A 72,089-nucleotide genomic window follows, 5' to 3' on the forward strand; every position below is an offset into this window, starting at 1 on the left:
CTGAAATGGATGTTATAGATATTCGCTCCCCACTGCAGTGAAAAGTTTAAAAGCTCTGAGAGGGAGAGCCTCCTTAAAGATACTTCCAAGCTGAGTTCAGCAAACATTTTTTACCTGACTTGGGAGAAAGAGCACGGATGAAGGTTATTTACTGCAACGTTGGAAAAGGCAATTTTCAGAATAGTCCTATACAGATACACGCAAAAGATTTTCTCTACACCTGAATTTCAATTGATGGATGTTATAGATACCCTTTGCCAGCTGTATTGACATTTGAAAACCACTCATATGAAGATGTTACATGTAGATATTGGCCAACTGTGATAAGCAATACTGTTTATCATGATACGTTACTGAAAACCTGAAGGCAGACTGAACTGCAGTATAGTCAAAGTCTCTTCTCAAGATGATGCCAAACAGCTGCAAGCAGAGTTTCTCTGAAGAGTCCACTTTCGTTGAATGTAGGGTAATGATAATCTGCACCACATGTAGTGATAGTTTGAAAGCTCTCCTAGGAGTGTTTCAAAGAGTTACTGGTAAACGTCGTTGAGCAGTGGTATTTTGTCTTTCCTGTGGGAAGGAAGCCTCAGTGCAGGACATGAACTACAAAGAGGAAAAGGCACTTTACTATGTGATCCAAAAAACTAAAAGGAAGACTATTCCACCACACAGTATGTTCCTGGAATGGATGTTATAGATATTCTCTCCCAGCTGCAATGGAAAGTTTAAAAGCTCTCAGAGGAAGGTGCTCCTTAAAGATACTTGCAAGCAAGTTCAGTAAGAACTTTCTGGCATTACAAGGAGAGAACTCCTATGTGTAGGTCGTTAACAGCAATGATGTAAAATGCAATTTTCAGGATGATCCTATACAGATATAAACAAGAAATTGTCTCCAAAGTGAAATTTCATTTTATGGATGTTACATATACTGTCTCCCAGCCGTACTGAAATTTTAAAACCTCTCCAATGAGGATGTTACTAACAGATATTCGTCACCTGTGTTAAGCAATAGTGTTCGTCATGACATGCTAGTGAGACCCTGAACGCAGATTGAACTGCAGTGTATTTGAAGTCACTTATGAAGATGACCTAAACAATTATAAGCAGAAGTTATCTTCACGGTGTACTTTCATTAAATGGATGTGATAGAGCTTTTTTCTGAGCTGTGGTGAAAAGTGTAAACTCTCATGGGAAGGTGTTCCTAATCGCTACTGGCAGAGTAGGTTTAACAGTGGTGTTTTTTCTTTACATCGGGGAGAAGCCTGAGGGCAGGGAATGAAATTCAAAGATGAGAATGCAATTGACAATATGATCCAAAGAAGCTAAAAGCAAGTGTTTTCCTCCACAGAGTACTTACATGGAATGGATGTAATGAATAGGTTCTCCTAGCTGCAGTGAAAAGTTTACAAGCTCTCAGAGGAAGATCGTCCTTAAAGATTCCTGCAAGGCGAGTTAAGAAACACTTTCTTGCATTACATGGGATAGAGAGCCTGAGCGAAGGTCGTTAACTGCAGTGATCTAAAGGCAATATGCAGGCTGATCCCATAAAGAGACAAGCCACAGATTTTCTGCATATTTCACTTTCATTTTATGGATGTTATAGATAGCCTCTCCCAGCTGTGCTGAAATTTTAACACATCTCAGATGAAGATGTTACTTACAGATATAGGCCACATGTGTTAAGCTATAATGTTTGTCATGATATGTTCATGAGAGCCTGAAAGTGGATTGAACTGTAGTGTATTAAATATCTCTTCTCAAGATGATCCTAAACAGCTACTATCAGGAGTTTCTCTGAAGATTCAACTTGAATGGAATGGATGTTAAATATAATCAGCAAAACCTGTAGTAATACTTTGAAATCTCTCATACGAAGATGTTCCTTACAGCTACTGGCAAAATTGGTTGAGCAGTGCTGTTTTGTCTCTATATAGTGAAGGAAACATCATTGCAGGCAATGAACAGCAAAGAGGAAAAGGCAATTTACCATATGATCCTAATACCTAAAAGGAAGAGTTTTTCTGCACAGAGTATGTTCACGGAATGGATGTTGGAGATATTCTCTCCCAGATGCAGTGAAATGTTTAATAGATCTCAGAGGAAAATCCTCCTCAGAGATACTTGCATGCTGAGTTCAGCAAACATTTTCTTGCATGTCTTGGGAGAGAGAGCCTGAGTGAAGGTCGTTAACTGCAAAGAGGGAAAAGGCAATTTGCAAGAAGATTCTATATACATGCAAGGATGAGATTTTTCTCCACATTTGACTTTCATTTTATGGATGTTATAGATACTCTCCTCTAGCTGCAGTGAAACTGAAAAACCTCTCATATGAAGATGTAACCTATGATATTGACCACCTGTGTTAATCAATAGTGTTCATCATAATATGCTACTCAGACCCCGAAAGCAGATTGAACTGCAGTAATTAAAAGACTCTTCTCAAGATGATCCTAAACACCTACAAGCAGGAGTTGCTCTGAACAGTCAACTTTTATTGAATGGATGGTAATGATCATCTGCACCACCTGTAGTGATAGTTGGAAAGCTGTCATAGCACACTGTTCCTACAGCTACTTTCAAACTTGTTTGAGCAGTGGTGAGTTGTCTTTCGGTTGGGAAGAGAGCCTCAGTGCAGGCAATGAGCGACAAAGAGGAAAAGGCACTTTAACATATCCTAAAATGCTATCTTTAAGAATTGCTCACCACAGAATAGGTTCATGGAATGGATGTTAGAGTAATACTCGCCCCACTGCAGTGGAAAGTTTAAAAGCTCTCAGAGGCAGATCCTCCTGTAAAGTACTTGGAAGCAGAGGTCAGCAAGAACTTTCTTGCTTTACATGGGGAAGAATTCCTGATTGAAGGTAGTTAACTGCAATGTTGATAAAGGCAATTATCAGGATAGTCGTATACAGATAGAAGCAAGAAATTTTATACATACTGGACTTTCGTATTATGGATGTTATAGATACACTCTCCCAGTGTTACTGAAATTTTAAATCCTCTCATATGAAGATGTTACTATCAGATACTGGCAAACTGTGATAAGCAATAGTGGTCATCATGATATGCTAGTGAGACCCTGAATACAGATTGAACTGCAGTGTAAAGCCACTTAAGAACATGGTCATAAACGCTTACAAGAGGAGGTTTTCTTCATGGTGTACTTTCATTGAATGGATGTGATACAGCTTCTTTCCGAGCTGTGGTGAAAATTGGAAACTCCCCTAGGAAGGTGTTCCCAACAGCCACTGGCAATGTAGGTTTAGCAGGGGTGTTTTCCTTTATATCAGGTAGGAAACCTGAGTGCATGCAATCAAGTGCAAAGATAAAAGGCACTTTACAATATGATCCTAAAAAGCTAAAAGGAAGTGTTTTCCTCCACAGAGAACTTACATGGAATGGATGTTACAGATATTCTCTTGCAGCTGCAGTACAAGTTTACAAGCTCTCAAAGGAGGATCCTGCTTAAAGCTCCCTACCAGCTGAGTTCAGCAAGTAGTTTCTTGCCTTACATAGGAGAGAGAGCCTGAATGACGGTTGTTAACTACAATGATGGAAAAGGAAATTTGCAGGAGGATCCTATAGACATACCAGCAAGAGATTTTCTGCACACTTGACTTTCATTTTATGAATGTTGCAGATACTCTCTCCCAGCTGTAGTGATAAGTTTAAAAGCCCTCCAAGGAAGGGCTGACTTACAGCTACAGGGCTGTTGGGTTCAGAACGGGTGTTCTTTCATTATATTTGAGGGAAAGCCTGAGTGCAGGCCATGAAGATCAATGATTGAAAAGTTCACTCATCAAGATGATCCTCAACAACTAAAATGAGTTTTTTTCCACCGTGTATGTTATTTCAATGGATGTTATAGATACTTTCTCCCAGCAGTAGTGAAGGATCAAAGCTCTCATGGGAAGATCTTACTTACAGCTAATGGCAACCTTTGCTCAGTAAGAACATTCTCTCCTATAATGTGAGAGAAAGCCTGAGTAAATGTCGTGAGCTGCAATGTTTGAAAAAGTACTTTTCAGTGCAGATGCTAAACAGGTACAAGCAAGGGTTTTTCTCCACACTGTGCTTTTCATATATGCATATTAGAGATATTCTCTTCCTTGTGTAGTGAAAAATTTAGGCCCTCTCATAGGATGATGCTCCCTAACAGCTACTGGCCAACCAAGCTCAACAAGCACATTCTTTTGTTCCATGTAAGAGAAAGCCCGAATGAAAGAAGTAAATTGCAACCTTTGAAAAGGGACTTTTCAAGACGATCATAAACAGATAATAAAAGGAGTTTTTCTTCACAATGTACTTTCATTGAATGGATGTTACAGATATGCTGTACCAGTTGTAGTGAAAAGTATAAAAGGTCTCGTTAGAGTATATTCCCTACAGCTACTGGCAAGCTGAATTCAGCAGAAGTGCTCTTTCGATACATTGGATAGAAACCTGAGTGTAGACTATTAACAGGTTATGTGTGATATCAGTCATGTGTCCTTTGTGAGATTGCTCATTTATGTGTGTAATCACACCCATTGTTATCAGTTACATCACATCAATAGTGTGACATCACTCCCACTGCTATCTGTGAGATCAGTGACGTGTAAATTGTGACATCACTCCCACTGTGTGCATGTGATATCACACCCAATGTTATGTGTGATGTGACACACTTGTTTATGGGTGACATCACAGCCCTTTGTGTGTGCCAACATCCTCATTGCGTGTCACATCCCATCAATTGTGAGTGACATCAACCTTAATTGTCATATGATATCAAACCACTATTATGTGTGGTGTCACTCCCAGTATTATGTATGACATCACACCACTTGATTGTGACATCACTCTGATAGTGTGTTTGACATCATGCCAACAGTGTGTGACATCGCTCACATTTTGTGTGTGACATCATTCCAATCGTTATGTGTGACATCACACCCATTTTGAGACATCACACACTTTGAGCAGGATAAAACTAGGTTAGACTGTCACATCTCTCGAATTGTGTGATATCACTCCCGTTGTGTGAGGGCAGTCATATTGTTAACTTTAATATGACATCCACAGTTTTGTATGAAATCACTCCCAGGTTTCTGTGAAGTATCTCACATTTTACTCTGATTTATATCCCTATTGTGTGTTTTATGTAACTCTCATTGTTATGTATGAATTCACACTCCTTTTCCTTAGAGATACCACTCCAAATGTCCATGACATCACCAGGTTGGTGTGTACTTTCACACACTTTGTGTGTCTGATGTCACTCAATGTCTGTCTGACATCACACCAACGGTTTATGTGTGATAGTGCTCACATTTGTGTGTGAAAACACACCCATTGGTATGTCTGACACCATTCACATTTTTGTGACATAATTCACATTTTTATGTATGACATCACACCTATTGTGTGTGTGACAACATTCACATATGTTGACATCACACCGATTGTGTGTGACATCACTTGAATTTACCATATGAAATGGCTATTGTTAAGTGTCATGTCACTCCCAATATTTTGTGTGATGTCACATTAATTCTCGAGGACATCACTCTATTAGTGTTGTGACATCACTCGCATGGTGTTTCTGTGACTTCACTCATATATTTTGGGTGACATCTTTCTGTTATGTGTGATATCACACCTGTTGTGTTGTTTGACATCCGACCAATAGTGTGACATCACTCCCACATATGTGTGACGTCAGTCACATGTCCTTTGTGGTATTACTCACATGTTTATGTGTGACCTCAGTCTCATTATGTGTGACATCACATCAATAGTGTGACATCACACCCGCTATGTGTGACATCAGTGACATGTCCCTAGTGACATAATTCACATTTTAAAGGGTGACATCACTCTCATTGTGTGCATGTGATATCACTCCCACTATTTTGCGTGACGTGACCACATGCTTCTTGGTGACATCAAATCAATTGTTTGGGTGTGACAACACCCTCATTGTGTGTCACACCACAACATTTGTGTGTGACATCAACCTTAATTCCCGTATGATATACCAACCATTATTATGTGTGGTGTCACTCCCAGTATTACGTATGACATCACACCAGTTGAGTGTGCCATCACTCTGATAGTGTTTGACATCCTTCCAATGGAGTGTGACGTGGTTCACATTTTGTGTCTGACATTACTCCAATCGTTGTATGGGACATCACACCCATTTTGGGACATCACAAAACATGAGTGTGCTAACAATAAGATAGACGGTCACATCTCTCAAATTGTGTAATATCACTCCCATTGTGTGTGATGGCAGTCATATTCTTAACTGTGATGTGACACCCACTGTTATGTATGAAGTCACTTCCAGGTTTCTGTGAAATCTCTCACATTTTACTCTGACATATCGCACTGGTGTGTTTTGTGTAACTCTCATTGCTATGTGTGAATCTTCACTCATTTTCCTTAGAGACACCACTCCTGTTGTCTGTGACATCACCAGGTTGGTGTGAGCCTTCACACTCATTGTGTGTCTGACATCACACCAATGGTGTACTTTTGACAGGGCTCACATTTGTGATTGAAAACATACCCAATGATATGTGTGACACCGTTCACTTTTTTGTGGCATAAGACAAGACACTTTTTCATGTATGACATCACACCTATTATGAGTGTGACAACATTCACAGATGTTGACATCACACCAATTGCGTGTGACATGAATGCAATTTAGCATATGAAATTGCTATTATGTGTGATGTTACTACTAATATTCTCTGTGACGTCACACTAATTCTTGAGGACATCACTCTACTATTGTTGTGCGATCACTCTCATGGTGTTTCTGTGACTTCACTCATATATTTGGAGTGACATCTCTCTGTTATTTGAGACAACATGCCTGTTGTTTTTATGACATCACAAAATAGTGTGACATCACTGACACACATGTGTGACATTAGTCACGAGTCCTCTGCTGTATTACTCACCTGTTTCTGTGTGACATCACTCACATTATGTGTGACATCATGTGAATTGTGTGACAACACTCTCACTGCTATGTGTGACATCGTCATGTCCCTTTTGACACAACTCACCTTTTATCGTGTGACATCACTCCCATTGTGTGCATGGGATATCACACCCATTGTTATGCCTGACATGACACACACGGTTATGGGTGACATCACACCACTTGTGTGTGTGACAACATCCTCATCTTGTGTCACATCACATCAATTGCGTGTGACATCAACCTTAATTAGGATATGATATCCCAACTGTCGTTATGTTGGTGTCACTCCCAGTATTATGTATGACATCACACCAATTGAGTGTGGCATTACTCTGATAGTGTGTTTGACATCACTCCAACGTCGTGCTTGCGACATCATTCACATTTTGTGTGTGACATCACTGCAATTGTTATGTGTGACATCACCCCCTTTTTTGGACATCGCACACCTTGATTATGGTAACACTAGGATAGCCAGTCACATCTCACATATTGTGTGATATAACCCCATTGCATGTGACGGCAGTCATATTATTCAGTGTTATGTGACATTTGCTCTTTTTTTTTAAATTTTTTCTTTATTGCAGTAACATTGGTTTACAACATTGTAAAAATTTCAGGTGTACATCACTACACCTCCACTTCTGCACAGATTACATCATGTTCACCACCAAAACACCAACTAAAACCCATCACCACACACATGTACCGAACCATCACCTTCACCCCCCTCACTCCCCCCTCCCCCCTGGCAACCACCAATCCAATCTCTGTCCCTATCTGTTTGTTTATTGTTGTTATTATCTATTACTTAACGAAGGAAATCATACGGTATTTGACCTTCTCCCTCTGACTTATTTCACTTTGTATTATACCCTCAATGTCCATCCATGTTGTCACAAATGGCTGGATTTCATCGTTTCTTATGGCTAAGTAGTATTGCATTGTGTATATATACCACAGCTTCTTTATCCATTTGTCCCTTGATGGGCACTTAGGTTGCTTCCAAGTCTTGGCTATTGTCAATAACGCTGCAATGAACACAGGGGTGCATGTACTTTTACAAATTGGTGTTTTCAAGTTCTTTGGATAAATACCCAACAGTGGAATAGCTGGATCATATGGTAGTTCTAACCTTGATTTTTTGAGGAATCTCCATACAGTTTTCCATAGTGGCTGGACCAGTTTGCACTCCCACCAGCAGTATATGAGAGTACCCTTCTCTCCACAGCCTCTCCAACACATGTTGTTTCCTGTCTTGTTAATTATAGCCATTCTGACAGGCGTGAGGTGATATCTCATTGTAGTTTTGATTTGCATTTCCCTGATAGTTCGTGATTTTGAACATCTTTTCATGTGTCTGTTGGCCATCTGTATATCTTTTTTGGAGAAATGTCTGTTCAGGTCTTTTGCCCATTTTTTAATTGGGTTGGTAGTTTTTTGTTGTTGAGATGCATGAGTTCTTTATATATTTTGGAGATTAACCCCTTATCAGATGTATGGTTTGCAAATATCTTCTCCCAAATGTTAGGTTGTCTTTTCGTTTTGTTGATGGTTTCCTTTGCTGTGCAGAAGCTTTTTAGTTTGATGTAGTCCCATTTGTTTATTTTTTCTATTGTTTCTCTTGCCCGGTCAGACATGGCGTTTGAAAAGATGTTGCTAAGACCGATGTTGAAGAGCGTACTGCCTATGTTTTCTTCTAGAAGTTTCACAGTTTTAGGTCTTACATTCAAGTCTTTAATCCATTTGGAGTTAATTTTTGTGTACGGTGTAAAGTAAGGGTCTACTTTCATTTTTTTGCATGTGGCTGTCCAGTTTTCTCAACACCATTTGTTGAAGAGACTTTCTTTTCCCCATTGTATGTTCTTGGCTCCTTTGTCAAAGATTAGCTGTCCATAGATATGTGGGTTTATTTTTGGGCTTCCGATTCTATTCCATTGATCTGTGTGTCTGTTTTTGTGCCAGTACCATGCTGTTTTGGTTACCATAGCTTTGTAGTATATTTTGAAATCAGGGAGTGTGATACATCCAGCTTTGTTCTTTTTTCTCAGGATTCTTTTAGCTATTCGGGGTCTTTTATTGTTCCACAAAAATTTTAGGATTCTTTGTTCTATTTCTGTGAAAAATGTTGTTGGAACTTTGATAGGGATTGCATTGAATCTATAGATGGCTTTAGGAACTATGGACATGTTAACTATGTTAATTCTTCCAATCCAAGAACACGGAATATCTTTCTATTTCTTTGTGTCTTCTTCAATTTCTTTCAGCAATGTTTTATAGTTTTCAGTGTACAGATCTTTCACCTATTTGGTTAAGTTTATTCCTAGGTATTTTATTCTTTTTGTTGCAATTGTAAATGGGATGGTATTCTTACTTTCTCTTTCTGCTACTTCGTTGTTAGTGTACAGAAATGCAACTGATTTTTGTATGTTGATTTTGTATCCTGCAACTTTACCGTATTCGTTTATTACTTCTAAAAGTTTTTTGGATGATTCCTTAGGGTTTTCTATATGTAAAATCATGTCATCTGCAAATAGTGAGAGTTTCACTTCTTCCTTTCCAATTTGGATTCCTTTTATTTCTTTCCCTTGCCTGATTGCTCTGGCTAGGACTTCCAGTACTATGTTAAATAGGAGTGGTGACAGTGGGCATCCTTGTCTGGTTCCTGTTCTTAGAGGGATAGCTTTCAGTTTTTCACCATTGAGGATGATATTAGCTGTGGGTTTCTCATATATGGTCTTTATTATGTTGAGGTACTTTCCTTCTATACCCATTTTATTCAGAGTTTTTATCATAAATGGATGCTGTATCTTGTCAAATGCTTTCTCTGCATCTATTGAAATGATCATGTGATTTTTATTCTTCATTTTATTAATGTGGTGTATTACGTTCATTGATTTACGAATGTTAAACCATCCCTGCATACCTGGAATAAATCCCACTTGATCATGGTGTATAATCTTTTTAACGTATTGTTGTATGTGATTTGCTAGTATTTTGTTGAGGATTTTTGCATCGATGTTCATCAGTGATATTGGCCTGTAACTTTCTTTTTTGTGTGTTGTCCTTGTCTGGTTTTGGTATCAGGGTAGTGTCAGCTTCGTAGAACGAGTTAGGGAGCTTCCCCCCCTCCTCAATTTTTTGGAAGAGTTTGAGAAGGATAGGTATTAAGTCTTCTTTGAATCTGTGGTAGAATTCACCAGGAAAGCCATCTGGTCCTGGACTTTTATTCTTGGGGAGGTTTTTGATTACTGTTTCGATCTCCTTACTGGTGATTGGCCTATTCAAATTCTCTACTTCTTCTTGTTCCAGTTTTGGAAGGTTGTATGATTCTAAGAATTTATCTATTTCTTCCAGATTGTCGAATTGGTTGGCATATAGCTTTTCATAGTATTTCTTATCATCTTTTGTATTTCTGAGATGTCTGTTGTAACCTCTCCTCTTTCATTTCTGATTTTACTTATTTGTGCCTTCTCTCTTTTTTTCTTGGTGAGTCTAGCTAAAGGTTTGTCAATTTTGTTGATCTTTTCAAAGAACCAGCTCTTGGTTTTATTAATGTTTTCTATTGTTTTTTTGGTCTCTATTTCATTTATTTCTGCTCTGGTTTTTATTATTTCCCTTCTTCTACTGATTTGGGGCTTTGTTTGTTCTTCTTTTTCCAGTTCCTTTAGGTGCCTTGTTAGAGTGTTTATTTGAGATTTTTCTTGTTTGTTGAGATAGGCCTGTATCGCTATAAACTTCCCTCTTAGAACCGCTTTTGCTGTATCCCATAAATTCTGGCATGTCGTATTTTCATTTTCATTTGTCTCCAGGTATTTTTTGAATTCTTCTTTGATTTCTTCGTTAACCCAGTCGTTGTTCAGTAGCATTTTGTTTCATCTCCACATATTTGTGTTTTTTCTTATTTTCTTCCTATAGTTGATTTCTAGTTTCATATCGTTGTGGTCAGAAAAGATGGTTGGTATTATTTCAATCTTCTTAAATTTATGGAGACTTGTTTTGTGGCCTAATATGTGATCAATCCTGGAGAATGTTCCATGTGCATTTGAAAAGAACATGTATTCTTCGGTTTTTGGATGGAATGCTCTGTGTATATCTACTAGGTCCATCTGTTCTAGTGTGTCATTTAATGCCAATGTTTCCTTATTGATCTTCTGTTTGGGTGATCTATCCATTGGTGTAAGTGGAGTGTTAAAGTCCTCTACTATTATTGTGTTACTGTCTATTTCTGTTTTTATGTCTGTTAATAATTGCTTTATATATTTAGGTGCACCTACATTGGGTGCGTAGATATTTACAAGTGTTATATCCTCTTGTTGGAGTGTTCCCTTGATCATTGTGTAATGCCCTTCTTTGTCTCTTTTTACAGTTTTTGTTTTAAAGTCTATTTTATCTGATATGAGTACTGCTACCCCAGCTTTCTTTTCAACGCCATTTGCGTGAAGCATCTTTTTCCATCCCTTCACTTTCAGTTTGTGAGTGTCTTTAGGTCTGAAGTGTGTCTCTTGTATGCAACATATATATGGGTTTTGTTTTTTTATCCAGTCAGCCACCCTATGCTTTTTAATTGAAGCATTTAGTCCATTGACGTTTAAAGTCGCTATTGATAAGTATGTACTTACTGCCATTTTTTAACTTTTTTTTTCTCAGTGTTTTAGTAGACCTTCTCTGTTCCTTTCTTCTTCTATACAGAATTGATGGTCATTTTAGTTTAACCTCTGTCTGCAAGCTGTACTCTTTAACTCCCCTCCTCCCTCCTTTTATGTTTTTGATATCATATCTAACCTCTTTTTTGTTCTTTTGTATCCATTACCCTTTTATCATGGAAATAGATAATTTTTCCTATTTGTGGTCTTCTCTTTTCCCCTTAAATCAGTCCCTTTAACATTTCTTGTAGCACTGGTTTCTTGGTGACAAATTCCTTTAATTATTGCTTGTCTGGGAAGTTTTTGATCTCTCCTTCCATTTTGAGTGATAGGTAGAGTATTCTTGGCTGTAAGTTTTTTCCTTTTAGCACTTTAACTATATCATGCCATTCTCTTCTAGCCTGTAAGTTTTCTGCTGAGAAGTCAGCTGATAGCCTTATGGGGTTTCCTTTGTAAGTAACTTGACATTCTCTTGCGGCTTTTAGGATTCTCTCTTTATCTTTAATTCTGGACATTTTGATTATGATGTGTCTTGGTGTGGGTCTCTTTGGGTTTATCTTGTTTGGGGCTCTCTGTGCTTCCTGTACCTGGATGTCTGTTCCCTTCCTTAGGTTAGGGAAGTTTTCATCTATTATTTCTTGAAATAGATTCTCTGCCCCCTTGTCTCGCTCTACTCCTTCCGGGACACCTATAACACGGATGTTAGTGCGCTTGATGTTGTCCCAGATGTCCCTTAGACTGTCCTCACTCTTTTTAATTCTTTTTTCTTTTACCTGTTCACCTTGGGTAATTTCTTCTAGTCTTTCACCCAGCTCACAGATCCGTTCTTCTGTATCCTCTACTCTGCTTTTGAGTCCCTCTAATGAATTTTTCATTTCCAGTATTGTATTCTTCATTTCTGATTCGTTCTTTTTTATATCATCCATTTCTTTGTTGCCATTCTCATTGAGTTCATCTATTCTTCTCCCCAGATCAGTGAGCATCCTTAACACTCTTAGTTTGAACTCTCTGTCGGGTAGGTTGCTCATTTCTGTTTCACTTAATTCCTTTTCTGGGGTTTTGTCCTGTTCCCTTACTTGGAATGTATTCTTTTGTCTCCTCATTTTGCCTCTTTCCCTGTGCTTGTGTCTACGTATTAGGTAGGTCAGCTACGTCTCCTGTTCTTGGATATGTGACCTTATGTAAGTGATGCCTTAAGAGGCTTCCAATGTGCTTCCCTCAGTTCTCAATGTTCCAGGGGTGACCCCTATGTGGGCTACGTGTGTCCTTCTGTTGTGGCCTGTTTGCTCTCCCTGTAGGCACCCAGGGAGGCCAAGTTATGCTCCTGGTCAGGTGTTGTAATGCTGAGCTGCTTGTAGTTGTTGTGGGCCGTTCAGTCTCTTTATGAGGTGTGGGGAGCCCCAGCACAGTTGGCTGCAAGTTCTAATACAACATTTGTGTTGCAGTATATCTTTTAAGTGAGTAGGCCCCCAGCATGGCAGGTTGTTAGGCTCAGGGCCTTACAGTTGCTGTACGCCTCTAGCCTGTTAGGTCTCTTGTCAGCTCTCTGAGGATTGCAGATGGGTGGGGCTAGCCTCAGGCATAGGAGCACCCAATTGCTTCAGGCTTTGGAAGGTGGGGCAAACCCCCTATGTGGGTCTTTGAGAAGCACAAGTCTTCTGCAACTGACAAGCTCTGCTGCCCACAGGTCCACACACACAGTCAACACAGTCCTGCCCCGTGTGCGCACCCTGACCTCCCCAAGCGGACCCAGTCTCTCCACAGCGGGAGCCCCACACACTCCACCACCGCCCCACACTCTCCACCCGCTCCTTGTGCACAACCTGCCACACTAAAGTCGGCTCAGTTGCCAGGCTACAGAGAATCCAGTCACCAATCTATGCAGGCCCACAAGTTGCCTGAGGGCTTGTTGTTGGGTGGGACCAGTCTCTAGGGTGGGCTGCCTGCCCTGGCTGAGCTGGATTAAATCGGTGCTCTAGCGGGTGGGGCAGACCCTGGGCTAGCAGGTCCCAGGGAGAACTCCAATTGCCTCTGTGTCAGCACGCCCACACCAGGCCACAACCATGGCCGCCGCCAATGTCCCAGTCCCTGGAGAGGTCTCACCCCTCACCGAGATGCACTCAGGGCCTATTAGGTGAGTCTCTTTTCACCACAGTACTGTGCACCTTTCTTTCTGGTGATTTTAGGATGCTTTCTGAAATGGGTGAGTTTGCGCATGGGCCCTTTAAGAGCCGGTTTTAGTTTCTTTGTGAACCAGGTTTTCTGGGGGTGCTCCCCAATGTTTTAGTAGCAGGCACAGTCAGATATTATGCCGCTGGTCTTGATTGTGCTGGGTCCACAAAATGCCCACAGCGGGGACGCTCCCCGGCTCAGGGTCCCGCGCCTTCAGGGAGGTTGCGTACCTGTGAGCTGCTCCCGGCGGCTGTGAAGCTGGTGGCTTGTGAAGGCGGCGTTTTTCCTCTCCAGAAGGGAGTCTCTACCTCTTCCACCTCAGTGAGGATTGTCCGTTGTTGCAGGAGTTCCTCTTATCCAGTTTTCAGTTCTGTCTCAGGGGTAATTTTTCCACGAGTAGTTGTAAATTGGCTGTGTCCACGGGAGGAGGTGAATTCCGAGTCTGCTTACGCCGCCATCTTGACTTCTCTCTCCGTGACATCTGCTCTTATGTATGAAATAACACCTAGGTGTCTGTGAAATCTCTCACATTTTACTCTGACTTAAATCCCACATGTGTGTATTGTGTAACTCTCATTATATGTGAATTCACACTCATTTTCCTGAGAGACACCACCCCCATTGTCTGTGACTTCACCAGGTTGGTGCGTGCCTTCACACACATTGCGTGTCTGACATCACTCAATGTGTGTGTGACATCACACCAATGGTGTATGTGTGACAAGGCTCACATTTGTGTGTGAAAACACACACATTGATATGTGTGACACCATTCACCTGTTTTGTGACATAATTCACATTTTTATGTATGACATCATACCTATTGTGTGTGACAACTTTCACATATGTTGAAATCAAACCAATTGTGTGTGGGTTAGGGTTAGTGTTAACATTAGGTTTAGAGTTTTGGTTAGGGTTAAGGTTAGGGATAGAACTAGGGTTAGGGTTAAGGCTAGGGCTGGGTCTAAGGTGAGGGTTAGGTTTAGCGTTTAGGTTTAGGGCTATGTTAATAGCCCTAGCTAGGTTAGGGTATGTTTAGGTTTAGGGCTAAGGCTAGGGTGAGGGCTAGGTTTAGGGTTATTGCCAGGGTTACGGATAGGTCTAGGGTGTGGGTTAGGGCTATGATTAGAGTTAGGTTTAGTGTTAGGTTTAGGGCTAGTGTTAGTATTAGGGTTAGGGCTGGGGTTAGGGTGAGGGTGAGGGTTAGAGTTAGGGTTACTGCTAGGGCTAGGCTTATGGCTAAGTTTAGTGTCATGGTTAGGGTTAGTGTTAGGGTTAGGGTTAATGTTACAGCTGGGGTATGTCCAGGGACAGGATTAGGATTAGATTTAGTGCTAGGTTTAGGTCTAGGGATACTGTTAGCTCTAGACTTAGAGTGAGGGCTAGTGTTAGGTCTAGAGCTAAGGCTAGGCCCTGTGTTCTGGCTAGGGTTACAGTGGTAACCCTATGGTTAGGGCTAGGTCTAGGTCAAGGTCTAGGGCTAACATTAGGGCTAGGTTTAGAGTTAGGTTGAGGGCTATGGTTAATGTTAAGTTTATGTTTAGGGTTAGTCCTAGTGTTGGGGTCAAGGTTAGGGTTCTTGTTAGTGATCAGATTCAGGTTTATGTTCGGGTAAGGGTTTGGGTTCGTGTTTGGTTTCTGGTTCGGTGAGGTTTAGGGTTAGGCTTATGGGTTAGGGTCAGTTTTAGGGTTAGAGTGAGGGTTAAAGTTAGGATTAGGATTAAGTCTGTGCTATGGTTAGGGTTAGGTTACAGATTAGGGTTAGGATTAGCGTTAGCTTTAAGGTTATGTTAGTGATAGCACTAGGGCTAGGGTTAGGGTTAGGTTTATGGATAGGATTTGGGTTAGCGTTAGGATTAATACTCCGTTTAGGGTTAGGGTTACACATAGTGGTAGGTATTGGTTTTGGGCTACAGTTCGGTTTAGTGTTAGTGTTATGGCTAGGGCTAGATTGAGCATTAGGGTTAGTGCCATGGTTCAGGTTAGGGCTAGGGTTAGGGTTAGAGTTAAGTCTAGGTCTAGCGTTATGGTTAGGGCTATGGCTAGGATCATGGTTCGGTTTAGGGTCATGGTTTGTGTTAGACTTAGTGGCAGGGGTACTGTTAGGTTTAGGGTTAAAGATTGGGTTATTGGTTGGGAATGGGAGAGATCGGTTTAGGGTCATGGTTAGGGTTAGGATTAGCAATAGTGTTGTGGCTACGGTTAGGGATAAGGTTAGTGTTAGAGTTAGGGTTAGGGCCAGGGCTCGGGTTAGAACTGGGGTTAGACTTAGGGCTAGGGATAGGTCTGTGGTTAGGGTTAGTGTTAGGGCTAGTGTAAGGGTCCGGTCTAGGGCTGGGTTAGAATTAGATCTAGGACAAGTGTTAAGGTTAGCGTTACACTTAAGGTTAGGGTTTGGCATAGGGCTAGGTTTAGGCTTAGGGTTGTTTTAGGCTTAGGTTTGGAATATGGGTAGCGGTTTTGGTTGGGGTTGGGGATAGGGTTATTGTTAGGGCTTAGGGTTGGGTTAGGAACAGAGTTCTGGTTAGTCTTAGGGCTCGGCTTAGGGCTAGGGTTAGGGCTAGGGTTAGAGTTATGCTTGGGGTAGCTTTAGTGTTTGGGTGAGGGTCAGGTGTATGGTTAGCGTTAGGATTAGGTTTTGGAAAAGGCTTAGGTTTAGGTCTAGGGTTAGAGCTAAGGTTAGGTTTAGGGTTAGAGTTCAGTTAGGTTTATGGCTATGGTTAGTGTTAGGGCTAGGTTTAGTTCTAGGATGCTGGTTAGGGCTAGGGCTGTGGCTGGCTTTAGGAGTATGGCTATGGCTAGGATTAGGGTTAGTGTTAGGGTTAATGTCATGTGCGTTAAAGTTTGGGTTATGGGTAGGGTCAGGGTTAACTTTAGGGTTATGTGTAAGGTTAGGTTTGTATTTAGGGTAAGCATGGGGCTGGCCCCATGGCTTAGCAGTTATGTGCGTGGGATCTGCTGTTGGCGACCCAGCTTTGGATCCCGGGTGCACACCGACACACTGCATCTCCGGCCATGCTGATGCCGTGTCCCACATACAGCAACTAGAAGGATGTGCAGCTATAACATACAACTATCTAATGTGGCTTTGGGGGAAACAAATAGGGTAAGCGTTAAGGTGACGGGTAGGAGTAGCAGTAGAGTTAGAGGTAAGTTTAGAGTTGGGTTAGCGTTAGGGTTATGGTTGGGGTAGTGTTAGGGTTTGGTTTAGGGCTACTGTTAGTGTTAGCATTAAGGTTAGGGCTAGGGCTAGGGTTAGGGCTAGAGTTAGGCTTAGGGTTAGGGGTAGGGTTAAGGTTAGCACTAGGTCTAGGGCTAAGGCTAGTGTTAGTGTTAGTTCTAGGGCTAGGTCTAGGGTTACTGTTAGGGTTAGAGTATGGGTTAGGGCTAGGCATAGGGTTAGGGTGAGGGTTAGGGTTAAGGCTATGTTTAGGGTTAGGGTTAGGTTTAGAGCTATATTTATGTCTGTGGTTTGGTTAGGGTTAGGACTAGGTCTTGTGTTGGGGTTAGGGCTAGGGCTATGATTAAGGCATGGTTAGCATTAGGGTTAGGGCTACTGTTGGGTTAGAGTTAGGGTTAGGGTTGTGGTTAGGGTCAGGTCTACGGCTAGGGTAGAATTTACGCCTATGGCTAGGATTATGGTTAGATTTATGGTTACAGTTACGGTTATGGTTAGTGGTAGGTCTCGGGTTAGGCTCAGGTCTCTGTCTAGGGTTTGAGTTAGCCCTAGGTCTATGTCTAGGTTTAGTGTCAGTGTTAGGTTTAGGGTTAGTACTAGAGCTACATTTAGGTTTAGGTTTAGGGGAAGGGTTAGAGTTACATCTAGGGTTAGGATAGGGTTAGAGTTAGGGCTAGGGTTAGGGTTCGATCTATGGTTATGGTTAAGGTTATGGTTGTGTTAGGTTTAGATTTAGTGCTAGATTTACGGGGAGGTCTAGCGTTAGGGTTACTGTTAGGACAAGGGTTAGGGTTAGGGCTAGGTTTAGGCCTTGGATTAGCCTTAGGTTTAACCTTAGGGTTTGGGTTATGTTTATAGCTACAGTTAGGGTTAAGTCTAGAGTTAGCATTACAGTTAGGGTTAGGGCTAGGGCTGGTCTTTGGTTTAGGGTTAGGGCTAGAGTTCGGATTACAGTAGGGTTAGAGTTAGTTTTGGGCTAGGGTTAGGACTAGAGCTAGAGCTAGGGCTATCATTAGGGTTACAACTAAGTTAGGGATAGTGTTAAGGCTAGGGCTATGCTTAGGATAAAGGCTAGGGTTAGGATTAATGTTATGGTTATGGTTAGGGATTGTTTAGGTTTTCAGTTAAGTGTAGGGGTAGAGGTAGCATAAGGGTTAAGTTAGGATTAGGGCTGGTGTAGTGGTAAGAGTTGGGTTAGGGTGAGAGTTAGAGGAGTGGTAGGCTTAGGGGTAGAGTGAGGGTTGGGTTAGGGTTAGCGTTACGATGAGTGTTACGGCTGGTGGTAGCATGAGAGTTAGCGTTAGGGCTAGAGTTAGGGTTAGGGCTAGGATTATGCTGAGGGCTAGGGTTGGGCCTAGCATTAGGAGTAGGGTTAAGAATAGGGCTAGGATTAGGGTTATGGTTAACGTTATGGGTAGGGGCAATTTTAGGGCTACAGCTAGGGTTAGTGGTAGGTTAAGGTTACATTTAGGGTTAGGGTTTGTGTTAGGTATAGGTTTAGGTTTAGTGTCAGGTTTAGGGCTAGTATCATGGTTAAAAGTAAGATTAGGACTAGGGTTAGAGTTAGGGTTTGGACATGGGCTAGTGTTGGCATTAGGGTTAGGGCTAGGATTAGGGCAGAGTTAACATTAGGGTTAGGGTTAGTGATGGGTGATGGTTAGTGTTGGGTGATGGTTATTGTTAGCGTCAGGGTCACCTCTAGGCTAGGGTTGGGGTTAGGCCTAGAGCTAGAATTAGAGTTAGGATTAGTTTTTGGTTTAGGGTTAGTCCTAGAGCTAGAGTTAGGTTTACTTTTAGTGGTAGAGTTAGTGTTAGAGGTAAGTTTAGTTTAGGGGTAGGGCTAGGGCAATTGCTGGGGCTTGGTTTTTGTTAGGGATATTATTACGTTTAGTCTTAGGGATCAAACTAAGGTTATGGTTGTGGCTTAGACTAGGGTAAGTGTTAGGGTCAAGGATAGCCTAGGGCTGAGTTAGAGTTAGGGTTAATGTTAGGCTTAGGAGAATGGGTAGGGTTGGGGTTAGAGATGGTTTAAGGTTAGGTTTAGAGGTAGTTTTAGAGTTAGCGTTAGTGATAGGGCTAGTGTTAGGGTTACGGTTAGAGCCAGGGCTATGGACAGAGTTAGGGTTAACGTTAGTGCTAGGACTAGATCTAGATTTATGATTAGGGTTAGAGTTAGGGTTAGAGTTAGGGTTAGTGTTAGGGTTTGAGCTATGGTTAGGGCTAGGGCTAAGTTTAGGGTCAGATTTAGGGCTAGGATTTGTGTTGGGTTAGGGCTAGCATTGAGGGTTAGGGTTAGGGATATGGTTAGGGTTAGAGTCAGGTGTAAAGGTAGAGTTTGGCATAGGGTAGTGTTAGGGTTTGTGTTATGGTTAGGACTAGTGTTAGGCTTAAAGGTAGGGCTAGGGCTAGGGCTAGGGCTAGAGTTAGGGTTAGTGTTAGGGTTAGTGTTAAGTCTAGCACTAGCGTGAGGGTAGGATTAGGGCTAGAATTAAGGTAAGATTAGGAGTTGGTAGGGTAAGGATTTGCTTTAGGGTTAGGTGTAGTGCAGGGTCACGGTTAGGGCTAAGTTTAAGGTTAAGGGTAGGGTTAGTGTTAGGGGTATGGGGATGGGTTTATAGTGGGTAATGGGGATGGCTTTTTAGTGTTTGGTTTGGTTCAGGGTTAGCATTAGTGTTTGTGCTAGGGTTATGGATATGTTAATGTTAGGGTTAAGGTCTGGGCCATGGCTAGGGTTAAGGGTAGGTCTAGATTTATGTCTAGGGCTAGGCCTGAGTTTAGGGTTAGGACTAGGACTATGGTTAATTTCATGTGTAGGGCTGGGTTAGTGTTAGGTCTAGGTCAATGTTTAACCTTAACATTACAGATGAGGTTAGTGCTAGGGTTAGGGTTACAGCTAGGGTTATGGTTACTGTGAGCGATAGTGTTAGGATTAGGGTTAGATTTAAGGTTGAGGTTGGGTTGGGGTTGGGTTAGGGTGAGAGTGAGGGCTCAGGGTGGCGATGGAGTGTTAGTGCAATGGTTAGGATAGGACTATGGTTAGTGCTAGGTTTAGTGTTAGGTTTAGGGCTAGGTTAGTTCTAGGTCAGGTTTAGGGCTAGGGCTGTTGTTGGTTTTATGTTTAGGGCTATGGCTAGGATTAAGGTTGGGGTATGAATGGGTTAGGGTTAACGTTAGGGGTAGCCTTATGTGTAGAGCTGGGTTAGAGTTCTCGTTAGGTTTAGGGGTGGGGGTAGGGGTAGGGGTAGGGGTGCGGTTATGCGTCGGTTTGTATTATGGTTAGGTTTAGAGTTAATAGTAGGTGTAGGTGCAGGACTTGGATTAGTGTTAGGGTAAGGTTTATGGTTAAGGTTAGGTTTGGTACAGAGTTAATGTTAGTTTTATGGTTAAAGTTAAGGTTATGTTTGGGGTTAAGCTTCCGTTAGGGTTAGGTTTAAGCTTAGGGTTGGGGTAGGGTTTGGATTAGGATTAGGGGAGGTGTGTAGGTGTAGGGGTAGAGTTAGGCTTAGGGTTAAGGTTTGTGTTAGTGCTAGAACTGGGGTTAGGGTTAGTGTTAGGCTTGGCTTAAGGTTAGGTTTAGCAGAGTGGTACGTGTAGGGATAGTGTTAGCGTTAGTGTTAGCATTAGGGTTAAGGGTAAGTTTAGGGTTAGAGTTAGGTTTAGTGTTAGGGCTAGGGCTAAGGTTAGGATTATGGCTAGTGTTATTATTAGGGATGGAGTTGAGGTTAAGTTTGGGTTAGGGTTAGGTTTAGTTTTATGGTTAGTGGTAGGGTTGGGGTTAGGGTTGCATTCGAGTTTGGCCTATGGTTATGGAGGGGCTAGGGTTTCAGTTAGGGTTATGATTAGGGGAGGAGTAGGTGTATGGATAGGTTTAGGGTTAGTGTTCGGTTTAAGGCCAGTGGTTGTTGTAGGGATTGGGTTAGGGTTAGTTTTAGGGTTAGGGTTAGATTTAGGTTTACTGCTAGTGTTAGAGTTGGCATTAGGGTCTAGAGTCACAGTTAGGGTTAAGGGTAGGTTTATGGTTAGGGGTAGGTCTGGGGTACAATTAGGGTTAGTGTTTGGCTTTGTCTTATGTTTAGGGTTAGGGTTAAGGCTGGGTCTAGGGCTGGTTTTAGGGTTAGGGTTAGGGTTAGGGTTAGCGCTAGGTTTAGGGCAAGGGTTTGGGTTAGGTTTAATGCTAGGATTAGTGTTGGGGTTAGGTTTGTGGTTGGGTTAAAGAGTTAATGTTAGTGTTCAGGGTAGTATTATGTTTAGGCATAGGGTTACGGTTAGGGTTAGCGTTAGAGTTAGGGTTAGACTTAGGGGTAGGGGTTGTCTAAGATTTAGGGTTATGGTTACAGTTAGGCATAGGGTTAGGGTTAGGTGTAGCAGTAGGTTTAGAGTTATGATTATTCTTAAGATTAGTGTTAGTGTTATCGCTAGGGATTGGGTTATTGTTAGGCTTAAGGTTAGGGTTAGGGTTACGGTTAGGTTTGGGTTTAGGGTTGGGTTAGTGTAAGGGTTCGTGTTACCTTAAGTCTTAGGGTCTGGGTAAAGAGTGTTTTAGGGATAGAGGTAGGGTTACAGTTAAGGTTAGGGGTAGTGATACGGTTAGCTGTGGGAATTGCATTAAGGTTAACATTAGGGCCAGGGCTAGAGTTAGGTCTAGGGTTAAGTTTATGGATAGGGCTTGGTCTAGGGCTTAGACTAGGGTTAGGTTCAGTTTTACTGTTAGGTTTAGTGTCAGATCCAGGACTAAGCATAGGGCTGCGTTTAGTGTTAGTGTTAGTGGTTGGGCTAAGTTTTAAGCCCAGTTTTAGGGTTAGGGTTACAGCTAGAGTTAGGTCTAGGGCTGGGGCTTGTGTTAGGATTATGGATAACATTAGGGTTAGTGTTAAGGCTAGGGATAGTGTAGGGGTCAGGTGAGGACAATGATTAGGGTTAGGGTTGGGGCTGGGTTTACGGCTAGGGTTAGTTCAAGACTTGGGTCAAGGTTAGTGTTAGGGTTATTGTTAGAAGTAGATTTAGGTTTAGGGTAAGGATTATGATTAGGGTTCGGGTTAGGGCTAAGGTTGTATTAGTGTTAGGGTTATTGTTAGGATTAGAGTTAGGTATAGTGTTAGCCTTAGTGTTTAGAGTTAGTGTACTAGAGTTAGCATAGTGTTAGGGTTAGGGTTAAGGTTTGGGCAAGAGCTAGGTTTAGACATAGAGTTAGGGTTATGGCTAGTGTAAGGTCTGGGTTTTAGGGCTAGGGCTAGGATTAGTTTCAGCTGTAGGTTAGGTTAGGTCTAGATCTAGGGCAAGGGTTAGGGTTAGGGTTACAGTTAGGGTTAAGTTTAGGGCTAGGGCTAGTGCCAGGGTTAGGGTTAAGTCTAGGACTAGGGTTGGTGTTAGGGATAGGGCTAGGCTTAGGCTAAGTATTAATTCTTGAATTACTGTTATTGTTACTGTTAGTGTTTGGGTTGGTGTTATGTTGCGCTAAGTGTCAGGTATAGGGTTAGTGGTAGGCCTAGGTTTAGTGTAGGGGTAATTGTAGGTTTAGACTTCGGGTTAGGGTTAGGCATAAGGTTGTGTCTAGGGCTATGGTTAGGGTTAGGGTTAGGTTTAGGGCTATGATGAAAATTAGGCTTAACGTTCGGATTAACGTTAACATTAGTTTTAGGGCTAGGGTTGGGGTTTGTATCATGAATCCTAACCCAACTTTAGCTCTAACCCTAAACCAACCCCAAGCCCTAAAACTCCCCCTAGCCCTAACCCTAATAATATGCCTACCCCTATGACTCACTGTAACTGTAACCCTAAGCCAACTCTAACCCCAACTTAAAACCTAGTCCTAGCCCTAGCCCTAACAGTAACCCTAACGCTAGCATAACCCTAACTCTAACCCTAGTCTTAACCCAAACCAAAACCCTACGCCTAATCCTACACTTTCCATTGTCCCACCCTAAGGCACACAGGACACTAACGTCAGACCTAACCCTAATCATACACTTAGCTCTAACCTCAAAACCCGCCCCGTCCCAAACCATAAAAATAAATCTAGTGATAAACCTAAAAAGAAACCTAACCCTAAATGTAATAACTAAACTTAGCCCTAAGCCCAGCCTTAACGATAGATAACTCTTGCCATAACACTAACCCTGTCACTACACGTACTCCTTACTCTCACCCTAACCCTACATGTAATCCAACCCTAATCTTATCCCTAGCCCTTGCTGTAGCCCTAAACCAGTCCTAACACAAACACTAACCCTATTCCTAATCCTACCCCTACTGCTAAACCTAACCTTAATGGAAACACAAACCACATCATCTAACTCTAAGAATAACCATAACACTAAACCTAGCCCTAGCCCTAAACATAACCCAGTGCAGGCCCTAACTCTCACCCTAACCCTACCCCTAACCCTAACCCTAGTCCTAACATTAACCCGAACCTTACCACTAATCCTAACCCTAACCCGAACCTGAAACCTAACCCGCCCTAATCTGAGCACTAACTCCAAAACTAAACATAACTCTAACCCTAACATGAACCCTAACAGTAAACCTAATCCAACCCAACCCTAACCTTAAACCTTGCCCTAAGCATAAGCCGAACCCTAACCCAAACCCTAAACCGGGCCCCAAATTTAACCCTAACCTGAAGCTTAATCCGACACTAAACCTAAACCTAAACTTATCCCGACCCGAAACCTAAACCTTACCCTAATCCAAAGGCAAACCTCAAAATAAAGCTAAGCCTAACCTCACAATAACCCTAACCCTAAACCTAACATGAACACAAATCGGAACACTAACCTAAACAGAAATCTAGCCATAAACCGACCCAGAACCCAACCCTACCCCTAAAACTAACCCTAACCCTAAGGTGAACACTAACCCTAACCTGAACCCGAACCCGAATCCAAACCCTAACCCTAACTCAAACGCTAACTCGAACCCTAACAATAAACCTAACCTGATACTGACACCAAACACTAACCATAACCCTAATCCAAACACTAACCTCACCCTAAACCTTAACAAAACCCTAACAATAACCCTAATCCTAACTGTCCCAACAAAGCAAAACATAACCCTAACCCAAACTGGAAAATGAACTCGAACCCTAGCCGTAACCCTAACCCGAAAACAACCCTTACCTTAAACCTAAACCTAAACTTAACATGAAAATTAACCCTAAACTTATCAGCAATCCTAGCCCGAACTGTAACCCTAACCCTAAACTTAATCTTAGCCTGACTCTACCCTAAGCCTAACCAGAACACGAAACTGAACCCTAAGCCTAACCCTAATTCGAACACCAGCCCTAACACTAAAACTAAACATTACCCTAACCTGAACCCTACTGCTAACCCTAACCTTAACCTGAACTCTAAACATAATTCTAACCCTAATGCTAACCCTAACCCTAATCCAAACCCAACGCTAACCCTAACCCTAACCCTAACCCTAGACCTAAATCAAACCCTAACCCTAACCATAACCCTAATCGGAAACCAAAACTTAAACCTAACCCCAACCCTAACCCGAACCCAACCCAAAGCCTAACCCTAACCCTAGCCCTAACCTTAAACCTAACCCTAACCCTAACAAGAAACCTAACGCTAAAGATAAACCTTTTTCGATCCTGAAACCTAATAATAACCCTAATCCGAATACTAACCCTAACCTCAGCCTAACCCAAAGCCTAACACTAAAGCGAACACTAACCTGAATCCTAACCCTAACAAGAACCCTAACACTAACCTGAAGACTAACCCAACCACAACCCTAAGTCTAAACCGATATCAAAACCAAGCCCTGACCCTGACATTAACCAGCAAACTAACACTAACACTACACCTAACCCTAACCCTAAATCTAACTCGAACCCTAACCCTAAATCTAAGTTAGACCCAGCTGAAGAACATGTGTCCATGGGAGAAACCCGGGAAACTGATTTTCTCCACACAGGGCAGAGATTCTCATCTTGCATCCTCTCCTGAGCTAATGACAAAGGTGTATGTCTTGGGTGGGCCTGGGGGATGGGTGAGGGGAAGAAGGCTATTGTCATGCAGATGGACATGTAAAGGCTTGTCTGAACCATTTCCTCTGCACTGGGGTGTGGTCCGGAAGGGCCGGCATGGAGGTGACCAGGAACCAGCCTCTCTGTGATGGGGCTGGCCCCGGGGTGGGCGTGGGGGTGGTGGGTGGAAGTGGGATGGCATGTGAGTTGGCACCAGCTAGCAGTGGAGGCAGCAACTCAGAGGTCAGGGGTCTCTATCTCTCTCCCTCTCTGTCTCTCTGTCTCTCTCTCTCCCCCTCAGGGACCTGAGGAGTGTAAGGTGCTGTGCCCTGCCCACCTCACTTACTTCTCCCATGGACCCTTCTTTCTCTGACCTCTCCGGGAGGCCTGTGGGCTTGGGTTCAACCCCCCACACCCCCACACAGGCCAAGGGTGCATGCGCGACCACCGGGGCCTAGGGCTTGCCTCGAGGTCCTCAGTGACGTCTCCGCCCTCCCGCCAGGCTCTGACCGGCTGGCGCCACCCAGCTGCAGCTGTTCCATCACTGCCCTTCTGGACTTGGCTTCAGCTGTTGTCTCCCTCCCCTCACCCACTCCCACTCAGCTTGAAGGCCGCTTCCCTTCCTTGGAAACATTGTTCACGTCCTGATGGCCACAGGCATACCGGGCTTCAATCTCAAGGCTCTGCCTGGGCCAGCTGCTTTATCCCGGGTCTCATTTCTTCCTGAAAAGACAAAGTCGTGGCCTCACCCCATGTCTTCACTTTGCGACTGCAGCCAGGACAGGTGTAGGAAAGGCTCTGTGGAGTCTGAAGAGCCGTGACTGACATATGGCACCCCAGGGCTAAGGAGCCACGGCCATACTGGGCTAGTCCTTCCCGCAACAGGTCCCTGCCTCCTCTCTGGAGTCGGGAAGGCCTGGCCATCCTAGTGCCCAGACCATGGTCCGGCGAGAAATCCGCCATGGAGGGCAGGCGTGAGGCCCTCTGCCTGAGGGTGTATATGGCACGCCCAGGGCGACAGGAAGGCTGGCGCAGATCGCCTGCTTTTTTCAAAAGAGGCTGGCCTATTCGCTCATCCTCCTGCTCCAGGCCCATTTTGTGGAGGACCAGCTCCGAAGGAAAGAGCCTTGGGGCCTGCCGCCAAGTTTTTTGGGTGTGTTCTCACCCCCGTCAGAGGAGGAAGCCACTTGACAACTGCTGTGCCACACTTCGGGTGTTTTAGCCTCCCTCAGCCAGGTCCCTGCCATGCCCATGCCTACCTGCATGGAGGGACTACTAATGTCTTGGCAGTTGCCAGTGGAGATAGTCGTTAGAGACTTAACTTGGGGTTGTAGTAAAAGAGCATAACATAACAGCATTGAGCTTGGGCTCTGCCATTTATGAGCTGTGTAACCTGGATGAGTTTTCTAGCCATTGTACCCAGTCTCTTCATCTATATAATTGTGAAAAGACCAACATCTACTACTTCGGGATATTTTGAGGATTATGTGTGTTATTGTATCTTCAAGCACAGAATTAACATTCAGAGTTTAGTGCCTGGTTCAGTAGAAGAGTTTGCTGCTGTTATTATAATTATCATTATTTCATGTCCTTCACTTCCTCGTGAGTTCCCTGTAAAACCAACCATGATCCATGGTGTCAACAGTTTTATTCCAGGTTCCTGCTTAATGGCCTGCAGAGGGAGCCTCGGACTCATAACCTCCTATTTTTATCCCAGTCTCTGGAGGGATGCATTTACCTCTTTCTTCTTGGCACTGAGGCGCTGAATGGGGTCCCACACCCAACCCTACATGTACTCCTTTTAATATCCCATGCTATTGAAACACTGTTTAGTGTTTACTTGGTGGCATCTACTCCCTGACATGAACAACGCACGGGATATAGGATTTAGGAAACATTGTTCCGTGTAGGGCTCTGATTTTATCATAACACAGAGTACAGTTGATCAAGGGCCAAGGTAGAGTTCCTTGTTGAAAAAATCTTCAGAGATGACGGTGTTCTAATGTGACACCACCTGAAAATAAAGCCAGCACATAAAAGCAGATGTAGTTTTAAAAGGAAAAGCACACAACTGAAAGAATTGATCCCGTTAAATACACTATTCTATTTGTTTATGTATCAAATTACTGATAGGTAATAAGCAGGTGTACAGATAGTAGAATTATCAATTTCATAGAGAATTCTTTTAACAGTTGTTCATATCTTGTGTTTTACATCATTTATTAGGGTAATATTTTCATCTTGTGTCTCTATCTTTCTGAACTTTTCCAAGAGATATATTTATATTATCTTCTAAAATTTTAGGGAAAGTTAAAAAGAGTTATGAAACATTTGAAGTTGTTGATTTTGTATATTGGAGGAGGACTAGATTGCAAATGAATTGGTGATAATTAGAGTTTTATTTTGGTAAAAGATGGTAGTTGGTATTGATACCAGGATGTTCGTAACCTAGTTTTTACATCATTATTTGATGTAGTTTCTAAAATGCCAGAACCGGTAATTTTAAATATAATAACTTGTCTCATTATAAAATATTTGTTCTTGGAGAGGGTGACTGAGGTAAGTAGACAATAATTTACTGTAGTGACTTGTTTTTCTCCAATTAATCTGTTATAAACCCAGCAGCCATATAGCATTCTTTTGTCCAAATGACCTGATGGCACTTTCTTGACTTTTCTTGCAGTGACTCTAGCAATCTCGGGTCACACCACCCTCTCGCTCCTAGTCATGCTTTCATTTGTAAGAGTAACATTGTCAATAATATGGTGACAAATTTGCACACAGTCTACAATTTACTAAAACATATATATCAATTGCAAACTTTGATAACATAATTGTTAAGGAATGAACAATTTGCAGTGCACTTAACAGCTGATTGCTACACATTATTGTGTACTGACATCATGGTTAAAACCATTATTTGCAATATGTGGCCCCTTTCAATTTTATTTTAAAGGAAAGAGTTCAATGACTTTTTTCTTTTTGAAGAAGAAAGACTTGCATTTCCATCTTAGAAAATTGAGAACTGGATTTTAGCCCTTTTTCTTGTCTTCAGCTCTTCTTTATATTGGTTACTAATTCACATGTCCAGTTACTTCAGATCATGGTGCTATCTCCTCTGCCTTTTTCATGGCTCTCACATTAATTTATCCATAATCCATTCTGTGAAAGAGGTTTATCTCCACCTTCATATATTGAGGAAGGAACCGACCCTCCTTTATGTGAACTTGGAAAGAAAGGCCAAGGTGACGCCTCGGTGCCCCTCCCCACCAGTGAGCTGCAGATGGGCTGCAGATTCCTGTGACTCTTTTGGTCACCTCCTGGCTCCCTACATACTTGGCATTGTCTGCACGGAGAAGCCTATAGAAGCTGGCTGAAGGATAAGACTGGCTAGAAAGGACATCAGCAAGCAGTGTGCTCCAAAATTTGTTGGCCAGAAACATTAATAAGAAGAAAACCTTTCCGTTTATCTTGTTTTCTCTTTATCTTCTCTCTCTTCATTTTCCTTTACTTATATGGTATAAACCCTATCCACCCCCCATGGTGGGATTTTTCAGTTCAAGACGAAGAGGCATTTTTGGCAATAGAACTTTGAACAACCAAAGTTATGCAAGATGAATAATTTCTGGAGACCTACTGTCCAACATGGGCCTATAGCTAACAATATTGTATTGTAGAGTTAAAAATTTAGTAAGACGGTAGATTTATGTTGTGTTCCTACCTCAAAAGAAAAAAAGTATTTTAAAAAAGGAAGTTAAATTAAAAAAATAAAGAGGACAGGAGGAAATATTTGGAGGTGATGAATAGGTTAAGGACTTGATTGTAGTGATGGTTTCATGGGTGTATATTATCTCCAAACACATTAAGTTGTACACATTAAGTATGTACAGCTTTTTGTATGTCAGTCACACCTCAATAAAGTGTTTTGAAAATGTTTTTATTTGGCATATTCAGACATTTGGAATAGGACTAATATGGCTGGAATGAGATGACAAAAGACAGACTAGGCACATAATGAAAAAAAAAAGCCCATCATCTTTAAAGTACAATATTCCAGTCTTACCAAACAAAACAGCAAACAACTCACAGATACTTATTACCAAAGTTATCTCTTTACATTGCTAAATGTTCTGTCCAGTAAAATAATGCATGAAATAACATATTACAGAAATAAATAACGGGCTGGAGGAGAAAGCATGTTTACAAATTGTTTGTTGTTAGAATGCATCTGGCTGTAAATTAAAAAGAAAACAAACTAAATGTGCCTTTTAAAAAACAAATATTATATCCCATAAAAAAGACCAGAGTAATTTACTACAAAGATTCTTTGTGCCAGAAAAAATAAAAGCACAGTTGTTGCATTATAAAGATGGAGAAAGAAATATGTTTCATTCCATTTGCTGTTTAGTTGATGAATATTGTCATAAATATCACTTTTTACAAAAAAAGTGAAACAATTTTAAAAAAAGGCCAGAGATATAATGACTCCAGGATTAGAATATTCAGCAGCTCAAAAATATAATCAAGCACACATGATATTCTCATATTTTGCTCTATCATCATTGGTTCTGAGCTTAATCTACAGGCTGGGCTCCTTATGGTATCAAAGGCATGGCTGTTTAAAGTATTAGACCATAGCAAGCGAACAAAAAGACAAAAAGAGTGGGCATCTAGTCCTCTTGACTGTAAGTGCCACTCAAAAACACATCCTCCAAGTGGGGCCAACTATGATTTAGAGCTGTCAACCTCCGCTCAATCACACGGCCTCATGGAAGAAGTTGAATGTCAAAGCACAACTGAGCTGCTGGTAGGAAGGGGACAGATGGGTCATGAATAGGCAACCAGTGGAATCTGCTTCCGTGTTTACTTACATAATGCAAAAAATATTTTAAATTACAATGCAAAAATATCTAATCAATTAATGGGATCTAAAATAATGTAGCAGGCCGGCCCTGTAGGGTAGTGGTTAAAATTCAGCATGCTCCAATTTGGTGGCATGGGTTCATGGGTTCAAATCCCAGGCATAGACCTACACCACATATCAGCCATGCTGTGGTGGCAACTCACATACAAAATAGGGGAAGACTGGCACAGATGTTAGCTCAGTGCTAATCTTCCTCAATCAAAAGATAAATGAATGAATGAATGAATGAATGAATGAATAAATAAATAAATAAATAAATACATAAATAAATAAATAAATAAGTAAAAGATAAAAATAATGTATCAATAGTAATGATTTTCCTACATATCAATAGTAAAGTGTTTGATAATGCAGTATTAAAATCTCATTCTCACTCACAAAAACATAAAAATCTAATGCACAAAGTACATTAGTTAGACTGTGTTCAGCTGAAAGTGATAGAGAACCTCATAGTGGTCTTAAGTCATGACATTTGTTATTTATGTTACAAGAATTTCAGAAATAGACAGATGCAAAGGCCTTTTTTTTTTCTATCAACATTTTGATAACAAAGACTCAGGCTCCATATAACTTTTGCTTGAATATGCTTAGTGTGTTGGATTTTATTTTTACAAGTGTCTGCCACTGCACAGCATCCACATGGGAAAGAACGAGGAAGAGTCAGCTATAGCATCCTATTTGATGCACGTTTTATTTAGTGCAAGAAAGAGACCATACAATCAGATTGTCATTGATTTATGTCCATGGCGCATAACCCACAAGTGAGGTGGAGCACACTCTGGCAAAAATTAGCTTAGATCTGTCACAATCAGCTTTGTTCACTCAAAATTGTGGTTATAATAGCTAGGTAAAATGGAGGAAGGATACTAAGTAAGTAGTTACTGTATGTTATGCAAAGCGTAGTTTTAATTTTGGCTAAAAATGTGTTTGAGAAATGCAAAAGAAAATGAATAAATTTAGCGCCATTAAATTTCCCAAATGGAATGTCTGAATATTACAAAAGTCTGTATCCTTTCCTAAATAATTTTTAGCTTTAAAACAGTTCAAACCACTTTATCAAAGGAATTTACTTTGAAAGTTAAGAATTTTACTACCTTTTTTACGAAACAAAAATCAAGTTAGAAAAATCGAGAAACAGGATTTATATAGAAAAGTGATTCAAAAAGAAAAGCTGTAATTACGGTAATTGCATTGTTCTAATATCATCTGTAGAATTAGGGACGAGAAAAGAATGCCCACTTTCAACAATAAGAATAGGTGCTTCATGCTCCAAGGTCAGAGTTGAGTAGTTGTGGCAGAGACCCTATAGCCCACAAAGCCTAAAATATTTGCTCTCTGTCCCTTTACAGTAAAAGTTTGCGAAATGCAAATTCATAGCCCAGGGCGCAGCCCTTGAATGATGGCTGATGGGCATGGCTGCATAGGCACCGCAGCTGCTTCACCCTCAGCTGAGATGACTTGGTCCCATGTGTTCTTCTTGGCTCACAGAGCTCCCCAGTGCGATTGAGCTCTAGGTGAACACAGTGGTAAAGCACTTGATGTCCCTGATGCCCTGCCTTCCTTTTCCTGCCTCAATTTCCCAGTACCTCACTGGTGTGTTGCAAAATACCCACCACCTAAAATATTCGCCCTTAATCCCTCAAGTTTATGGGAACATCCAACAAAAACAAGACCCAAACTTGGAACTTTTAGAGATGGATTATCACTTACTTGAAGCTAAAAGAATTCTGACGTAGGAGGGGACTGTTTAATGTGAATATTATTAACGTGTCTATGCAAGTTTGTGTCTCACAACCAAATAAGGTGTGGGCTGTGGGCCCTATGGTGCCAATGAGACTGTTTTTTGGTCTTGGGAATGTGGAAGAGTGGCTGACTGAAACACCAAGACTTTCCTTTCCTTTTCAAATAGAGATCAATGTATAGGGCGTCCAGGAATCCAGTATGCAAACAATGAGAGAAATCGTTGTCTGATGAAAGTTGTGACATTTCTGGCATTTGAAGATTCTTTAGGGAAGACTCTGGCTTGCAGAGCTCCTTGCTTCTCTGTTGTCACAACAGTGGTCCCTGGGGTCTTTGTGAAGCACTTGGCCACTCCCATAATCAAGGCCAACAATTGGACTCTCAGCTACATCCTGCTCATCTCCCTCACCCTCTGCTCTTTCTGCTCCTTACTCTTCTTTGGCCGACCCAATGCAGCTACCTAATTATTCAACAAATCACATTTAGAGTTGTTTTTACTGTGGCTCTTTCCACTGTCTTGGCCAAAACTATGACTGTGGTTGTGGCCTTCAAGGTCACTGCACCAGGGAGAAGGATGTGGCAGTGGTTGGTGTCAGGGGCACCTAACTTCATCATTCCCATCTGCTCCTTTATCCAGCTGAGTCTCTGTGGGATCTGTCTGGGAACCTCTCCTTCCTTCATTGACACAGATGCACACTCTGAACGCGGCCACATCTTCATCGTGTACAACAAGGGCTCAGTCACTGCCTTCTACTGTGTCCTGGGACACCTGGGATCCTTGGCCCTGGGCAGCTTCGCTGTTGCTTTCCTGGTCCAGAACCTGCCTGACATCTTTCATGATGCCAAGTTCCTGACGTTCAGCATGCTGGTGTTCTGCAGTGTCTGGTTCACCTTCCTCTCCATCTGCCACAGCACCAAGGTCAAGGTCATGCCGGCCATGGGGAATCTCTCCATCTTTGCCCCCAGGGTGGGGCTATTAGACTGCATCTTTGCCCCCAAGTGCTGCATTATCTTCCTAAGGCCAGAGAGAAACACATCAAGAGTGTTAAGGCATACAAATGCTTTAGGCGAAAATAATCAACATGTATTTTTTTTACCATAATTTGCATACACCTGAAAAATAAACTACCAAATTTTTGCAAGCAGACTTTAAGTGCCAACTAAATTTACCTTACATCTCCAATTAATTTATTGCTTTACATTTCTTTGGCTTTGTCCAATGATCCTCGGGCATTCAAATGCACAAATACACAAAGATGCATATTACCTCAGATTAATTTTCCTCTAAAATTATCTGTGGTAGCTTGCAAAAATGGCCACACATCAGTCCTCTCCCTCCATCTGTGTGTTTTATTAGTACCATCCCACTTTGACTCTGTGTGGACTTGGCCTTGTAACTTGCTTTGGTCAATTGGACACTAGTAAATGACATAAGCAAAGGCTTGAAAAACACCTTCTCATTGGTACTTCTCTTTCTCTGGCTGCGCTTCGGAAACCTGTGACCATCAATATGTAAGTGACATACTGCACATTTCTATCACTTCAGGTGACTTCAAGTCAACAATCAGATATGTGAGTAAGGCCATGGTAGACCATCCAATCCCAGCTGAACCATTAATAGGCCCAGATAAAAGATCTGCCCAGCTAACCCACAGAATCTTGAGAAAAATAAGTCATTCTTCCTTTAAGTCACCAAATTTTAGGATGGTTATACTGCAAAAGCTAACTGATACATGATACTGTTATTGAAATTTGTCGTTTCATTCTAGGTTTAATTACCACAGATTTCTATTTCTTTATCCAATATTGTAGACTAAAATATTCCTCTCAAGATTCAGTTTCTAAAAGAAAATCTGACACCATACCATCGTCCATTGTATATTCCTCATCCCTCTTTTCAACAACACATCTTTAAGAATATATATTAAGAATAACTTTACTAATTTTATGATCATGGATATTCTTCTGTATTGTCATCCACCACTGTTATACACTGAGCATTTCTACTTTTAATTTTAGCCTTATAATCCATTTGGAGTGATTTCCCTGTGAATAATGTTAATCGATGGTCCAATGTTTTATTTTGCAAAGGGATATCTTATTGTCTATAAAACAATTACTGTATCATTTTAAAAGTTGATTTTAAATACAGTGAATCTGAATGATGCTTGGAAAATGGATATTCTTTTCATTCATGATTGTAGTATATCTCTCCATTTCTGTAGAGCTTCTAGGTCCTTTGGTGTATCTTTATAATCTTCTTCATTTATCCCACATAACTTTTCAATTATATAACTACATATGTCTTCCTGTTGCATAAATCCAATTATTTTAAATATTTCATTTCTCCTATGACTAGAATAATTACTTATAGGTTTAAACTAGTTCTGGCTCATATAAACATATTTTTCATATGGTTATCTAGTATCTTTTCACACTACCTAACGTATTTAAAAGTTATAAATTGTATAAGTTATTTCTCACTAAAATAATAGATTTTTCTCTTCTTCTCTAATATTATTTACCTTATTCTATCTATTCTCATTTTTAAATGACTGGGCTCTCTGGTGCTACATTGAATGACAATAATGTTTGCCAGGAGCATTTTCCTCTTCTGAAGTGTAGCATGAACACCAGATAAATTCTTTGTCAGGGCAAAGCAGTCATCTAAGAGAGAGAAAACAAACACATGAAGAAGAAAACAAAAACAAAAACCATTTCTACCTGGAAGTCAACAGACTTCCCTCTCTTGGCTATTTAGTGCTAGACATGTTTTGATAATGTACCCACTGAGAATTAGTGGATCTCACTCTAGTTCCAGGAATTAATCTTGGTCAAATAGTTTAACCTCTTTAGACTTTCTTCATCTGTATTATGGAGAGCTTGAAAAGTGTTTTTCAGTTTTATAGTCCTATGATTCCAAGGTGCCCTTTACCCAGATGCACTTGACAAAGACCAGAGTGAATTTTCAGTTATCTACTTCTCCATCAACATTGTTATCCACATCATCACTTAGGGAGGAATATTGCCCCTGAGATAACATCTGAGCCAATTCTCCTCTAATTTTTTCCTGTAGGATGCACCACTCCTCAAGAATGGCTTGAGGAGTGGTGCATTAAGTGTCTGCTGGTGTAGAGGCCTGTGCCGGGAATCCGAACCAGTGAACCTCAGGCCACCAAAGTATAACACGGGAACTTAACCACTACGCCACTTGGCCAAGCACACAATGTTATTTTTGTCTGAAGAAGAGGATGTATGGAAATACTTATCTATGGTTTGTAAATAGATATTTCATAAGGCAATTTTGTCTGCAAATATGCAAAGAGAGGGTTGCAATATGTCTTTGTACCTAAATATCTAAATGGAAACTTAACATGACTGGGCGAAGAAAGGACATGACAACATGATACATCTACAACTAATACATCTACACATACAAAGAACAAAAAAACCCACTATGTATTCGATTGGGATACATAGCGTTAGGCTAGACTTGTTCAAAGACATTGAAACCCTGACCCCAAATTCTCACTTCCTCCACCCTACAAGGGATCCAGCTTTGGGTCATTCCGGAGACCCAAAAGTCCCAGGTCCAGCCGTTGCCCAACCTGGAGGGGATCACAAAGTCCCTTGACTTGTCACCATGAGGTTAAGGGTAGGAGTGTGCTAGAGTTCAGACAAGGGGGCTAGGTAGGGTGAACATGGATCTCAAACGTTAGCAGTTGTCCTAGCATCTTTCAGATGCACTAGACGCTGGACTTCCTGCTGGTTCAGAGTCAGGACTTCAATGGAGCACTTGCGGTTGCACCGGAATTGAACCAAGACGTGCACTGGAAGTAGACCAAGATCAGCACCAGAAGGTGAACACAGGCTTGCAAGTGGGAAGCGGAACATGGCTCCCACCAGTGTGAGTTGTGTGGCAAGTGGTACCATCTTAATGTAGAATGTGTGTGTGCCAGCAGTTGGCAGGAAACTGGAGTGATGGACTTGATGTAAGGACTTTGTGGAGGGGATCTTTAAGGCCTGGGGACCACTAAGCTGTAGTTTGAATGGGTCTGAGTGCCCAATCCTGGTATGGTAAGGTGAGAGGTGAGACTAGCCCTTGTGAATTTTTGTTTGGTTGATTAAGTCAAACTCTGTCCTGAGATGGACTGGTAGGCGGACTTGGGGTTAAAACAGGTTCTTACAGATTGTCAGGGGCCCACACTCACCACTCCAATTCGACATATTACTGGAAGATCTAGCCAGAGTAATCAGGGAAGAAAAAGAAAATAAAAGACATCTGAATATGAAAAGTAAAATTAAAATGGTCTCAATTTGCAGATGATGTCATGACTTTTTTTCCAAAAAAGTAAGAACTAATCAATGAATTCAGTAAAAGATACAAAATCAACATAAAAATCAGTAGCATTTCTGTTCACTATACATGTTTCTGTACATGTTTCTACCTTTTGCGGGGACCAACTCAAAAAATTAACAGTAGCCTTGTCTCAAGTCAGAGGAGGTGGGTTTCAGTGTGGGAAGCCATAAGTTTATGTGGTGGTTGTAAAACCTGGAAGCCCTTGCCTCAGCCAGAGTCTCATGTCTGTTAGTATTGCATGCATTTTGCAATTCCCAACTCAGTAATCATGTAACTTTAATATTTTTATCTTAAGAATATATTTTACTTAACCCAGTATGTCAAGAAGTATTATGATCTCAATATATGATCAGTATAAATGTTATTATTGAGATCTTCTCTATTCACTTTTTTCATACAAAGATTTTTTTTAAATCCATGCATATTTTACACTCATAACATATCTCAATTTGGACTAACCATACTTTAAATGCTCAATAATGACATATGGCCAGTAGTTACCAGATTGGCTAACAAAATAATTAATAGATATTATGTTTTTGGAGCTGTTTTAGATTTATGGAAAAATTGAGATGAGAGTACAGAGTCCCCATATACTCCCTCCTCCCTGCACACAAGCACAGTTTCCATTATTATTAACATCTTGCATTATCGTGGTATATTAGCTATAATTCAGGTAGAAGATTGATACATTATTAACTGAGAACTATAGTTTACGTTAGGGTTCACTCTTTGTCTTGTACATTCTGTGGGTTTTGGGAAATGTATCCTGTGCCCTACATTACAGTATCAAACAGAAGAATCATTTTCCTGCCATAAAAGTGCACTGTGCTCCAGGGCCAGATAGATGTATAGATGTGGCCCTTGTCATTGATGTTTGGGGTGATGGGAACATAGGTGTTTTCCAGCTTGTATCCTCCACTTTACGATGAAAAATAAAGGAATTTCCCACATAGTCCCATGTTCTCACAACAGCATAAATAGTGGAGGAAATTAATGCTGAAGGTGTGGAAGTGGATCATCACAACATATTGATCCTTGGGATTAACAAGTTTAAAAGAACTGAGGAAGAGGAAAGAAGGAAAATTTTTAAGAATCAAAAATGTAGCTTTATTTCTGCATTGATCTTGAGCTATGGATTTGGAATTTTCTGAATTCAGCCTGACTGTTGCTTCCCCAGGCAGGGACTCATGTGCTTATGGTGTTTCTGCACTCATGATTGGTGTGCAGCCCTGTATGCATCCCAGATGGAATGTCCTGTGGCTGCCCTGGGCCCTGGGTGTTTGAAGCTGTCCCTCCCTATCTTGGGCTTTGGAGGGAGAGATGCTGGAATGTTCTTGGCTGAGCCCTGACTGACATGGATGCTTTCTGAATCTTTCACCTTACACTTGATATCACATCCTCTGATGCAGTTATTTTGCAGCATCGCAAATGGCATTCATGTGGATGGTTTGTTGACAAAAGTTTGTGACCCCATCTGCCCAAGAGGAGGTGGTCCCTGGAGCCTTGCTATCCAGAGACGCGGGTGAAATCATAGTGCCTAAGGCTGGAGAGGATGTTCCTCAAACATGTTTTCCAACTGGTGTTTTTCACCTGGACACAGGACCTCAGATGCAGAGACCCGGGGCAGAGAGGGGTCTGGATCTCACCAGGGGAGAGGAAGAGACTGCTGAAAGGCATCGGGGGGCATTAGAATTGCTTTTCCAGTCCACAAAAACAACATATACACATGTGTGCGTTTGTGTCTGTGTTACTATAGGTGACATGTGTAGATATCTCCTTAGGCTGCATGTTCCACCTCTGCTTCTGCTGCCTGACACCTCAAGCAGAAGCCGGGCTTTGCAGAGGCTTCTAAGAAGTTCCTTTTGATTTTCTTCTTCCTGTTGCTGCAGTTTCCTCTATTTGTGTGTCCTTTGGCTTATCCTGACTGCTTTTTGAGAATGGAACCCAATGCATACAAGGATGGAGATGTGGTTATTTGTGGGTTTTCCCCCTTTATACTTATTTCTTACACAGAGGGATCAAGAAGCCTAAAAAGGATGTCACTTTGCAGAGGTAAGTGAACCTTTATTTATATTCTGCTTGATTATTATGATGAATGATGCCTATGGGATCTGTGGACGGATAGACCAGGGTGCTCTGCATCACCTGTCCTGTCTTTCCCCGGCATCCCCACCTTCCCAGAATTGTCCATTATTATCTCTGTCCCTTCCCGCTGACTTTCTTGCTTCCTTCAAAGGAGAGAACAGTGTTTTTATATTTTCCAGTTTTCTTCCTTTCAGTGTTCAATTTTCAGGGCTAGAAGCTTAGTGAGACAGCACTTTCCACCAACATACTCCACCATCTCTGCCCTTCCTCCTGCCTCAGCTGCCGCTGCATAGTGTTCTACCTTCAGATCTGTTGGGGGGAGAATCCCAGCCTGTACAGAGGAGCCCCTGGGTGGGAGTGACCCTGTGTGCCTGTCCCTCACCCGTCTGTAGTTGTGACTTATTGTCTTTGTTTTAAGCAAGGGCTCGAGAGCGCTTTTTTTTTGGTGTTAGTTATTTTTACAAAAGCATGTTAAGGAAGTGTCCTCCAAAAAGAACGTGTTTTAGAGAAGTGGATCCTGAATTTTATCAAATGCTTTATATACTTCATGAGCATATTGTGTTTTTTTCCTGGCAGAAAGGTGAGGACATTAAAAGTGAGGATATTAAAAAATTATCTAATTTTCTAATAGTCTGTTTAAGATGATTCCTTGCTCACATTTTCTTTTTGGTGCTGGTAACAGGCTCACGTTAACCTCATAATTAATAGAGATATATCTTCTGATTCTATATTCTGGAAGAGTTTCCCGGTAGAGTAAACATCTATTCTTAAGTTTTAGAAACAATTCATCTGTAAACACATCTAACCCACCATATATTTGGAATTTTCTTTCCTAAAAACTCTCTTGAAACCATAAAGAACATTTGTATAATTTTCTATTTGAGCCAGTTTGAGTAATTCCAGTTTCATTTAAAAAGCAGCTTTATCACTGAGATCCCAAAAGGCATCTCCATGTGCAGATGCACAACATTCTCTCTGACTTCGCTCCTGGTCCCATTTTCTCACCTAATGTTGTTGATGTTTGTCTTCCTCAAACAGTTTTTCTTTATCAGACTTGTCTGAATGATGCCTATTTTATTGAGCTTCCCAAAGAATCAGAGTGACTGATTACTTTTCCTCTGGACTTATTTTATATTTGTTTTATACTCTTATTTCTGCTTCTATCTCTTTTTCTAAATTATTTTTTTATGTTTTCTTTCTCCCTTCTCCTTGTTTTGAGACTTTAATTCACTCGCTTTCCTTTTTATTTACTATTCAAGATATTTAATGCTCAGATATTTTCTCTCAGAACAGACAGTTTTCTTCTCTTCTTCCTTTCTCTCTCGTCCCTCTCCAGGGCTCCTTGCTATTCCTTTCTAATCATTGGTTTGATTTCCTGTTTGACGAAAGAGTTATTCATGAGAGTGATTAGTGGCTTATAAATTGTCTGATTTGTTTAAGATATGTTGGCAGTTAATGAACATTTTTGCGTGCAAGTTGTTTAAGGAACTGGACTTCAAATCTGCCTGTTCCTCTGATGAGCTACTGAGTCAGAATTTCTGTGGTTGCCCATGTATCTCTCTTCTGGTGGCTTCAGGAATTGATTACTATGTAGAAATTGCTTGCTGGATGAGGATAGGACCTAATATTATAATAATATGCTTTCTTTGCTTTGGAGTAGGAAGTTTGAGATTTATATGCAGGCACATGTGTGTCTGTATATGTGTGTATCCAAAAATATTTAATGATAGATCAAGTTTAAAAATATGTACGATTCCTATATTGACTGTTTTTGGACGAAGACTAAGAAGTTAGTTGAATACTCTTTCTATGGTTGTAGTTAGGTTCACTTTACTTCATATTTTTAAAATCCTTTTTTTTAATATATGATTGAACATATACTTTTTGACTGCTACCCACCTTTTATTCCCTAAATATTTTGCCTTCAGATATGTGTACCATTATACACATTCATATATAAATGTTTCATATTAGTTGTTCCTTTAATTTTTGAGCACATGTATGGAATATTACTGACAATCCCCTTTCTTTCAGCATCTGTGTCAGTGTTATTTTCCTGTGTCTTCGTGGAATGTTGAGTAACATTCAATATTGAAAAAATGATTAAAGTAACTTCAGTATTCTATAATGGATATATGTAGCATTATCTCTGTGGTTCTACTTTTAAATTTCGTACTTTGCTTTTTTTCTTTTTTCCTTGTTTTGCTCCATTTAAAGTAATTTTCCTTATTAAACTTTTCTCCACCATGTTGGATATATACATCTTTTTCACATTTTATTTTAGAAATATATTTTTTTGTTGTTGTTGAGGAAAATAGGCCCTGGGTTAACCTCCATGCCCATCTTCCTCTACTTTACATGGGACACCACCACAGCATGGCTTGATGAGCAGTGCATAAGTCCGCACCCGAGATCTGAACCCACGAACCCTAGGCCACCAGCAGCGTGTGCAAACTTAACCACTATGCCACCAGGCTGGCCCCTATTTTACAATATTTTTAATTTGAGAAATAAAAAGAACCCAGAATCTGAAGTCTTGCCTCACTGACTCCTTAATGTTGGATGAAAAATTAATTAGTATTTTACTTCTTTTCTTTTTCTCCAAATCCAGTGTCTCTAGGTATAGATTAAGCTCTTGGTTCAAGATGGTTTTAAATTTTATGCACATTCTTTAAAGTAGTTTGTATTTTGCATTTTAAAAAATAACATTAACACAAAGTATTTAGACAATTTTTTTCTTTTTCAGTGTTTACTTCTTGGGTATGGTGCTTTTTTTTGAAACTCGTCATCCTCAAACTTGATTATGGATCTGAATTATCTGGAGGGTTTGTTAAAACACAGAAGGTTTGCTGGACCCCACCCAAGACATTCTGATTCAGTAGGTCTCGAGTGGTGCTGGAGGACTAGCATATCCACATTGTGATTGGAAGCTCCTGTGCCAAACATTTCTTTTTTTTTTTTTTTATTTCAGAGGCAGTAAAATCCGTGTCTCAGTGTGAGGGCTGTCCCTACCCAATCCTTTTATTCTTCACAGGTGTTATGCCACAATAATCTTCTTGTACTCCTAACTCCACCTCAGCATTTGGAGGCCTCAACTGACACACAAACGTTCTTCATTTTTCCTCAGAAAGGAGTGCTTTATTTTCAGAAGTCTCACACAATCTGCAAAAAGTTTAATGTGGATGCTGTTCTCTGCTCTTTAGACATTGCAACTTGTTTCTACAACACCTGCCCCAATCTTCCTTGTTCTCAGTATTTAATGCTCTAACATTAGGAACACATGGGGCTTCTGGACATTCTGGACACTCTCCCTTCTTCAAGTTTAATTGATCATATAACATCTGAACTAAGTTAAACTAAAGTTGGCCATACCATGGCTTGTCACATGACCATCAAGTATATGTGTAGTGTGTGTGCACCTCACGGAAACAGAATGTTCCTGGAGTGTGCCTCTCAATGATTCTCCTAAAATTTAATTAAATATGTTCTAAATAGAGGTTCTCAGTTTCAGTTAAATGTACCTAATCCATACATACATTACTGGTCTATAAAATTTTCTATATCATAAACTTATTTTGTTGAATAGCGTGTAAGTTATTTCTATGCTCCCAAGGTCACACGTTTGATTTTAAAATTTATTTTCCTTTCAACTTAAAGAAAGAATTTGTATTAAAAGAAAGAAATCCAAAGGAGTATCCAAGAGAATGAAATACTAGGAGTATGGAGGACTAGATACCTCTAAGGGGTTTCCCTCCACATAACACTATCTTCCATAAAATATAATGTTATTGCATTCTTGAGTTCACATGAAGTAAGCCAAATCTCAAAGGAAAGAAGAAGGAAATTGAAAGCACTAGACAAATTTGGATTCACCCAGTTGTCTAAGGCCAGTATGATCCTCTAATTAAAGGATTTGTCTTTGAGTCACCAGTGACTTGAGGGAATGAATCTGGGAGTCACAAATTAGTTGTGAGTCAAACAAAAAAGTCACTTAGCTTGGTGTCACCTCACATGACTGTGAGCAGAAACCAGTGACATTCTTCCCTGGAGGAAAGAATCTAAACTAAAGCCTTACATTCTGTACACATTAAAATCAGACAAAAATGATCTCATGATCAAAGTTCATCAAACAAATAAGGAATACATGCCATAGTCGCTAAGAGTCATCAAATCATGAGCTAATTAAAAATAGAACAATAGATTTAAACACTAAAACCTCCAATATTACATTTACTAACTTCAAGATATAAAATAACTGTGTATAAAAAATGGAACAACATAAAATGGAATAACAAAATCAAACAGGAGACTCTAGAAATGATCTGATATATTTGTCAAAGGGCCTTATAGAACTTTAAGAGATGAAAAATAAATAAATGTTGAGCTTTAAAACTCCATAGATAAGTTCTACAACAGAAGAGAGAATAGAAAACTAAATTTGAATTCTGAAGGAAGCAGAATGCAGCATAGAAAGACAAGGAACTAGAAAACATGAAAGATAAGGTAGATATGGAGATGATGAGAGAGAGTAAAGAAAAAAGAGAAATAAAATACTGTACAACAAAAACAAGTGAGTCATGAGGGTAAAACTGAAAGTTAAAGGGTCTATAAATTTCTCAGGAGATAAGAAACTATTTCCGCTTCAGGCAATGTGGGCTGGAGGTAAAATAGAAGTAGAGAATATAACTCTCACCCAAATAGAGGAGATACAAGAGAATATGGAAAATAAGTATAAATCAATAAAATTTAATGGGAAATAACATAACAAAACTTGTGGAAAAAATAGAAGGAAAACATATAGATAGTGGGAGCAAAACAAGGATATAAATAATCACAACAAATGTAAATGGATTAAATTCTCCACTTAAATACAGATAGTTAAATTTGATGTGACAATGACAAATTTAGCTGTATCTTGTTTAGAAGATGTGAAAACTAAAAAACATGGAAAACTAGAAATTCAAAATATAATAGAAGATATAAAGATATGCTAGGAAAATACCAATCAAAAATCAACCCAGGGTAGCTATAATAATATCAGAAAAAACAGATGAGGAAAAAAGCATAATTAGGAATTAAGTGGTTAATCCCCAATGCTATATAAGTTCAACTGATCATGAAGACATAGTCGTTGTTATACTACACACGATGTCATGTGAAGATAATATAGCCTCAACTAGGAAAGGAAGGAGGAGAAGGAAGAGAAGGAGAAGGAGAAGGAGGAGAAGACAAGAAGAAAAAGAATGTGGAGGAGGAGGAAGTATAGGAGAAGGAGGCAGAGCAAGAGGAGAAATAATATATCATCATAGTGAAGAATTTAAACTTTCCTCTGAGACAAATCATAACATATATCTAATAATAGAGTATTTGAAAAACAAATTAGCAAGTTTGATTTAGTGGATACACATCAAACCCTATACCCAACAAGTGAAGAACACCTATTCTTCACAAGGACACGGGGAACATTAACAAGCAGTGAGCATGAACTAGGGTACTAATCAATCCTCAAATAATAGAACACTTGAAATAAATACAAGTGACTGCTCTATTTTATTTTTGATGTTATTACAGATCCCAGGCAATAGAAATGCAGAGAATTTTCTTTGGCTTAGGTGTTATTTGTGTGTAGAAAGTCTGTAGAAAAGATGAAGACAATATGGGCTATCAGGAATAGGTACCGTTAATGATTAATTTTAATTTTATATTTTTAAAATAAGAAATGGATGAGAAGCTTTTTAAACTTTACAATGCTGTCTCTCTTAGATTCCTAAGTGTTTCTAGTCCTTTCAGTCCTTCTTGATTCTGTCAATTGTTCCTGCCTGTTGATGATTCCTCCTTCATTGGATCTCTGAAGTTCACCTTAGTTTCCTGGTTTTGATGGTGGCAGACGCACAGGTTTGAAGGGGCAGAGGCTTAGGCAATTTGATTGACAGCCTTCTGTTGCACCATTCTCAACGTGCACATGTCATGCATCTATGCTTGTCACGTATCTTTCAGTTGCAATTACTCTTCCTCCCCAGGGCTACGTCCAATCTCATGCTAATATTGTTGCTCTTCTAGGAAGGATTTAATGGTGTGCTCTTATAAACAAGCATTTTGGATCCTGAACCACAGAGCCATTTACAAGTCTACTCTGAATGTGATCTGTTTTTCCATTCATTGTACTTTCTTCTGTGTATTTAACCAGTTTCATTCATGAGTGTGGAATTCAGTAAGGACGTTCCACAGCTGGAGTCATGTGATTTCCTTTAGTTATAAATTCTAAGGTTTCAGGAGAACCATCTGTTGCCACAGACATTCGAGTCAATAGCAAATTCATTTTAATAAAGTCATTGTATTGCATTTGAAGGAAATCATTTTGAGTATTTTCCCTAATGATCCCTATCCCTCTATGTAGGTTTCAGTACAAGAACTACCAGTATGTTCTGTCCTTGGTTTTTGCCATTGAGGAAATCAACAGGAACCCTCATATTTTGCCCAACATGTCTCTGGAATTTGATCTCTATAATGCCCTGCCCAGTGAACGGAGGACATTGGAGAGGTCCCTGATTTGGCTCTCAGAGTTGGGCAAGGACATCCCTAATTACAACTGCAGGAGAGAGAGCAAGTCTCTAGCGGTCCTTACAGGAACCACCTGGGCAATTTCTGCCCAGATTGGAACACTGCTGGAACTGTACAAATTTCCACAGGTAAGACTGCGTGGGATGGGGAGAGATGAAACCATGTCTCCTTTGGTGTCATTCTCAGGGGCCTAAAAAGGAAGAGAGGAGGAGACTGGGTTTGTGCATCTCTCAAAGGATATGATCTCAAAGGGTAGGTGTACAGGACATTGATGGGGTATGACATTTCCTTTCTTTGGAGTAGAGAGCAGGTTGAGGGGGAAGGAGACAAAGCAGTTTCCTGGAACACTGACTGATCTTATTTTCTAGAAAGCTTTCAGGGAGTGGAAAATGATTAGAAAATGAAATGAGCAATTGTCCCCTTCTACCACTCCAGGTGTTGCTGAACAGCCTTCAGGACTGAGACTCTGATTTTTGCCAATCATCGTCCTCATATTGCTTCCAATTGTCTTTTCCTTTTAGCTTACCTATGGTCCTTTTGATCTTACCTTGAATGATGATGAGCAGTTTCCATCTCTCTATTAGATGGCCCCCAGGCACACATCTCTAGCCATTGGCATGGTCTCTTTGCTGCTTCATTTCAGTTGGATCTGGGTGGGGCTGGTCATCTCGGAAGACAAGAAAGATGTTGAGTTTCTCTCAGACTTGAGAGGAGAGATTTACAGGAATTAAATCTGTGCAGCCTTTGTGGAAATGATCCCTGTCACTGAAAGGTCATATTACTCAAGTACATGGACATATGATTTGCAATTATAGGAAACAGAAGGGAATGTGGCTATCATTTATGGTGATGTCAACTCTTTCATAAGCTTGAGCTTTTCTACTTGGGAGTATTTAGTGATATAGAAAGTCTGGGTCACGACATCACAGTGGGATTTTATCCACAGTGAGAGATTTCAGCCTTGACTCATTCCATGGGACTCTCATTTTTTCACACCACCATAGTGAGGTCCCTGGCTTTGAAAAATTTATCCAGAGAGTTAACCCTTCCAAATATCCAGAAGACGTTTACCTCACAATGTTGTGGTTCCCCTTTATTCCTTGCACGATTTCTGAGTCTGACTGTAAAACACTGGAGATTTGTCCACCCAATGCCTCCTTGGGATGGTTGCCTTGGCAGATTTTTGACACAACCATGACTGAATGGAGTTACAGTGTGTAAAATGCTGTGTATGCTGTTGCCTGGAACCTTCACAAGATGCTTCTTCAACATACAGAAAGGCAGCCAATTGGAAGTGGGGAATGTCTGGGGTTTTGTCCCTGGCAGGTGAAGTCTCTACCCCTTATCAACATGTACACTCGTAAAAGTGACTTTCTTATGGGGTTCCACAGGTGCTCAAACCAAGCAGTTAGGATTCTTTCTCCAAGAAAAGCACAAGAGTTTCTGTACTTGTTTCACTCTCTAGGAGGTAAATCAAGTCTTGGGTAGTAAGTCATCTACAAGAAGGTTCTAGTGGCAACGAGGAAGTAAGCTATGAGTCAATATCAATGCTTTGTGTCACAAAGGATCCCAACATTCTGCCGGCCTAACCTTTCAATAGGGAATATCCTGCCTTCTCCAATGAAGCTCTTCAATGCCAAGAAGAAGAGAACTTGCCCTTTATGTGCCTATCTTGTGCTGAACATCATAGTGAATACTTTACATAAATGATCTCATTTAATTCTGCAACAAATTTAGGTATTGCTAACATCATTTTGCAGATTGATGGTCTGGGAAAATTCAGAGAGTGCATGAGGGTGGCTAGATTGTACCTTGTACTTGAGATTTGTCTGAATCCTATCACCACTGATCGTCTTGATATTCTTGTCTTTAGGCATTTTCTCTTGAAACTAGCAGATATTTTAGAAACGCTATGATATTTTAATTCTCCATATGATTTAATTTACTTTACTTCATTGGATACTTGTAATAAAGTTACATTATGAAGCAAGGATTACAGACAATGAAAGGCTGTCCCCAATTCAGGGTTTTCTCTTTAACACCCGGGCCCACTTTACCACAGGATGATGTGTCTCTTTTAGCTGCACCCTCTTATGAGGAAGATAGAATTTAACAATCCTGCTGGTGACTCAGTGAATTTGGCTGATGAAGGAAAATCAGATTCAGAGTAAACCATTCTCAACTTTTGGAATTTTCCCGAAGGTCTTGGACTTAAGGTGAAAGTAGGAGAATATTCCCAACATGCTCCACGTGGTCAAGAATTGTCTTTATCTGAGGAGGTGATTGAGTGGGACACAGGAATTACTGAGGTGGATTGAACCCAATCATAATTACTTACACCACACATGAATAACCAAACTCTTGTAGGGGTTTTGTGCCCCCTCAGAGCTTCATAAAGGGTCACATATGGGAATTTAACAATTCACTTCCAACTGAAGTAATTTTTTCTTTTACCAATAATCCAAGATGGAAGCAAGAGCTTCATTAGCAAATGGCTGCAAGTTGCTGAAGGTTCAGAAGGTGGTTAGTAATTTTTAGGAATAAATTAAAAAAAATTAAGTGATGTACATGTTTTTTAGAGATAATGTTATTGCACACTTATTACACTACAGTATAGAGTAAACATAACTTCTTAATGCACTAGGAAATCAAAAAATTGGCGTGACTCACTTTATTGCAATATTTGATTTGTTGCAGTCCTCTGGAAACAAATCCACAATATGTCTGAGGTGTACCAGTGTTTTATATCATACAATAAGCATGGCATCCAACCAATGAATTGGATTTAGATATTTCAAGATTACGTTTGTTAAGACTCAATACTCTAAAACACTCTAGTTCTGGAAAATTAGGTAAAAGTCACAGCTGTTACCAAGTGTTATCTGATTTTCTCCAGACTCCACACTCTGTATGCAGTGAGAGTTGCAGTCCGGGATTCAGGAAGAGCCCTCAAGAGAGCAAGGCTGCCTGTTGTTTTGATTGCATTCCCTGCCCAGAGAATGAGATTTCCAATGAGATAGGTGAGTATATGCCTTGCAGCGACATTCTCCACATCTGTTATTTTTTTGAAGGGAAACATTTGTCCTGAGCTAACTAACATCTGTTGCCAATCTTCCTCTTTTATTATTGTCCCCAAAACCCTAGTACATAGTTGCATATCCTAGTCGTAATCATTCTAGTTCTTCTATGTGAGCCACCACCACAGCATGGCAATTCACAGAGAGACGGTGTGGTTCCATGACCAGGAAACCAACCTGGGCCACTGAAGTGGTGAGCACTGAACTTTCACCACTGGGCTATCAGGGCTGGCTCTCCACCTCTCTTTTGTATGCACCGTTCTCCCAAAGACACAGAAAAGCTCTGGATGAGGACTGCAGGGTCAAAATGTTGCCTTCCTCCATTAAGTAATTTAACTTTTATAGCCAATAATATTTCCTCCGAAAATGATACACTCTCTCTCTACCTTGAACTAGCTTGCTTTACTCATTTTAACACCACTGCAGACATTATCATCTCAAGGAAAGCCTTTATGACCACTCCACAGTAACCTAACTTAAATCTCTCTCATGTAATCTAACACATGGTATTGCAAGTCCTTACTTTTCATCTTCTTTAAAGCTACATTTAGATCACATTGAACAAATCCTTACCTTTCCAGTGTCTGGTGCTGTTCTTGGCACAGAGCAGGAGCTCAGAAGGTTGTGTTTGATTTAAGAAGTAAGTATTTCCATGGGGTACAATGAGCTTATGGTACAGCTTGGTCCCTGATCTCCTTGAGTTCACAGGTGAGTAGGGGAGACAACATGTAGTGATGTGAATTCAAGGTGGTGACATAGGGCTGCAATATAGGTATGCAGAGACCCATGGGATGAAATAAGTGATAGGATATATGTTTGTGGGGAGGGAAGTGCCATGGACTTCTTCATAGAGGCAGTAACATTAGTATTATATCAGACTAATGAAGGCGGATTAAATTCTTGGTGGAATTCTTAGAAATGGCAGAAACTGGCAAATTAGCCCTGCATTTAATATTCTAGGGAGCTGAGTAAAGGTTCAACATGACTAGAACACAGACAATGTGGGTTTGGGAGTTGGGTCATGAAGTAGAAGAGGGACAGAAAACCATCACTGAAGATTTTTCATACAATAATTAACATCTTGGAATTACTCAGATTTATGATATTAAATGGTGCAATGCTGGAATAACCTCAATGGTGGCATTATCTAATTTTATTTTTGTGATTGATATGAAGCTTATTTTCACAACATCTTTTGTATAATTTCAATTTTTTTGAAATGTACTGAAATTGATGATATAGTCTGGCATATCGTCAATTTGGATAAAGCTTCCACGTGCACATTTAGCACGTGGTAAATTTGGGTATATGTTCCATATGCACATCTAAAGAACACTACGTCCACTAACTTCAATTCCTACATGCTTGGAGATTAATAAATACACTTGTAAACAACCGATGATTAATGAGTAAACTATGATGGATATTAGAATGTATTTCCAATTAAAAATATTATTCATCAAATCTTATGGGGGGGAGTTAGAACTATCATTAGAGAGAAATATATAAGCCTAGATTATATATATTTATATATTATTGTGTATATTTAAATATAGAAATGTTGAAGTTATAAATTCTAAGCATTCATCACAAGCTAGAAAAAGTGCAGAAAATTAAACAAAAGGAAAATAGAAAACACAAAATGGTAAATATTAGAGGAAGTGTTAACACAATAAAAGGGAAACATCAAAAGGATAAATAAAACCTAATTAGATTCTAATAAATGACAAATATACTCAATAAAATCCTAGTACTAGTGATCAACAAAAGAGAAAAATTGCAACAAAAAAATACCAAGGCTGAAAAGGGAGTAATCAGTGCAGATCATATGGAAAATTTTTAGCATGAAGAAAACATAAATAACGTCATGTTGATACAATGAAAATTTAGAGGAAATTCACAAATTTCCAGGCAAATAAAGTTACCAAACTGTCTCAAGAAAAAATGAAAAATCTGAATATTTCCATACCTATTAGAGAAATTGAGACCATACTTTAAAACATTTCTAGAAAATTGAATTGTACGCTATTTATTCGGTACAAAGCTGATGAATCTTCCCAAACATTCAAGAAAGAAATAATATACATCTACTCAATCTCTTCCAGAGAATAGGAAATACAGAAATCTTTTTGACTCACTTTGAGAGACCAGATTAACATTGGTACCAAAATCTAACAAAATCATTGCAGGAAAGGAAATTACAGGCCACTCTCTTTCTTGGATTAAATTCATTTATTCTAAAATAAAAAAAAAATCACATCAATTCAACGTTCCAAATCTAGCTATATTTTATAAGAAGGACATATCATGACCAAATTAGGTTCATGCAATGTAATTCAGTACACTAATCTCTGAAAAAAGAGAAATAATAATCTCAATAACTGTAAGAAAAACTAGTAAAATTAAACACCTATTCATATTTTAAAACAAACAACAACAACAGAAACAACCCTTACCAAATCAGGAACAGAAGTAAACTCTCTTACTCCCATACATAGTATTCACAGAATGGAAATTTATGGTGCACTGTTGAAAGCAAGGATAAGAGAAGAATGTTTAACATCACTGCCTCTACTAGACGTTTTGCTGGAGGTCTTGCCTGATACAATATTGGCAGGAAAAGAAATAAAAGGAATAATTTACTTCAAAGGAAGAAGTAAAATTGATGTTATCTTCAGATGATATTATGGCATAAATGTAAAATCCATATAAATTAAGGTATTAACTGAGTTTATTGGTGGCTGAATACAAGGTTAATATAGAAAGTTTTGCTTCCATCTACCCGTCATAAGCATTCAAAATTTAAATTTAAAAAAATGACATTTACAACATCTTAAAGTATGAAGTACCTAGAAATAACTTTAATGAGACTTTCAAAAGATTTCTGTCCATTAATTTATAGAACAGCATTTAGAAAAATGGAGGAAAACTGAAAGAACTGGAGGGATAAATCAAATTTGTGACTGAACAGACTCAAAATTCTACAGATATCAAAACTGTCCAAATTAATCTACAGCTTCCACAAAATTGCAGCTAAAATGCTGACCCGTTCTGTGGAAATTACAATTGATACAATTCTTATGGAAATGATAAAGGAAAAACTTAGCTAAGAAAATCTTGAAGACAAAGAATAGAGTGGGAGGACTTACTCTACCTGACATCAAGTATTATAGCATCACAATAGAGGAGGTTCATCAAGATGATAAACAAGAAAATCAACGGAAACAAATGGTAAGTTCAGATACAAACTGCTCACATAGGGACTCACGTATAGACGTCTGATTTACAAGGAAACACTGAGGAGGAGTGGGAAAATGAAAGCCTTTTCAATAAACCATGTTGGGTAAATTGGCTGTCTTCATGAAGAAGACAATGACTCGCCAACCCTAACTCACACCATCCACAGAAAACGTTATCAGGCAGATTGTAGTTCTAAACGTGAAAAGTGAGAGAATTTAAGGGGACGTAAAGAGGAAGGAGCAATGCCCCTGTAGAAGGACAAAGCATGTATTGATACCTGCAGGGATGAGTGGGCACGGAACACTTTCAGAACCACATGAAGATTTGGGAATCTTAAAAATCAGAGCAGAGGTAGTAGAGGTAGGCAAGACCAAGGTTATACAGTCTTTTTGGTCTTCCTAAGAGTTTGTCGGATTTTTTAATGGAGGATAATCATGATTCCACTTACATGTAGAAGTATCACTTGTGATGCAGTACAAGGGCAGGGAACCAGAGTAAAAAGACTTTATGATAACGTAGGAGAGAAGTGACTAAAATCTTAACAGAAGTGGTGGAAGCGAAATCAAGATGAAATGTACTGGAGATCATTTTAGATAGTATAAAGGGTCTTATTTTGAAACTCCCTAGGAGTGAGGTCTATGACTTGGTCATCTCTGTTTCCCTAGAATGTAGCATATTATCTGGCTCATGGAGGTTTTCCAATAACTGCTTGCTCATGGAATGAGTAAATCTAGGCCATAGTTTACAGGGGTATAGCTCAGAGAGACAGGGAGAACTTTTGGTTTTCTGCTGAGAAAAAAGAGCATTCATGAATATGCAACATAAATACTGAGAAGGATAATAGCTTTGTTTACTTAACCAGAAAGAAGATGGGCAGTATTAACTGGGAATGGTTCTCTGCAGAGCATTCTGTTATTTGGTGCCTGGAGCAACAAAGGAAGACAATTGGCTAAACTTACCCAATGTCTTCTTTGGGGGCATGCAAATAAGAGAAAATGACTGAGCCTGGGCTGAGGACACTTTGCATCTCTCCCCAGACATGGATCAGTGTGTGAAGTGTCCAGATCATCAGTATGCCAACAGAGAGCAAGATCGCTGCCTCCAAAAAGCTGTGACCTTTCTGGCTTATGAGGACCCCTTGGGGATGGCTCTGGCCTGCACAGCTCTGTGCTTTTCTCTCCTCACAGCTGTGGTGCTGGGGGTCTTTGTGAAGCACCAAGACACTCCCATAGTCAAGGCCAATAATCGGACTCGCAGCTACATCTTGCTCATCTCCCTCACCCTCTGCTTCCTCTGCTCCTTACTCTTCATTTGTCGTCCCAACACAGCCACCTGCAGTCTTCAACAAATCACATTTGGAGTTGTATTTACTGTGGCTGTTTCCAGTGTCTTGGCCAAAACTATGACTGTGGCTGTGGCCTTCAAGGTTACTGCACCAAGGAGAAGGATGAGGCAGTGGTTGGTGTCAGAGGAACCTAACTTCATCATTCCCATCTCCTCCTTTATCCAGCTGAGTCTCTGTGGAATCTGGCTGGGAACCTCTCCTCCCTTCATTGACACAGATGCACACTCTGAACACCGCCACATCTTCATCGTGTGCAACAAGGGCTCGGTCACTGCCTTCTACCGTCCTTGGACACCTGTGCTGCTTGGCCCTGGGTAGCTTCACAGTGGCTTTCCTGGCCTTGAACCTGCCTGACACGTTTAATGAAGCCAAGTTCCTGACGTTCAGCATGCTGGTGTTCTGCAGTGTCTGGGTCACCTTCCTCCCTGTCTACCACAGCACCAAGGGCAAGGTCATGGTGGCCGTGGTGGTCTTCTCCATCTTGGCCTCCAGTGTGGGGCTATTAGGCTGCATCTTTGCTCCCAAGTGCTACATTATTTTCCTAAGGCCAGAGAGAAACACTTCAACAGTGTTAAGGAATAAAACACATTCGGGGAGAAAATAATCAAAATGTAAGTTATTTTCATAGGTCACAAGAACTTGCATACACTTGAAAAATAAACTACCACATTTTTGCAGACCCACTTTAAATACCAACTAAACTTACCTTACATCTCTGCTTAATTTTTTGCTTTACGTTTCTTTTGGCTTTGTACAATTTTCCTCTGTCATTCAAATGAACAAATACATAAACATTCATACTAATTCTCCTCTAAAATTATGTGTGAAAGATTGCAAAAAAGGCCACACATTAGTCCTCTCCCTCTGTCTGTTTGGTCATAGCATCCCACGTTGACTCTGGGTAGACTTGGTCTTGTAACTTGCTTTGGCCAATGGGACATTAGCAAATGACATAAGCAAAGGCTTGAAAAACAATTGCTCATTGTTGGTACTTCTCCTTCTCCGGCTGCCCTTGGGAAGCCTGAGGCCATCAATATGTGAATGAGTCTAGATAGACTGCACATCTCCATCACTCCAGGTGACTTCAAGTCAACAATCAGATATGTGAATAAGGCCGTCCTAGACCATTCAATCCCAGCTGAGCCACCAATAGGTCCAGATCAAAATAACTTCCCAGTTAACCCACAGAACTTTGAGAAAAAATAAACTATTCTTATTAGAAGCTACCAATTTTTAGGATATTTTGTTATACAGTAGAACCTAACTGATACATTATGCTACCATATAAATATGTCCTCTCATTATTTGTGTAATTATCACAGATTTCTATTTCTTTATCCAATATCATAGACTGGAATATTCTTCTCTAGATTAAGTCTCTGAAAGACAGAGACCATATCATGTTCCATTTTACTTTTTCTCCTTCCTCTTTTGAACCAGACATCTTTAAGCATATATATTAAGAATATCTTCACTAATTTTAAGATTATGGATATTCTTCTATATTGTCATCCATCACTGTTATATGCGGTGGATTTTTACTTTTAATTTTAGCCCTATAATCCATTTGGAATGATTCACTTGTGAATAATGTTAGTTGATGGTCCAGTGTTTTATTTTACAAATGGATATCTTTTAGTCTATAAAACAAACACTGCATCATTTCAAAAGTTGATTTGAAGCATATGGAATCTGAATAATGTTTGGAAAACTGATATCTTTGAAACACTGTTTTCAGTCACAAGTATAGTATATCTCTCCATTTAACCTGAGCTTTTACATGCTTTGTATCTCTTTATAATTTTCTTCATATAACTAATGTGTAGTTCCAATTATTTTAACTACTTATCTTAAATAATTCATTGCTCTTATGAATGGAATAATTATTAACATGTTTAAATTAATTCTTGCTCATGTCACAGTATTTTTCAAGTTTCATATAGGAATCTAGCCTCCTTTCACATTCCTCCACTTATTTACCAGTTCTAAACTTTATAAGTTATGTCCCACTAAAATAATCGATTTTCTCTTCTTCTCTAATATTATGTACCTATTATTCTTTTGATTCTCATTTTTTCATGACTGTGCTCTCCAGTGCCACACTGAATCACAATAGTGTTTCCCATGAGTATTTTCCTCTTCTTAAGTGTAGCGTAAACATCAGATAAATTCCTTGTCAGGGCAGAGCAGGCATCTAAGAGAGAGAAAGTAAAAACGTGAAGGGGAATCATTTCTAGCTGGACATCAACAGACTTGCTTCTTGTGGCTGTTTGGAGCTGGAGATGTTATGCAATGTGGCCAGCTGAGAATCAGAGGATCGCTCTCTAGTCACAGGAATTAGTCTTGGTCAAATCTCTCAACCTCTTTAGACCTCATTTTCTTCACCTGTAACATGAAGAGTTGGATGAGTCTTTTTGAGTTCTCAAATCCAGTGACTCCAAGATACCCTTCACCCACATGCCCTTGACAAAGACCAGAGAGAATTTTTAGTTTTCTTCTGCATCAACATTATTATCCATATCACCACTTAAAGACATATCAAATGTCTACTTTTGCATGACACTGATAAAACAGGTTCCATACCAAATCGCAGTTCATTGGGATAACAAATCTATAGTTAATTGTTTAGAGGTAAGTATAGGGATGGGCCCTGCTGGAACCAGCAATCAATGGGCCAAAAAGTCTTGCTTTATTTTACAGCAAGGCTGTGGAAACATTCCCTAATACACCAGAATTCTTCTGTACTTAGAAAGTATGAAATAAATGGGAGCCTTGAATCCATGGTTATGAGCTAATAAGGATATGATTTTTAAAATTTTGTTAATGATGCCATTTGCCTGCTATGGGGCTGTTCTCTGGTGAGTAAAGAGCAGATGTATTCAAGGCCACTTTCATTCCTTTAATAAACATTTACTCAGCGCCTAACACTTGCTACAAGATAGCAGTGATCTATCCTAAGAGCATTTATATTCTAGTAGGGTGACACAGACCAAAAACTAAAAGAGAAACTTGAGGTGATCAATAAAGTTACACATACGTCAAACTTTTTTCATTCTGGACTATTTTTCACCCTTTCCCTACTTTTACTGTTTCCCAGAACTCTAATCATGGACTTGAAAACCCAGAAAGCATGGGTCCCAAGTTTATTCTCGCAACACCCCTGTTTCAAAGTCAAAGTGTTTATCATCTGAGAGTATGTCTCTTTAAGACTAAGTTCCTATGAATCAGCATTATTTCCTCACTTTCTTGAGAGGACAGATGTTATTATGAAGGGGAAACAAAATATCATATGGGATTTATACTTGAAATGATGTTTCCACTCTAATTGTGTTATTTAATGTGGTGTGATTGGGGGAAAGTCAGTTACTCCTTCAGAGACAGTGGTAATAATACCCTGAAAAGTATTTTATAGAGATTAAATGAAACAAAGTATGAGAAACTGTTTTGTAAATTGCAAAGCAATCTATTTCAGCTTATTTTTCTAAAAATATTTTCATTTATCCAATCCTTTTTGACTCTACACAACCTGCCTTCACTGAGTTTTATCATTTATTCAACAATAATAATGGGTCAAAATGGTTGAATATTGGAAATTTCATATGGTTCCACTTAATTAATAGGCCATCACAATATTTAATTTGGTTATAATTACAGTTAAATTTTTCATGTTACCTTACCATGTGCCAGGCACATTCTAGGCATCTGACATGTATTCACTCATTTAATCCTCACAACAGTGCTATGGAGACAATACTATTAACCCCTATCGTATGGATGAGGAATATTAGACGTTATATAATTGACCAAAGTCACACAGCTGGTACCCAGGCAGTCTACCTCCAGAATCTCTTTTAGGGATACATTAGAGGTCGCGGCGCTTACATCGTAAAAGGATCACCCTGGTATCTGGTTGGCGAATGGACAAGAAGGGACTAAGCAAGAAAGCACATGGCTACTGAAATGATCCGGGCAAGCAATTCTGAATACAGGATTTCCTTCCTTTTTAAGGCTGAATAATATTCCATTGTATAGATTCCCCAGATTTTCTTCATCCTTTCACCCACGGATTCACAATGAGGTAGTTTCCATCTCCTGGCTATTGTGAATAATATTGCAGTGCATTTTGTCAAACAATTTCCTGGCACTTAGTGAGTTTGAAAAAATTCTTCTTATACACATTAGTTACTGTAATGAACTACATTTCTACATGTCTAAAGTTTAAATATTTGTCATTCTACAGAAATACCTTGTCTAATCATGATTTGTGTTGTCATCAGTTCATGAATGAGCTAAGATTTTCGTGCAAAAATTTGTTATCATGGCTTTTTTTGCATGTATTCAGTAACCTTGCATAATACAGGTATTCCCTGATTCTTGATTTTTAGTAGAGTTTTCTAGTAAGCCTTTAGGATAGGAAGTATCTTCCTAGATGTGAGGCAGAGAGCAGAAGAATAATAAAATGATTGTTATATTTAATTATATCAAAAGAAAACTGTCATTTTGCTAAATTGTTTTACACACCCTTTGCTTATTTGTAAGAATGGCACATATCATTTTATTAATGAAAAGAAAATTCAATAAACAATTTTAACATAAAACAATATCTATTGAGAACTTATATGAAAATTTTAGCAATATGTTGTCACCAATTTCCTCATCTGCAAAATGGAGATAGATAATACCATCTTCCTTATGGGTTGCTGTGAAAATGCTCAAGAGTAATGTATGTAAAATTCTTATCACCATGTCGGTGGGAAAGTGATGCCTCATTCATTTTTCCACCGGGATGATGACAGCTTTTTTAATGCTTGAAGTCTGTAGTTTTCAAAATACGTTCTACTGTTGTAAAGTGAATCCTTTTTACAAATTCTTTGTAGAGTTAGATCTCTTTGGAATACAAATTCAGGCTCCTGTGTGTGTGCGTGTGTGTGTATGTATACGCACATCTCTCCAATAATACTTCAAGCCTTATAATGAAAAGCTACCTTCCCCACTCTTGACTCTGGTTCCAAAAACAACTTCTTTAATTTTCTGGTTGAAAATCCATATTTCTAAATTAGCTATTCATACAGCTCTTTCATTTTTCCTCTTTTGACTATTTATATTTTCTTTCTTCTCTGAAAAAATCAACATGAAGTGTTCTTACATATGTTAAAAACATAATTCCCCTTGCCCAATATAACTATTTAATGAATTAGGATAAATCAGAATTCAATGTCTACTGTTTTATGACATAAGTGTTTACAATTTTATAGCATACAAATCTTATCGAGAGATGTGTTACATCAGATATTATGAATACATTTTCCTTCTCACTTTTTCCTTTGACCTTTTAAATGGTAAAATTCTCTTGTTTCTTTGTTGTCTTCCTATGGATTCATCACTGGTTCATCTCCTTCCACCAGAAATTTAAATCTCTTTTCAGTAACTTCTGACTCTTGAGACAATTCATGGACTTAAGATTTTGCTTGGGGACATCCCTCTTGGGCTTGAACATATATACCGTCCCACATATACACAGTATGTCTGGAAGGATAAAGGAGGAAAGGACGTTTATCTCTGTGCAAAAGGACTGGGAGACAGTGGTAGAGTGAGAATATTTTATTGACTTTGTACCACTCTTTGAAGTTTTCCTACACGTGCATCTACGATGTAGTGGCCTCCCTCCCCCTAGATTTTTAAAATTAAAATAGCGTTATATCCTTATCTATTGGCTTGGGACAGCAAGTTGTAGAGAAATGTAAATATATGATCCAATTTTTTAACGAAATTAAGAAGAGCAAACATGCACAAATATTTAGAATTCTAAATATGGGCCCATCATTCTATGAGGCTGTGTAAACGTGGGGAAAGGATTGAAGAACAGCTGTTCAGCATCCAGCTACCTGTACAGTCTAGGGGTCCACGGAGATCCCCGCCTCCAGCCCTGCACCTGGAGCTGATTTCCTCCACCTGTGAAGTCTGTCTGACTTATTCCAGCCACACCCCCGCCTCTTCCGGGCCCTGGAACTGGTCTCCACCCACAACGTTCGGGCCTGGTTCCGCCCACAGCATGGTCCCCGCCCACTGCCCACAGAACCGCTCCCCCGGTCCTGGAGTCACTCACACCCTTATCCCCGCCCACATTCCGCCCCTAGAGCTGGTTCCTGTGCACAGCCCCGCCCCTAGATTTTGTCCCTGTACTTGGTGCTGACGCAGCCCGCTTTCCAGCTTCGCACTCACTCTAGAAATTACACACCTGCCCCGAGGCTAGGGTGCGCGGCCCCGCCCCACTCGCCCCGTCAACTCACAGCCCCCAAACCTTCGTCGTCCCCGAACGACCGCCCGAGACTGAAAGTGGAAGCGCAGGCGTCGCCGTGGAAGGAGCGGCGGGTCTACGCAATGTGTCCCCTCTTCTACGCGTGGACAGGATTCCCTTGGACGTTTGGCGGAAGGGGCGGGGCGCAGTGAGCGGCGGGCGGTCCCGGCTCCAGTCACCGTCCAGGTAGGGGCCTGTGCCGCGGGCAGCCCCGTCAGGGCCCGGCGTCCCTCCGTCCCCCCGCAGCTCCGTTTTCCCCCCCCGGGCTGTTTGCTCAGGGCTCCCGAGGCTGCTGTTCCTCCTGGCTCCGGGCGCCGCCGTCCCCTCTTCAGAGTCCCCGTCATCGTCCTCCGTGTGATTTTGTCCCCAGGGGGCTTATCCGCATCTGCAGACGGTGTTTGGGTTGTTACAAATGGGGCGCTCCTGGCGTCTAGAGGGGGAGGCAGGGATGCTGCTCAGCGTCCTCCAGGGCCCAGGACGGCCCGACAGAGAATTATCCGGCCCCAAATGTCAGTGGTGCCGAGGTTGGGAGACCTGCTCCAGGGCCTGAAAATCTCCCAAGCCCTGAATGAAGTGTGGAAATTTTTGACAAGTCAGCCGAGTCACTTACAGGGTCCCTAAATGACAAGCTTGTTTAAAGGGTCCAGAGTCACCAAAAAGTCTCTGTCCAGCCAAGTGAGTTGAGCGAGTCAAGTGCAGACAGCACGAAGCTGGTTTCTCCCATCTTGGGGAGCAGGTGGCTGGATAGGAATCGGGAAAATCCAGTCACAGCCAACAGTTACAGTTAAATCAGTAAATACAAAAAAAGAAGAGTGAATGGGGTGAACTTTCCATCCAACACCCTATAAAAGGCCTCAAACGCTTGTTTGCGCTTTTTTCCCCCCTCAGACACAAGAAGCATCCGTGGAGATCAAGTTTGAGGTGAAACCAGGCTCAGGGTCCACCTGTCCTCGCTGATCCATGGATTTCTGTGTGACCAGGTGAGTACCCTGTGGACCTGGTACCAAGAGGTTCCGGCAGCCTCCGCTGTGCAGAAGACCTGCTAGTGAGATTTCCTGGGCTCGGGTTGTCACCACATGGAGTCACTGAGAGTGAAGGTATCTTGAGAAAAATTATTGATGTTTGATGGATTATATTCAAGGGAAAGATGGTAAGCTGTGTGTGTTTCTGTGTGGTAAATATTTCAGTAAGTACAGTTATATGCAAATAAGAACACATGAAACAAACGTAAATAACTACAAATGTGTATTATAGTAGAAAATATAGATTTACTTGCATTGCATAATACTCAAAAGTCAGCATTTATATATAATATAAATACAAAAATGTTTTGCGTGTGTATGTAGTATTAGAAGACATCCCATTAAATATTAGGAGGGATACTCAGCAACATTCCTTAGACCCATTCAACTTGAGTTCTAAAGTCCTATAAATCCTCCACAAAAATTTGAAATAGAGGAGCATTCAGGGAAAAAGATGATTTGAACTTAATAACAAATTTAAAATTGAATTTGCCAGTAGCCAGATTTATTTTGAGAATTTTTTTTCTTTATGACATTTCAAATCATTTGGAAGAGTACTGAGCAACAGAGTAGATTGCAGGGAAGGGCACTAGTCTCCAAAAAGACTGTCCTCACCACCTTGCCTTCTAAAGGGAATTAACTTTGTTTCTTGAAACTTTTCTGAAATAACGGTCTGGTGATTCACGTTGCAGAGAATCTTGTTAAGTAATTTTGTATTTAGTTGTTGGCCTCTACTAATTGTGTGTGTATGTGTGTGTGCCTTTTTCATTCTAGCTTTCCTGTGATGTTCTTGAGGGGAATGTGTGCTTGTCATGCAATAGATAGTCTTTGAGTGTATAATTTATGGTGACAAACCATCCTCGCTTATTCAGAAAAGAGGGGATTTCCAGGACACAGGACGGGTAGTGTTCAAACCAGGGCAGTCCTAGACATACCCAGATGGTTCCTCATCTCATGAGCTAGGCCCTGGGACACATGCATGGGGACCTGGAGAACCAGAGAGACCTTGTCCCACCTCCATGGAATTTATATTATATTTGGGAATTTGGATTTTGAAATGTTAATGATGAGAGTGATGTAGGAGTTTGGCACAAGGGGAATCAACCTGAGGGGGCAGGGAAGCCCTCTTGAGAAGGACTGATATTTAGCTTCAGAGCTAGAGTTGGGACTGGATTTAGCTAATTGGAGGGTTAGACTGGAGTGAGGGTGTGGGAGTGTGTTCAAGAGAGCGTTTCAGGCAGAGGGACCCACATGAGGACACCTCTGAAGCAGAGAGCCTGGTGTGTCCATGAACTGAGAAGAGGGATGGCTGAGCTGAGGGAACACAGGAGGAGGGGCGTGAGCCACACTGGCGAGGGGGACAGGCTGGACCAGATCAGGTGTGACTTAGGACTCTGTTCTAAGACCAGTGGGAAGACTCTGGAGAGATGCGAGTAGAAGGAGGATGTGATTAGCGTTTGGTCTAAGCACGTGGGTTAAAATGGACTTCATGGTTAAGAATGAAGACTTAAGAGGCAAGATGGGAGGTGCTGGGAATAAGATTAGGAATAAAATGATTGTTCCCTAGGCCTGGGTGATGGCTGTGGAGTAGGAAAGAAGTAGAAAGAACAGACCTTGGAGTGTAGAACCGAGAGAACATAACGGTACATTCTTGCCTGCATGTGTCAGATGGCACAGGGCAATGACTGTTCTCGCTGCTGTCCGTGCAGACCTGCAGAGGCCCCCTCACCCAGGTCTGTGTGTTCACCCCTCTTTGCCACTCACAGGCCCCCCTCCACATCCTAAAGAAAGTCAGGCCTTACTTGTGAGGGGGTTGTCTCAGACGGGAGACACCGAGGAGAGCCCCTCCAGACATCAGAGCAGCCTCTTCAGCCTCTCCCTCAGCCTCCTCCCTTCCACTCTCTCACTTTCCACACCCAGAATGACCCTGCTCAGTATTCCACATCCCCATGATCTTCCTCACCCAGGCTTGAGAAGTGTGGGGCAAACACTGGGGTGGACCTCATCTGCACCTTCCACTCTGACCCCCCTCATGTCCCAGGCTGGACAGAGAGAGACTAACTGGGAGTTGAGCCATGAGACCGAGCGCGTCACCCACCTGGGCTCCTTCACCCTGGACTGGGACAGCCTCTACGTAAGTGGTGAGGGGCTGTGCTACAGCCACACTGTTTCTCCCAGTCGGAGAACTGTGTTGCTTCCGTTGCTCTAAAGTGAGCTATGATCCATTGCTCTATCCTCCTGGTCTGGGTTCACTCTTCTCATCACAGTGTGATCACTGGGTCCAGCCTCCTTCCATCTCGTTGCCTCCCCCCTGAACACCCCTACCCACTTACCCTCTGCTGTTCCCACAAAGGTCCCTACATCCTCCCTCTCCCTTAATCCTTTTGTTCACCCCAACTCTTGCTCAGCTCCTCTCGCCTTCTCTCCACAGGTTACACCTATGGAGCCGTGGCCCCGACTACCACCAGTGAGTATTCCTGGCCCTGATCTCCTGTGTCCCATCCGCATTTGGGGTTGGGGAGCACTTGTTCTCCTTCACCTGCTGTCCTTGGTGATGGAAGCACCTGGAAGGGCCCTAGTTCATCCCTTCTCTCCCTCCCGGGTTCTGGTGGAGAGTCCCAACCCAGGGTGAGAAAACCTTAGACACAGACATGTTCTCCACCACATTCTGACCCCACGTGGTTTTCACTTTAATTCTCCTAAAGCCCCGCCCTTGGTCCTCCTTTTCCAGATATTCCATCCGTCTGTCCAGTTTTCTCTCCGTCCATCTGTCTCTCCACCAAGTTCAGTCTCTCTTGTTCACCTATCTCTCTCTCTTCGGCTCCTCTCATCCACAGGCTTGCTCATCCCTCTACTCACACAGTCACCCGTTCCCTCACTCTCCTTTATGCTTCTCCTGTGAATGGTGGTCCTGGGAAAGCCACTGCTGGAGACCGAATGAGCCTGGGGGATCCTCCCACTCTATCCTTCCCCGATGACAGCCCTCGCCCCAGCTCCTGAGCCGGTGACCACGTCCCTGCATACTTGATCATCACCTGTGCCACCAGAAGCCACCACAGATATCTGGGTGCCCCTTTTCCTTCTCAAGAGAAGTTCTCCGGCCCTACTTGTCCACCAGCCAGTTGTGATCCAGGAGCTGGGAAGCCAGGGTGTGAAATTCTGCTTTTAGGGCAATCATGCTGATCACAAAGATTATACCAATGATTCAGTATAAGTCCAGCCCTCAGAGAGCCCTAGTCTTGTGAAATTAACACACCATTATAATACAATGTGGGATATTTCGGGGAGAGGCACCTGGCATAATTTGGAGGGGAAGAGCTTGCTAGAGAAATTTTCACCAGGATGGAGTCTTTAAGAATGAGTAGGAGGGAACCTGGCAAATAGAGGATGAAGGGTTTTCCTGGCAGAAAGATTCCATGAGCAAAGTCTCCGACCAGAAACAACATGCCCTATGGGGAGAAATGAAATGAATTTGGGTTGCGTGAAGCTTAATGTTTAAGCCGCAGTAGATGGATAAAATGAGACTGAAAGGTCAGCAGGAGCCAGATTGAGTAGAGCCTTGAGTGCCAGGTCAAGAGGGTTGAACTAAAAACTGAAGGCCATAGGGAGCCATGGGTGGTACTAGAGCAGTGGTGGCCCTAGTGAGGTATTCATTTCAGAAAGATCCTTCTAGTAGTCCACGTAGAACATCCTTTAGACAGAGCATCGAGTGAGTCTGCTGGGGTGTTGGTCCGGGTGAAGGAAGTTAAGACCTGAGCTAGGACAGGGATGGAGAGAGGGAGTGTATGTGAGGACCAGTGTGCAAGGTGAATGGGTGTTACTGGGAGGGAGGAGGAGCTGAGCAGATATGCTGGTTCTGACTTGGGTGACCACACGGGTGGGTGGTGGTGCCACTAGGACAGAAGATGACAGATTATAATGAGTGCAGGACTCTGGTGTGGTCTCAGGACAGCTTTCAGAGATGGCCATCACTCTCCCTCTCGTCTTGCAGCTTTGGGGCACAACCTGAAGACCCTCACAGTCAATGTCACCATCTCCACCCTCCGGTATTCATCACACATGAGCAACGGCTCAGCCACATTCAACTCCACTGAGAGGCTCCTGCAGATCCTGGTGAGACCCTGGTCCCAGCAGCTCTTGGTGGGTTAAATCCCACCCACCCCCTCCCCCAACCCCTGTCCCTGTCTCTGTATTAATTTTCAGGGACTGGGGACATTGGTAGATGTAATTTGAGTGAGTACGTGCAGTAGTTTCTACGCAGGTATTCTATTTTTCAGACACAGATAAAATAGTGTGGCTACTCCATGCACCAAGAAAATGAATAACTTATCAAATTTTTTCATGATGTGAAGTCTTTAGAGAGTAAATGTCGTGGTTAAGAGCACAGAGTATGGAGCTAACTCCTCATGTCCAAATTCCAGCTCAATCCCTTACTAGATATTTGTATTGACTGAGTTATTTACCTGATTTGTGCCTCAGTTTCTTCATCACTCAGTTGGCAATAATGATCAGCATACCTACTTTGTAGGTTTATGGAGAGTATTAAAGGAGTTAATGTTTGAAAAATGCTTGGAACACCTAGTGTATTGCCAGTGCTGTACCTATATATTAGAAATAAAATTTAGAAATTCTTCTGACACTGCCTGTGAGCCCCAGAGAGTGACACTGTTGCCTGGATGTATGTAGAATGCACTTCATGACATACGATGAATAAATGAGTGAACAACATTGGCGAATGCATTACCAATGTCACCTATGTCACCCTACAGGCATTCCCAAGCCGAAACACATGCAGACATTCCTGCTCTGTCCTGCATCACATTCCCTGGAGGAATCACTGGGGCTACTTGGACCCTGGTAACCGTGCCCATTAAAGGTTCTTTTCTGTCAGCAAACCCCAGTCTTTTTCCAATTGCTGCAACTCACAGGGTCTGCGCTCTGATCCTTGTCTTCACTCGAGGGAGAAGTGCCATCCCCAGAGCTGGGCACACGCAGAGCCTGAGCCTTGGAGAAAATGATTCCCTGGCCCTGGGTCAGGTAGAAGAGTACAGGGACAGAGTGAGATTTGGGGAAATTCCTCCAGGGGTTGTCAGAAGGTATGGAGGCAGGGGATGTGTCAGCAAGGACTGGTCTGGTTGGTGGGCCTTTGTGGTTAAATAGTAGGGAGGCTGGGAAGTTTCCTAGGTTCTAGCATAATACAATCAACATGACGATCATGAAATCAGAATCAGCCTAATTAAGGCCAAATTAACCCAATGTCAGCTGTTCCCTGACTCTCTAATCCAGTAGTGACATATAATAAGGGTATTCGTGTTATATCATCTCCTTTTCATTGATTGGCTAGAGTAAGTATACTTTACATAGCCTGTATATTTTTACATAGTAAAGAAAAAGTGAGTTTTAAAACAACCCTCCTTGGAAAAGTCTCCTTAACATATTGAATTAATAACAGAAGCCATGACAGGAAATTCACCACATATCTTGAGCTTTAGTCTCTGGTTTTAGATCTTCCTAACTGGTAAATTACCTTGACTTCTGCCTTCTTTCTTGAGATTAGTCCACTTAGGACTAAGTAGGAGTGCAACCTCATGCCATGGGAGAAGTGGTGACTCTAGGAAGAGGTTTGTTTCATTCTTTCAGTGTGTGTGTGTGTGTGTGTGTGTGTGTGTGTGTGTGTGTGTGTGTGTATGACAGTTTTTGCTGCATCTGGCAGTGTGGGCCAGTGTAGACTCCTTTTCTAGGGAAAAAATTTAACTAACCACTTTCTCTGGAATTTATTTTCACTGATGGCTTCCTCGGCACTGTCCAATAGTAACATTAAGCACTCTATATTATAGAATTTAATTTTTGTCTTAGTAGCCACATTTTAAAAAATGAAAGCAAACAGGTGAAACTAATTTTAATAGTATATTTTAACCCACTATAACCAAAATATCATCAATGTGGGTGCAGTCTATACAAAACTTAATAATGAGAGAGTTTACATTTTTTTCCTGGGTTTCATAAATCCAGTGTGTACTTCTCACTTACAGCACATTCTCCATTTGTAAGTTGAGTTTTTTCAGACATACATTCTCTGTACTGAGATTTAATGTTCACAGTTGTCAAATAAGAGTCACTAGGAGTGGGGTGGATGATAATTTCACTACTGATTTAAGCTCTAATGGAGCCATGAACACCAACTGGTCAATGGGTTAATCAAATGAATAGTCATATAGTACAGAAGAATACTATGATTTGGGATTTAGAAAAAGACTGGGGAACGTGAGTCCTGACAGGGAGCACCAGGGATTTTGTTGTTGAAAGTGACAAGGACAAAAAGAGAATAAAGTCATACTGATAAGTGTCTAACAACATGGGGGAGAAGAAATGACCTGCCGTAGTCCTGAGTTTTGACCTCGAGCTTTCTGTTCTTGACCCAAATCTCTTTGATGACGTCCCAGGACACAGGTCAGATTAATCCCCACAGGCAGAGAGGGAGGGTAGAAGTACAAGGCATCTGACATAATTGTCCTGGGAAAGCAGGCTTCATTTATCACTCTGATCGACAATCACAATTTGTTTTTATAGGGTAAGAGGAAAAGAAGTATAGTGGTCAAATCATCACAGAGGAAGCAACATGATTGTGGAAACCAATCAAACCCAAAGCCTCGTTTGAGCATCTCCATCCCTTTGAGGATGTCCAGTTACATATTCAAGAGGACAGTTACTAGAATCACATCCTATCCCGATAATGAGGTCGGATGCCATCAATGGGAGGAAACGTTGGAGCAACCCCAACAACTCTGCTGCCAGAAGATACTGCAAGTTCTCCAGGCCTGCAGAGTGCAGGTGAACCGTTAAGACCTTTGGACCTTGCCAAAACCCTGCTGAATCTTGCACCTAGTTGCACAGGTGCATCCCTGCCAGGTGTGCTCACAGGTGGTCTGAACTCCAGTCCCATGCCCTCCCCTGCCTGGTCTTCAGATTCAGCAGAGACGATCCCAGGAGCTGGTCTGTACATCCCACAGCTCCTTTGCAAACAACTTCTGGTGACTTAGGAAGATATCAGGAAACAGGAAGAGAAAGTGAAGACGGCAAGAGAGAGACTGACGGTAGCACTGATGCAGACAGACTGGCTAGTGAGGCAGGGAGAGTGAGGGGCCAAGAAGGACGTCCCGACAAACACGGTGATAAAAGACAAGACGGGGCAGATGACATGGAACTCACACTACATCAATGCCTCTGCAGGGGTCATTAGGTTTTCTTGCTTTGAGCTCTTGAAACTTTAATATATACCAATAATTTTCTTTTCTTTGATTCCTTTGCATGACAGAGAAGATACGGACAGTGATGCTTCTGAGGTGGGAGATTGAGTTTCAGGTGAGGAGAGAAAGGAGATCTTTCCTTCCTTTCCTTTCCTGAGTGTTATGTATTTGTATTTTAAGATCAACAAAGAGTTATCACAGTCAGGGGATTCTTTAGAGTTTTGCCATCACAGTCACAGAGAAAACATACCTAGTCTAAATGGATTGTCCTTTTTGTGTAATATTGCAATAGATTCCAACATAACATTTCACTAAAGAGCTGTTATATCTGTCTTCTCAAAAAAGACACCTACTTCAGGGTCTCTATTTTTCTGGTATTTGTTGCATGTTGAATCACTAGTTGCATACAATGAAATACTGGATTTTCCATTTTTTTAGATTTATATGCATTGGAAATTTGATTCATGAAAATTGATATGCCATTGCGGTATCATGCTGTCAGGAGAACGACTGTTTTCAGCATCACAAGTCTCACAATAAGCCAGTGTGTTGGGATTTGTCTATTTGCCTGATCGAGTATGTTGCACTCTTCAAATCCTCTTTATCATTACTTACTTTTGCCCCACAGATTTATCAGTTTCTGAGAGCAATGTGTTAAATAATAATAGAGTATCTTAGTATTTATATCTTCCCTAAAAAATGAGTTATCTTTTAGCTAAATCTTCTCTCCTCTATTCTTCCATGTGGTAATCATCTGGAATTTTCATTCGAATGTGTTTTTAATGTCTTGTTTTAAAACTAATACTAAATTAGACAGACGGTTTTTTCCTTTCCATGTGACCCCTGTTATGTTTTCCTGGGTTCACATTTCTTCTTCCTGATGTACATTCTTTACCGGTTCTTTCACTGCAGGCCTGTGGGAGGTCAACTTTGAGCCTGTTTGTAAGTCAGATAACGTCTTTCTTTCTTTGAAACATAGTGTGAATAGGTGTTTCATTTAGCTTTGTAGTAATTTTTTTCCTTCTTTGTCAAGTTATTTAATATTTCTAAGCCTCCACATCTTTACCTTAAAATGGGAATAAAACACTAAATATTGTGACTGTAACTGGGATAATACACGCAGAGCTTGCCAGTCATGTTGCTTAGGAGAAATTAAATAGTCAATAATGATAACGATTATTAACCATTATAATGATATCATAATAATGTAATATATAATAATAATATATTAATGTATAATAATTATAAATTAATTTATAATTATAATGTTCAGTGTATAATGTATAATATATGCAATGTATAATAATATATTAATATTATTAATCATTATAATCCTCAGAGTGTGCATTCTCAGAAAATCACTGCTTAAGATTGAGAATGTGAAGCTCACACACAAAAAGTCTGAGAGAGTGGCATGACCGTGACTTTAATTCTCAGCCCTTGGGTATCTTCAGCTGTGGTCGTCTGCACAGTGTGTACAGATAATATAATCTGTACCCACAGCCCCACTGCAGAACAATGCAGCCTGCCTCATGTCTGGGATGCTCTGGGCTGCTTGTTGGGAAGCCTCTGCTGTGAGGCTAGTTGGACTCTGTACAGAGAAAGATGAAAAAAGACTCTTTCTTTTCCCTCAGATTCCCCCACCCCCGTGTTTTATTCACTTTTACATCCAGAGCAGATACTCTCTTCCCAGAGCCTTGGTGTTACTCTGGGATTCAGGATTCCCAGACACCTAGTCATTTCAGCTCCCAAGGCCCAAGGTGACTGCAGAGTCATGTCTCACCCACTCCTCCCATCTTGGCCTGTTTCCCGTCATGGAGGACCCATCAGTGAGGAGAGGAGACATTGAGGGAGATTGATCTGGAAGTCCTGGTGAATCTGAGCTTCAGAGAATGAAGCAGAAAAGGGGAACCTGAGATTGCCAGGCCTTCAGTGGGGGAGGAATATGGAGGAACCGAGAGGGGTGTGATGGCTGCACAGAGTCAAGGGGAGGGATGTTCCAAATTTTCCTAAGAAGGGAAACCTTGCACTGAAGTGGGGATACGATTTTACGTGATGGCAATGTCTGTGCTGGTTTCACCAATTCTGGTGTCCCTGAGGGATGAATTGGTGTGACACCACAGGACAGAAGTTGTAGTCACTTTCAGGACTTAAGGAAGGTGAAACCTTTCAGCTTAGTCCCCTGTGAGCCAGTCAGGGGCCAAGTCTAGAAAGGCTTGGAGCCTGTGTCCATCCAATGTGGTTTCGTTCTGTTCCAGCCAAGCTCCTCTGGACCTCAGCTGGGAAAAGGGGACCTCAGATCTAGTCAGATCTAGTCGTCGCAGCTTCCGTAGTTCGCCATGAGGCAGGTAATAGCCCAGGCGTCGTCTCTGGAGCTCATAGTCGCCCTCCTTCTTCTGCTGGCAGACAGTGACTTGTGAGGTGAGGAGAGCACATCAGAATGGTCCAGTCAGCTGCCCAGTATGGGAGACTCCAGGGGAAGGAGATGCCAAAGCCACAGAGACCCGATGCCTCCTGTGTCTCCCTCTTCCTTTTGTCCACTTAATTTTCACCCTCAGTCCTTCTTTTCCTTTCCTTTCCCTTCTTTCGGCTCTCTCTCCCTCTCTTTCCTCTACATGTTCTAGCTTAATTGAGGTATTAACGACATACAGTAAACTGCATACATTTAAAGTGAACAATTTGATACATTTTGATTATAACTTATTCAACCAACACCACAATCAAGAAAAGGAATGCCCATTCTCCCCAAATTTTCTCATGCTCATTTTAATTCCTCTTTCCTTGCTGTTTGCAAACACATTCTCATTCCCAGGCAACCAGTGATCCGGTATATGTCCCTATAGATTTTCCTGTATTTTCCAAGGATTTTTATAAATGGGATCATATACGATGTACTCATTTTTTACTGGCTTCTTTCACTCAGCATAATTATTTTGAGATTTATGCTTGTCATTGCATGTACTATGAATTCATTCCTATCCCCAACCCTTCCCTGGCAGCACTGTGCACACACCCGAGTGCTTCCCAGGTTGGAGCGAGAGCCAATAGTACTGCTGCACCCCCAAAAGTAGGAATGCGCCTTGGTGCAACCCTGGGAGGTGTTGGCGGCAGCCCTGGACCTGCAAATGAATGCTTTCCTGGATGGTTGGAAAGCCCACCGTGCCACTGCAGTCCCAATGATTGGCCAATGCTCAGAACCCGTGAAGAAGTCCCACATACCAAGTACAGAGACTGGCATGAGCATAAGAAAAGGCAGCAGCAGATATATGCGCACATGCAAATGCTTTCCCAGATGGCACAAATACCCATAGTAGTGCTGCGGTCTCACATGTGGGTAGGTGCCTCCGTGTGACGGCAGCTCTGAGCCCAGTGTGAATGCTTTCCCAGCGGATGGGAACACTCACTGTACCCACACAACTTCCAGCATATGGGGTGGGATCAGAAACACAGCTCATGCTTCCCCCACAGTGGTAGCAGGTGGAATCTGTGACCTGATACTACCACAAATACGCAGGTAAAAGATTAGTACATCAAACACCACCAGAAACTACACTAACAATTCAGAGCAGAAGGAAATGACAAATCTCCAGAAACGAAACTTGAAGTCACAGAAATTTACAATCTAAATGACAGAGAATTCAAAATAACTGTCATTAAAGAAACTCACCAAGTTACAAGAATGTTAAGACAATTCGATAAACTCAGGAATAAAATTAATGAGGAAAAAGAATACTTCATCAAAGAGACTGAAACTATTTAAAAAAAAGACAAGCAGAAATTCTGAATATGAAGAACATAATTAATGAGATAAAAAAAAATCTAGAATCCTTAAAAAACAGAGCTGATATTATGGATGAAAGAATTAGCGATTTAGAGGATAGAAATATAGAAATGCTTCCAGTGGATGAGGAGAGAAGACTCAGATTTTTAAAAAATGAAGGAATTCTTGGAGAAATATATGACTCAATTATAAAAGCAACCTAAGAATTATATGTATCCTAGAGGGAGAAAAGAGGGAGAAAGGAGCAGAGAGCTTGTTCAAAGAAATAATAGCTGAGAACTTCCTAAACCTGGGGAAGAACCGGACTTACAAATACATGAAGCCAACAGAACGTCTAATTACATCAATGCTAAAAGACCTTCTCCAAGGCATATAATAGTAAAATTGACAAAAGCCAATGACAAAGAAAAAATATTAAGGGAAGCAAGACAGAAGAAAATAACCTACAAAGGAACACCTATCAGGCTTTCAGCATATTTCTTGGCAGAAACTTTACAGGCAAGGAAAGAATGGAATGATATATTAAAAATATTGAAAGACAAAAACTTTCAGCCAAGAATACTCTATCCAGTGAAATGATCCTTATGATACAATGGAGAAATAAAAGTTTTCCCAGATAAACAAAGGCTGAGGGAGTTCATCGCCACTAGATCTCCCATACAAGCAATGATCAAGAACGCCCTCATACCTGAAACAAAAAGAAGGCAAATGTCTACAAAGCTTTGAGCAAAGAGATAAATAGACAGACAAAATCAGAAAGCTACAGTTCTGCTTCACAACAGGGTAGCAAATACTTAATTATAACTTAAAAGAAGAAGGGAAGGAAAGCATCAGAAGTAACTATGAACACTTCAGCTTAGTCACAAATGCACAACACAAAAATGAATAACTTGTGACAGCAATAACTCAGAAGGAGAAGAGGAAAGGAATGGAACCTGCTTAGGCTAATAGAGATAAGAGGCTCTCAGAAGATGGACTATGTCATCTATGAGATCTTCATACAAACCTCACAATAACCAGCAAACAAAAAATCAGAGCAGAGCCATAGATCATAAAAAAAGAGAGAACCTCCACAGAAAACCCCCAAAATGAAATGGTAGTCAGAAACACAAAGGAAGAGAAACAGTGGAAATATAGATTAGGTGGGATTAAGCCCTCATGTATCAATAATCACTCTAAATGTAAATCGATTGACTTCTCCAATCAACAGACACAGAGTGGTGGGGTGGATTAGAAAACAAGACCCAACAATATGCTGCCTCCAGGAAACACATCTCAGCACTAAAAACAAACAGGCTCAGAATGAATGGAGGGGAGACAATACTGCAAGCAAATGGCAAATAAAAGAAAGTAGGTGTTTCCATACTTATATCAGACAAAGCAGACTTCAAGATAAAAAAGACTATGAGAGACAAAGAGGGGCAGTATATAATGATAAAGG

This window comes from Diceros bicornis (assembly GCF_020826845.1).
Source record: "Diceros bicornis minor isolate mBicDic1 chromosome 13 unlocalized genomic scaffold, mDicBic1.mat.cur SUPER_13_unloc_1, whole genome shotgun sequence".
NCBI lineage: Eukaryota > Metazoa > Chordata > Mammalia > Perissodactyla > Rhinocerotidae > Diceros > Diceros bicornis.